Genomic DNA, 50578 nt, shown 5'->3' on the forward strand with positions numbered 1-50578 from the left:
GCCTTCATCGCAAACAACATTCATTCTTTCCGAAATATTATTTTGCTTGTGACCGTCCATCTCATGGATGGAGCCGTGGAGATTACATTTTAACTCAATGCAACACAACCATCAAACCCTTAGCAGGAATAAAGAGAGGTTATGTTAACACACAAGTGTTTCAGCAGCGGTGGTACCCTAAAAAAAATGAGAGAGAGAGAGGGCTGAGAGCTTTGTGATGCTGGATGAGTGGTATGTTTGAAGTTTTCAGGTGATAAGTTGATGTGATGTCCAAATCAAAATCAATCTGGACGGATTTGACAGATCAATAAAGTATATTGAATTGGATCAATCCAGTCTAGACTAAATAGTCTAAAATATAGATTGGATATGATATAATGAATTTATATTAGATTGAGTTGGATTGAATAATATCTGGTCCATTGATGAGAGATAATGTTACAGGTTTCAATGGATCATGTTTGGATTGGAATATATCTAAATTAAACCAATTTGAATATATTAGATGGTCTGAACATTGAATTGGACCAATCCAAAATGGTCCGAAGTATTCATTGGATTAAATTGGACCTGGTCCATTTGTAATGGGCACATATTGGACTGGATCGGATTGGACCAAATCCGATTCAATTGGTACTCCTAGATGGGCTTACCTCAACCTGAAACCTGATTAAGGCTTGTTCAATCCTAACCAAGGTTTAAAGTATTGATATATCCAATACACACAAATAGGCATATCAGGTGTTTCGATACTTCATAATTTTTTTTTTATTTTTTTTTCAAAAATGTTTCGGGTGATCCGTTTTAGGCTTGCCCCTACTCCTGAAAGTGCCCAAATTCTAAAACGCCCCTTATTTGAAGTTTCGGAAGACTACCAATAGAATAGGTATCAAAATTTTGAACCTTACAAGACCTAACAGTGCCAATTTACCACTTAACCCAACCCATTAACATCCTTAATTGTTGGTTGGTGAAACCGGAATAGATAAACCATTAATTACCACATTCAAGAATCTTCTATAAATAGCATTGGAAACCTATTTGTATAATGAATAAATGAACTAGGGCTTGGTCTAGTCTTTGCACTGAACATATTTATATTTGCACTCTTCGCAAAGGACAAAGAAAATGCTAGATGGATGGCAAAAAATCGCTGCACTGAATTCAAATTTGAATTTATGTTTACTGTTGACAGGATCCGTCGTCATATTTTATAAAAATTGAGACAAGTGTTCTTGTTCTACTAGTCCAAGCGAGACTTTCTGAGGACAGAAAAAAAAAAAAAAAAAAAAAAAAAAAACTTACTTAAATCCAAAACTTGAAGGAGACCATAGTCAGTCAGACTCAGAACAATATAAACAACCCATTAGCTACATTTCTGAAGAAGTAGGCCAAAGGTCGATGAAGAGAATGTCAGAAACCACTGATTTATTCAAGAAGTTTCTTCTTTCCAAAGCTGAAAACAACAAGAGTAAAACAACTATGAACGGCTCAGAAGCCATCAAGCCATTTCCAACTCGTGCCTTCATTCCATCTGAACCTACTCAACCTCCATATTTGGAGCAAGAATTGCTTCCAGACAATGGGTAATTTCTATTCCGAAGCACTAATGAATAAACTTAGCTATTTTCCTTATACTATACCTCAATGGTGTCCATTTACACAGGCCTCAATGGACGACTCACCCAATATCATTCAACAAGAGTACTTTGAATTTGAAGGCACAACTCACCATTTTCTACTCGGGGCTGATTTATGTGTTTGATGATGTTCCTCTTGATAAGGTATGTAATTGGATTCCCAAATTTTCTTCCGTCTATATCATTATACTTTGTTAGTGTTGTTCGGATCATCTTCATGTCATGGATATATAAACCTTTTGGTCTTTATGAAATAATGATGAATGATGAAGAATCACCATGGCTGCAGGGCCAAGCCATTATGCTTCTTGCTGGCGAAAGCTCTTCGCCGAATCCCATCAAAGCACAAACATCAGCAAAACTTGGAACAGCAGCTCTCCCTTCTTCCAACTTTGCATCTATTCGTAAGTTACCCAAGCAGATAATTAACTTGGATGGGTGGATCCCTCCTCTCTTGATGATTCTTCACTTCTGTTACATCCTAAAAATAAGAAGCAATTATCTCTCCCTTACCATGAGTTTTTGGTTAGAGAGATTGATTTGAAACCTGCACAAGTCCGTCCATTTGGATTGGGAGCTCACCCAAATTGGACCATATCACGTCATCCACGAATTCCACCTATTGAATTCTTCTTTCTAAATCCTGTTAATTCTTGCAGACATTCCAATAGCAAGAAAGCATTCTCTTCAGCAGTTCCTGGAAAAACGTCGTAACAGGTACAATAGATCGCCCTCTACCCTGAGGATTAGTCGTTGCAATTTTCTTTTCAATCAAAAACGAAACTCAAGTGGATATTAACATTCACTCCAAATTTCCATTTATTTGGCATTAGGTGTATGATCTATGTCATTTCAGCTTGTCTTGTCTAGTTGTCTATGACCAGACACGCCTGACATAGGACTCCAAAAACATTCTGAGCCCAGCTAGGTCGGGCCTAACCAAGTAACCAGCACAACTAACACAATAGTATTAGGAATGGATTCTCATTCCCAGGGGAGGGGAGGGGGAGGGAATGGTTACTTGGTTAGCCCATCCAGAACCAGAATGGGATACCAATTCTTTCCAACCAAATAATTGGAATCAGAATAGATCATTCAGATTCTGATTTTAGACCCTTATTCCCACAAACCAAATGGACCATTAGATCCCATTTGGGAACTAGACCTACTTTCAGAGAAGATACCAAAACTAACTTCACCAAAAAGTCGTTTGCTCAGTTCAATGAGTATTTATTTCGGCCTTTTGGATTTTTCACCAAATATAACTTCATGGTTTTACCAACCTTGTTTTGCCCAAAACTATTATATGAAATCCCTCTCAAATGGGCATATAGTATATGCCACCGTAGTTAAATAAACATAAAAATATGATGCCTTTGACCAATCAAAACCCTCCAAATTTTGATGAATACCACCTGATTCATCAAAATTAAATTAAGGCTAGCCCATGTCCCACGACATATGATTGGGCCAAGCCAGTCCCCAACATGATTGGCCAGCCCAGCCCAACCCTTGTACTAAATTAAAACAGGTTTATGCACACTCCAGACCTAGCTGAATTGCTAGGCGAAAAGAGAAAGAGCTACCTGATCAACCCACAGTGCAAATATGTACTGTATAAATACAAACAAAATAATATAAAATACAAGGTTTTGTACTCTACATATTTACATTTGTACTCCTTTTAAATTGAGCCTATATGGCATACAATCATGTTGGAACTCATCTGATTTTAAAGTCATTTATCTTTCAAATGTGGATAATAAGATATTTCTGACCGGCCTTTTATATCTTTCTAATCTAATGTCTTGAATTGGATATATTCATTAATTTGGGTTGGGTGGGTTAAGTAGAGGTTAAAGTTCTGATTAGGGTTAGGGTTAAAAAATATATATAAATTTAACATAACTTTGAGTTGGGTTAAGATTGAAGCTTGATCAACTCAATCCAACCTGAACCGGGCATGTCTTCATATTTGTATAAATATAATATAAGTATGTCATGAATACATTCATATAATATACATACATACAAACATATATATATAATATAAATATATATTTAATTATACAGTAATCTTAAAGCACCACAACTTTGTTCTTGTATATATAATAGTAATAAGAAAGAACATTTTAAGCAAAACGAAGTGCAGGGTCCCAAGTAGAAGGGGTCGAGTTGTGCTAGGGTTAAGGTTATTGGGGTTCAGCAACTCTGGGAAAGGCCTGACCGACCCGACTTTTGCCCCTAGACATCATATCAGTACTAGAAATAATCAAGTCTCTAAGCTATGGATTGTTTTGTTCTGTGCAGGATAATAAGCAAGTCTCCATATCCCTCTCCGATCAGTGCAAAGGAGAAATATTGTAAGCCAACTCTTGATGGTTGCCCCATGGACAGCCAAACCTCTTGTTCGATGCCTTCTCGCTTAGGATGATCGCTTCCTGTTTCTCAGCCTACTTAACACAAAAGTCATCCCCCAAATCGGAATATGATGTTAAAGTTGACTGCTGTATTTACATATGGTGACTAGAGCAATTTCCAAGCTCAAACAATCCATGAGATGTTCTTTACTTAAGAAGTAATTATGTGATTTATGATGGAAGTCGTGTAAACTATTAGTTTGAAATAGCTGTAATTGGAATCTACTTTAAAATTAAATGACAATTTATATATTATATATAAAAGTGTGAATGCAATGTGAATGTTTTTTAGACTAAAATGACACTCTACTTCATTGTTTGAGAAAGGGTATAAAAGTTATTTTATGGTAGTTTAATGACTAATAAAATGCTCATATTTGTCAATTTAGTCCATCTTTATTTGTAAGCGTTGAATCTGTAACTTCAACTATTACTTTTCATATCCTTTAATACCCTCTCATTAAGTGTGATAATAAGGTATTAACTCTCATTTTCTCTTACTAAATGATTAAATCCTATATTTAAGTTATTTTAAACTAATAAATGCTACTAATTAGATTTATGTCAATATTTTTAACAATATAAACCTATATATTATAAAACCAACTAAAATACAAAACCATTCTTGATCCAAATGGTGGCTAAGAAATTCAACCATCTGAACTAAATTGATAAACCTATGAAGTCATAGTTAGGTAATATAATTTTTAAAACAGAAATAAAGATAGAAAACTACATAACTATAGAAAATTAGAAACATTTATGATATTTTTATTAATCAAATTAAAAAAAAATAAGTGTAATAAAAAAGAATTATTTTTATTGATAACGAAAATGAAATACATAATTTAGAATTTACCAAAAATGATCAATAGTTCAACTTTTGTGTCAAATCTATTAACATTTAATGTCATAAATAAATAATAAAATATAAAATATATAAAAAATAAATTTTGCAGAAAACAATTCAGGCACATGTATAATATCACATAATTATCATATTAAACAAAAAGTAAGTGTGACATATCAGAATTATTTTTAAATAGAACTACAAAAAAATATAGAAATAAAAATAAACATAACTATAATTCTATATTTACACTACTATTAAAAATATGAATAAGATTGTAAAAGTTGCTTTTGACTAAAATACTCATTTTTGAATTTAGTCCCTATTTAATTGTGAAGTTTAAGTTGTAAATTAAATTACTGCTTTCCGCTTCATTCAATTACCTCTATATATAGATCTTACATTTCATTAATAAATGAACAAAAAATAAAGATACACCAAAAAGATAAAACACTATAAAAAAAATAATCTAGCCAAGCAAGTAGGCCTATCAATGATACTTGAAACTTTATAACTTGATTCGATTATCAAAGAATTGGGTGATGTGTTTATGTAATCAGATTTGGATTTTGCAATCAATCCAATTAATATCTAGAATTTCCGCATGCAAAGCATGTGCGTGCTTACTAGTATAGGAAAAGCAGAACCTCAAGTATATTACTATTAAATATTTGTGTCCCAAGATTAGCACAAAATAGACACTCTTTATTTGAAATAGAATTTGATAAATGAAGATAAGAAGAAATAGATGAACTTGCACGTTGTTGCACGAAATTACTACATTGTCCCAAGAACAAATTTCATTCCCTATGGATTGCATCTGTGTTTGGCATAAAAACCATATTCTCCCTTCTAGGATCTTTAGCCTAACAAATTATATTTATTTAGGGTTATTATTATTGGAAGTGATAGAATACATCTTATGAATGGCCGAACCATGCTAGATGGTTGGGCAAATTTTCAAAAATTTTCTAACCCTTCTAGAAAATGATTTTTTGGTGTTTTGAAAAACTGCATTTTTCTATTAAAGGGATAGGGGTGGTCTCCCCTTTTGCCAAATGGCAGCCCTTTAACACACACACACACACACTTTTCGGGTTTACGGTTCTATCATCTGGTTCGAACGAATGGCCCATTCTAACAACAAAAATTACAAGTAAAAAATAATGGAACCGTTCTGGCCACTAGTTTTAGAGTCGACGGCTCAACCGTTCGATTAGAATGGATGGCCCGTTCTAACAACAAACTTTACAGGGAAAAATTGAGTTTGTGAGGTCCATTAAGCAGTATCATACGTGTTATGTCATTCGAGTGCATGAGTCATACAACCCGAAAATGGAACCATTCTGGCCACCGGTCTTGGGTCGATGGTTCGATCATCTAGTTTGAACGGACGGCCCATTCCGGCAACAAAAATTAAAAATATAACAAAAAAAATAGCCAAAAACCATTGAACGGGTCAACAAGTCGACGGTTCGGCCACTAGGGCCAATGGGTCATTAACCGATTCAATGATTTTTGGCCAAGGACCGGGATTGGGGTAAAATGGAACCATGGTTCCCAATTAAAAAAAATAAAAAAAAATGGTAGTTCGACCATCTGATTCGAATGGACGACCCATTCTGACAACAAAAATTATAGGCAAAAAATTGAGTGTGTAAGGTCCAATAAGTAGTTTCATACGTGTTATGTCATTCGAGCATGTGACTCATACAACCCAAAAACATAACCATTTTGACCACCAATTTTTGGGTCAACGGTTTGACCATCCAATTCGAATAAACGGACCATTCTAACAATAAAAATTAAAAAAATAAAAAATGTCCAAAACCATTGAATGGGTCGATAGTTCGACCGCTTAGGTCAATGGGTCATTGACTGATTCAATGATTTTTTTCTAGGGATCGAGATTGGGATAAAATGGAACCGGTTGCCTAGATAGTTCCCAATTAAAAAACAAAAAAAAAAAACAAAAAATGACCAAAACCATTGAACGGGTCAATGGGTCGATAATTTGATCGCCTGAGTCAATGGGTCATTGATTGATTCAATGGTTTTTGGCCAAGAATTGGGATTGGGGTAAAATGGAACCAGTTGCCTGGACAGTTCCTGGGCCAAAATGTCCATCTATCCAGGTCAACAACGGTTCGAAAACCATGGTTTTTTATGCTTTTGGATTTTCACTATTCAAAGGTTTCTTCTATTGTTGGATTTATTCAAGTGTGTGCGATATGTTCCTTTTTTTTTCATTTTCTACTTTTTTTTTTTTTGTGTGTGTGTCTGGTCTTTTTCTTCAACAAAAATTACAAGCAAAATATTGAGTGTGTGAGGTCAATTAAGCAGTATCATACATGTTATGTCATTCGAGCGTGTAACTCATACGATCCAAAAATGGAATCGTTCTGGCCACCAGTTTTCGGGTCGACGGTTCGACCATCCGATTTTTTCTTTGGGTTTTCTTGTGCAATGTTTTTTTCTAATTTTCTTACAAGACAATTTGCTTTGTCTCTTTCTTTGATTGCGTGTATGTTTAGCTCCATCTCTAAGTGGAACTTTGGACTCGATTTTCTGATTTTTTTCCTTGGATTTTCCAGTTTGGTGGATTTACTGCCAATTTGTTTCTGTGTTTAAGGTCACTTTGGATTTATCTTTCAAGGTTTTGGAATCCCTTGCAATGTCCACCCATCTCACTACTAAGACTACAAAGTTGATTAATAGTTAATCGACTATCTGGTTCGAACGAATGGCACATTCTGACAATAAAAAATAAAAAATAAAAAATAGACAAAAACCATTGAACGGGTCAACATGTCGATGGTTCGACCGCTCGGGTCAACTGGTCGTTGACTGATTCAATGATATTTTGCCAAGGACTGGGTTTGTAGTAAAACGAAACCGGTTGCCTAGATGGTTCTCAAGCCGAACAGTCCTACTATCCGGGTCAACTGGGAGTTCTCAATGTGAAACAAATGACAGCTATGAAGTAGAACTCAAAATTATCACTATATGATCATAATCTTTTATATGAGATGCTTTGCTAAAGTAATATTTAAAAAACGAGCACATGATGATCTCTTTTAAGTCTTTATATGAGTTTTAAGACTTGAGTACTTATAATTGCAAATTTTGTATTAAGAAACCATTATCATTTTTAATATAACAAATAGCAAGGTTGCGAAACAGGGACCCCTCCGCTACTTTGTTAGAAAAGCGAAGGGGAGTTTTAGATGATAACACCTTATTTATAAACCATGAATTCTCTTTTATTCGCAGAATAAATTCCTATCATGTATTTGGATTGTAGCGACTGAATGTTTAGAGTCAAAGGAGGGATTTCAATGGGTCTTTGAAGGGAGCCTGGATCTCCTACAGGGAAAACTTCTATTCACATGGCACCCAACCACATAAGCTCCTGGAGAAATGTTTCGAATGTGCAACAGGATTCCCATGCTTTCGGTGTATGAAAGTATATATCAAAAAAAGTTGGGTCAAATTTAAAAGAATGACAAAAAAGTAAAGAGGAGTTTCAGGTAATAAACCTTTATTTATAAACAATGAATGTTCTTTGGATCCTAGAATAAACTTCTATGGAATCAAGGGAATGATTTCAACCCCATTTCTACAGGTTATTTAAGAAAATATTTAAAAACAAAATGATAAGTATATTCTACAGATTTCTTGTTGAATTGTATTAGTTCCATAAACCACCCTCAGGAATGCAAAAGTATGTATTGTTGGGAACATAGGGACCTCATTGATGAGAGCTAGCTGTGGGATGGAGGCATAATTTGTGATGGGAATGGAGACCATACGACACAATATGAATAGTGAGTATAGTTAAGGGCCATGGACCGAGTACCAAAGATTGAGTGGCATACTAGTGTGGTAGTCCTCAACTATGGATTCATATATAAAGCCCATTTGTATTAGAATTTAGACCGTTCAAGTAATAGTAGTGGTAGTTAAATGATAGTGGGCAATTAGCCCATGTTCCATGAGAATGAACCACAAATTGGAAACCATATTGATTGTCCAGTAAATTAGTGGACCGAAATGGATATAGTTCAAATACCCAATGGTCCGTTCAATTGTCTACTTAATCTTTTTCCCTCTTTCTCAGGGTTTATCTCCATTGGGGATTCGACTATGATATAGAAAAAATATGGTATCTGAAATATTTTTTATCAACCAATTGGAATTATAAACTTAGTAGTCAACCAGGTGTTATTTATCAAAATTCATGGGTGGATTTTGATTGGTTAAAACTCTTTCAATAGCATATCTTTCCCACATCATAGATTTTCCCTTTCGATGATGATTATGCATTCTCTCTCTCTCTCTCTCTCTCTCTCTCTCTCTCTCTCTCGAATAGTATATCAGATAGCGTTTTTAGATGTCTCTTCTTTAACCAATGATAAACGATCTCTTCTTTAACCAATGATAGACGATCTCTTCTTTAACTGATGGCATACTACAGAAGTCTCTCTCTCTCCGGCAATATTCCAGACTACAGAGAGTGTTTTCAAAGAATGTCAGCAACAATCTCTCTTCATCTCCGGCAACGGTTCCACCTTGAGGTGTTCTCTCTCTCTCTCTTCGGTAGTATTTTAGAGAATGTTTTCAAATAACTTCAGCAACGAGATCTCTCTCTCTCTCTCTCTGTTTTTTTAACAATTAAAGAGAACATAGATACAATAATAACCTTCCTAAACAAATCCTTGTTTTTAGATCACAAACACAAGAAAAATTTAGGAATTCATCAAAACCCAATTCATGATAAGCCAGTTATGGTCATCCAGAAATTTGACCCTAACCTGAGTCACCTATCCCCTTGACCCAGTTCGTTCCATTACCTTCACCACGACTGCAAGCTTCACCTGAGAATCCATCCTATGCTTGGATTGGAGAAAGCAAGTTCAGAGAGAAGAAGTTGAAGGCCTCTGACTCAAAGCTAACGTGCACCAAACGGTCTCTATCATTGTGGAAATTTATTTTCTTTTTATATTTTTATTTTCTATTTTGATACATTTTTATATTTTGTAAAATTTTTAATCAATGTTTTAAATACTGATCCGCAACCAGAATCGTTTTGGCCACTGGTTTTTGGGTCAGCGGTATGACCATTCGATTCAAATGGATGCCCTATTCCAATTTAAAAAATAAAAATAAAAAAAATAAAAAAAAATGACAAAAATGGTCGAACTGGTTAATAGTTCAACCGCTCAGGTCAACGGGTCATTGACCAAATCAATGCTTTTTGGCAAAGATACAAGTTAAGGGTGAAACGGCACCGGTTGCCTTGATGGTTTTCGATCTAAATGGTCCGATTGTCCAGGTCAATGATGGTTCGGAAACCATGTTTTTAATATATTTCTATAAAATTCTTACATTTTTTTATTTTTTATATAATTTTTTTATATTTCATTCAATTTGGATTGGATTGGACCCAATCCAGTCCATTTGCATTTTAATTGGACCAGTTTGGATCTAGCTTGTATGGGTTTTGGATTGGATTGGATTTGGTGTATTTATAAATGAACCCAATCAGATTGGACCAATTGGACCAAATCTAGTCCAGTTGACACCCTTAGTTATTGATAAGTTTTTTGTTAGTAAGGATGAACTGGGCTTCAATTGGATTTGGTGCATTTGTAAATGAACCCAATCAGATTGGACCAATTGGACCAAATCTAGTCCAGCTGACACCCCTAGTTATTGATAAGTTTTTTGGATGAACCGGACTTTTTAAAATTTAATTGGATTGGAAGGGATTGTAGCAAGTGTTGTAGTTTTTTATATGTTTTCTAGATTTTTTATATTATTTTAGTGTTTGGTCCAATTTAGATTGAATTGGACCCAATCTGACCCATTTATATTTTAATCGGATTAGAATTGGACCCAATCCAGTATGTTTTCATTTTATTTGGAGCGAAGTGGAGTTGCTTTATTTGGATTTGGTCCCACAACCAATATTGGATTGGACTGGATTGGAACAAATCCAATCCAATTGACAGCCCAAGGGTAGACCATAATTTTTTCCTATTTTGAAATCCATCTAAATTCATGGTGCCTAAAATAACTGACTACCAACCAATTGGCAATGACATTCATCCAAATTCACTTTGGTTTAAATTTTTCAGGTATCATACTTTTCCAACACCAATTAAATTGCCAACAAAGTTAACTTAATTACCTTGCAGCCCCAGTCCGTTCCATGCTGAATTGTGCAGCTGGCTACAGCCTACATGGTGTGACAACGCGGATAAATTAAATAAATTTGATCCATTATTAAATTAGTTTAATGAAGCAATTAAATCAAGTGATTGGGGTAATTAAGCTTAAGTTAAACTTTGTAAATTAAGTAATTAAGTTAATTAAGACAACTAATCAAAATTAGTAATTAACTTAGCGAATTAAATAAGCTAATTAAATTAGTTAATCAAGTAACATCAATAAATGCAATTAATTAATTAAGCTAATTAAATTAACTAAATTTGTTAATTAAATTAATTAAGTAAATTAGATAATTAGGTAAATTAAAGTAATTAAGTAATTAGGTAAATTAAGTAAATTAGCAAATTAAGTGAATTAATTTAGTAATTAGCTAATTGAGTAAATGTAGATCTATACTACTATTAAAAGTAGTAATAAGAATGTGAAACTTTTGTTTTGATTTTTGACTAAAATATCCCTATTTTGGAATTTGGTCCCTCTAACTGTGATGGTAGAAAATGTAATTTGAACTACCACTTTTCAACTTATTTAATTCCCTCTCATTAAGTCTTATATATAAGGTATCAGCTGACATCATCTTTCATTGAATTCCATTATTGACTAAAATAGCCCTATGTTTTAATTTAACCGCTCTCTATTGTGAAGTTAGAAAATGTTATTTGAACTACTTTTTACCTCATTCAAATTCTCTCTCATTAAGTCTCATTATTAAGTCTTTTCTCACAAATAAATTATATCATATTTTTGCTTTAAATAAAACCTGTCAATTAAATCTATGCCCAATACTTTTAGCAATATAAGACCCATGTTTAAAACCAACCCAAAAATGACACAATTTTTTCATCCTTGTGGTGGGTTAAGTAATTCAACCATCCAAGTCAAATGGGTCAATCTATAATGTCATAATTAAGTAATAAAACTTTTAAGACAAAAATAAATTTAAAAAATATAAAAATATAAAATTGGGTATAGTTTTAATATATTATTTTAATCATATTAAAGGAAAATACCTATGGAAAACAATAATTGTTCTATTGATGTTGGAAATGAAATACAAAATTTAAAATGTCCAAAAAAATGAAATCCATTTCCTACTTGATGGTGGGTTAACAATTTAACCTTTTGGGTCAAATGTATTAATCCCTGATGTTATAATGAAACAATAAAAATTAAATAAAAATATATAAAAACACGAAAATGAAAAAATACAGAAATTCACTAACATTTTATATTAATCATATTAAATAAAAATAAGTATGATAAACAAGAATTATTTTTAACTAGCAATGGAAATGAAATATAAAATACAAAGCCAACCCAAAAGTTAAATCCTTTTCTTATTTGGTAGAGGATCAACAATTTAACCTTTTGGATCAAATGTGTTAGCCCTTGATATCATAATTAAATAGTAAAAAACATAAGAAAAGATAAAAACACAAAAAAAATATATATATATGAAAATGCCAAGACTTTGCATAAAATATTTGGGCACATCTCTAATATTTTATTAATCATATTAAAAATGTGAAAAATAGGAATTATTTTTATTAAAAATAAGAATGAAATACCGGATTCAAAACCAACTTAAAAGTGAAGTTGTTTCCACGTTTGGTAATAGATCAATAGTTCTGCCTTTTAGGTCAAATATGTTATCCCTTGATATCATAATTAAATAATAAAAATTTAAAAATACAAAAAAAGTTACAAAAAGTGAATAAATTTTATAGAAATCATTTAATAACATTTCTAATATAATATATTCATCATATTAAACAAAATTGTTGAAAATTTTGAAAACAGACCATCATCATTGCAGCTGTCATTATCATTATTGTTGTTTAAAATTGCCACACGCAAAATCACATATATACTTACTAGTTTGTTAATAAGTGGGTTGGCTATAAGTAAATTAGTTCATTTAACAAATTAGTTAACTAAATTAATAAGTAAATCAATTTCATCAAGAAGTATGTGAATGGATCTTATTCTTGCAATTTATATTTTATGATGAATTGGGACCACCTGTACATAAGCCGCATTTAAGCTACATCATAATTCAAACTATGGAATTAGTTAATTAATAAATGGGTACCATATACCCATACTAAACATGGGGCGGGGAAGATGTCTTGTCATAAATGGGTAAAGGTGACCCATTTTCTACTATTTTCTTCACCTGGTAGGGAAAATAAGTTGTAGGAAACCCGGTTAGATTTGAATGTATTGTTCTAGTCAATTATAAGAAGCAAAATGTATGACTTATCCAAAGGAGAGAATAACGTGGGACAATGTACTGACTCAATGATGAACATGAGTAGAAGTTTTAATCTGAATTCAATACATAAACCTTAGTCAACAATGAATGTGAGCAGCAATGCATTAAATCAAATACAAAAATTGTAGAAATGAGAGAAAACCTTCAGTCCTAGTCAATTTTTTAAAAGCCAACGTAAAGTTCGAACCAATTTTGTTTCCAAGTCACAAGTTACTAGTTTTATTGTCCAGGTCAAATGGATCAAACCATACCACATTAGCATATACATTATTTTACATTTAATTTATATTCTTTGTTTATAAAAAATGCTAAAAGTTGTAATTTCAGGTTAAAAAAGGTTTTTTTTGGCAAAAATAGCAAGTTAAGGTTCTTTGGCCCTTGGAGTGTATATATCTCAAAAAGTTACCCAAAATCAATAAAAAAAATCAACTAATCAAATATTCAAATATTCAAGTGCAAAGTTATGGATTTTAGAAGTTTGCATTCACATTTAATGTCCGGTCAACAGTTTAATTGCTGGGGTCGAAATATTTTTTACCAAGTTAACATTTTGGGTAAAATACAAAAACCTGCCTGAAGTTTCTGATAATCATAAAAACCTCCCTTATAGTCTCATTTAGAGCAAAAACCTCCCCTCTATTTTTGAAAGATTCAACAAATACCTACAAAAAACGTTAAAGAGATGCCATTTTCAAAATACCTATTTTACCCTTTACGAATTAATGTGGATAGAACCACAAGAACAAGTCTGAAGGAGAAGCATCTGTTATCGTTTCATTTGTCTTGTTTGAGTACAAAGTAATACCTTCTTTCAGGATCATCACATAGCCTAGTTTTCCAGCCAACGAATATTTGAAATAGACCTGCGGAGGATCCGACTCGATGAAAGCAAACACACCTTCACTAGTAACAGAGAGTGAAAACAAACCTCGACTCCAATCCATCAGTGAGGCCCTTGCCGTGAGTCTCTGCCCAGCCACCATCTTCTGCCCAGGAACCAAGGTGTTTGTTGGGTGATCAAAAGACTGCCAGACGGTTCGGTTGTTTCTGTCGAAGAGCACAAGATTTCCTGTCTCGATCAAGTTCATGCTGGTGACGGACTTCCCAGTTGTGTTGGTTTACCAATCCAAACTACCATCAAAGTCTCACAAGATCAAATCTCCATCTGCGGTGAGGTTCAAAGTTGCATTGGCTCTAACGGGATTGTTACCGTTGGCATACCAGATTACTTTAGTGAAATCTATCCTATCCATGGTAGACACGTTGGTAATTGGGACAATGAAGACAGTGAACAGTGCTTTGCTTGCCGCTGTGCAGCATCTGAGGAAGAAGATGAGCGGTGTTCGAGGTTATTTTAGTAAAAATAGATGCATATTAATTCGTAAAAAATAAGTATTTTGAAAAAACCATTATTTTTTTAATATTTTCCGTCTTAATTAATATGAGAGGTATTTGTTGAGTTTTTTAAAAAATAAAAGGAAGATTTTTGTTAAAATAAAACTATTTATGATTGCCAAAAACTTCAGAACAGGATTTTGTATTTTATCCAAACATTTTTTAAAAGCCTCGATTTCAGAACCAAACCCGAAAACAGTGGTCCCATCATGCACTCTCAACATATATTTATTGAGTTAATCAAATGTCAACTCAATTGCAAAACAAACAAAATAAAATAATTATTTAAAATCGTACGTGTGGTTGTCATTGTTACACAGCAATTTCTGTCTCTATTCTTTATCAGAATACACTCACAATGGTTTTTACTACTTTAACTTTTGGCATTGAAAATCTCTCCCAAGATAGTTTCAGTGGAGAGTTTGGAAAAAGTACAAATACCTAAAGCGTAAATATATATAAAATAATACAAAATATAAGTTTTTATGTTTTACATATTTGCATTTGTACTCTTTCCAAACTCAATCAATAAAACTATTTGGATCCTTCTCTTACACTTCGGATCTAGTGTGTCCATTTTGATACATTATCGGATGCTTAATTAGAGTAAACTTGTAACCAGTTGAAATGACAATTCTCTAAAGTCATTTTTTTTTGTTAAATAAAAAATAAGAAAAAAATCATGATTAGTATCATGTACTTTGGGCCTACTGTCACTTTGATCATTGAACTTTAAAATGCGATAATTTAGTATTCGAGCTTTCAAAATGTGACAATCCAATACTTAACGTCAATTAGCTATTAATCAATCGTTAAGTGGTATTTGAAAAAGACATAAATGCCCTTCAAATGTGACCTAATTTTCTTTATCAACCATCCAAATATTGACAAAAAAGTTGATGCCATCACAATGACCACACAAACGTGACCCCAACTTTCTAGAATAGAGCTAAAGACCAACTTTATTAGGTTGTCTTTTATTAAGTTTTGATTCAACCTTCACTTAAAAGGTTTGAGGGGCCAAGGACCCCCCACTAATATACTTGGCTCCACCCCTATATCCAGGGTTATTCATCTCCAAGGACATGTCTTCCTTATTTATACAGAGAACAAAATTGACTGAACAAAGTTGTTACCCTTTTAGTAGTGACAAGAATAACATTTTCATTGTTGTTTTCCACTTTCATCTAACCAAAGGTTAATTAAGTCAGTTGCAAATTATAAGGTAGGTTTTAAAAAATCCATAAAACTATATTAGGTGTTTTAATAAAATAAAAAAAAATAACAATCTATTTAACAATAGATGGTTTTAATTTGTTTTTGAAAGCAGCAACAAGAAAAACAATTCATGTTGAATGACCTCCTTTGTATTTTGTATGGTTTTTTCTAAATTTAGATTTCTTAATAATTAAGCCATATTGTGATCAAATTCAGTGTTGCAAATTAGGGCCTATGACGGAGCATGTCAAATCCAAGATCCTTCTTGCTCTATATGCATTACGTGTGAGCATGGGTCAGTTTGATTAGGTTCCATGGTAGAATCAGAACCTACCCAATGAAGGTCAACTGTAGCCTTGGCGGTTATGGGATCAGTTCCAGTTCTTCCTTTACTCTCCCTCTTAAAAAAAATTACATGTTCGTTAAAAGTTTGATTTTCAATAAATATAATATGTAGTTTAAAATTTATATAATCTTTATTGATTAAAATGATTAAGTTAATATGTAGATTAATTATCATAATATATTAATATATAGTTGAAAACTTATCATTATAATTTAAATTTTGTAAATATTACCTTTTAAATTACTTATTAATTATTATACGCATTCAAAAATTAAAATGAAAATAAGTGCGATAAAATCGCTTAAGTAACTAAATGGTCAAGTGAGACCATGGCCTTCGTAACCATGAGTGCTTAGGTTCAAATCCTTACATCCTCAAAAATATTTTGGGGTTTATTTCAAGGAAAGTTTAGGGTCTGTTTGGTTTCTGGATAGGACTAGAATTGGAATTGGAATCAGAATGACCTATTCCTGATGCCTATTTGGTTCAATCAGGAATTGAAATCGGACTCCAATTGTTCTTGTTTGGTTCAATGGGAGTTGGAATCTGAATCAATTGAAAATTTTCAATTTTGTATTATTTTATTACTACTCTATTAATATTTCATGAATATATAATTATTACTTTATTATCACTTTGTTATTATTATGTTATCTTAGTATTTATCATTAATTCATGAATATTTTATTAATATATTCTTTATTATTATTACTTTAATAATATTTTTATTACTATATTAGTAATTCATTACTTTATTACTATATTTTATTGAATAATTAATATGTTAGTATTTTATTACTGCTTTAACTATATTATATTAACATTTTATTTCTACTTATGTATTATTTTTATTATTTAATAAATAATAGTTTTGCTTTTTATTATTTTGTTATTATTATTTTAGTAGTATTTAAAAATCAATATCTTAGTATTTATAATTAATTTATGAATATTTTATTAATATATTGATATATTATTATTACATTAATAATACTTTTATTATTATATGTTATTCATAATTTATTATTTTCTTATTTGATTGTTAATATTCTATTATTTTTGTTTTATTTTAAAATTAATTTATTATTTTTTTATAAATAATATGTTAGTATTTTATTATTACTTTGATTATAATATATTAATATTTTACTTGTACTTAATTATTATTATGATCATTATTAAATTAATAATATCTTTGCTTTTTATCATTAATTTATTAATATTTTAATATAGTACTATTATTTGATGAATATTTTATTATTATTTTAACGATTAATATACTCTTATTTAATTATTATCACTATCTTATTATTACTTCCGTAATATTTGATTATTTAATTATTAATGTATTATTGTTGTTGTTGTTGTTGTTGTTGTTATGATTATTATTATTATTATTATTATTATTATTATTATTATTATTATTATTATTATTTGATATTACTCTAATTATATTGTATCAATTTTTTATTTGTACTTTATTATTATTGTTTTTAATAGTTAATATCTTTGTTTGTTATTTATAATTTATTAATGTTTTATTATAGTCCTATTGTGCTATTACTATTTTACTAATATTTTGTTAATAATTTATTATTTTTTTATTAATACATTATTATTTATTATTATTATCTTATTCTTAATTTGATAATAATTTATTATTTTTTTTAATATTAGGATTTGGGTGACTTTTTGCATTAGTTCTTTACTTATTGACATACTCTGTAATGTGAGGGCTTGGAATGGCCATTCCCCCAAGAATGGGAATGAAAATCCCATTTCTACCAAACAAACAGTAGGAATCGGAATGGCCCATTCCAATTCTGATTCCAGGCACCTATTTTTGGAAACCAAATGGACCCTAGTTCTAAGGCCAGTTCCACCAAGGCCAACCAATATTGGTTCATTAAGTTAGTTCAAGTAGGGTAAACCCCTACACCTTAAAACCAGCCTGGGTGGAGCTGTTTCCAAGAATTTGGAACCAAACCCTACCCTGTAACAAATTGGGTAAGCTGGTTCAAAGTCAGTTCCATTCAGTTATGGGTAGAACCAACCCATTTTCTAACCCCTAATACACATTATCATTTTAGTTATTTGGATCATAAAATTATCTATATTTGTAAAATGAGCACTAACAAGAGTTAATAGCGTGTTTCCATGTAGGGTGTAAGTTAGGCAAGCTGGGATGGGTTTTAGCTCAACCTAGGCCCAACCCTAAGAATTGGGCCTGAAGCCCAAACCTGAGGAAAAGCCCAAACTATCCAACCTGAGTCTAGCCCACACTAAAATTTGATGCACTTAGGTTGGGCTCATAATATACTATATATTATAACATATAATATATTATAAAATAAAATCTTATTATATTATATATTAATATATAAAGGGCATTTTACAAAAAAATTAATGAAGTTTGATGAATTGGCAAAATTGGATATGTTTTCAAAAAAAAATTGCAAAAATAGTGAACATGACAAAAAAACCTTTTTGGACCAAATTATCATTTTTTAAACTTTCACAACTTGAATACCAATGTTCATCGTCTCCCTCTTTGAACGCCACTATTCATTTGAACGTGATAGGGATGAGATACCTTCTATTACTTTGTTTTTTAGAATTTAGGAAAAATATTTCAAACAAATAAAATAAATTAATAAACATCATCTTTTCCAAAGAGAAGAAGCGACATATGGAGCAAAGAGGAATTTAGACAACTAATTGGTTCATGCCCCTGGCTTCTCTACTCGGATAAGCAAGTAAAAAAAAAAAAAAGATTAAAAATGCAAGCAAAATAGAAACTAGCAACTTCTTTCTTTGGAATGATCCTGTGTTCACGATGGTACAGGTACTTTACCTTCTTGGATTTAGGGTGTTGTTGAAGGAAGAAGCTTAGGCTCAGTTTGGAAGGAGTACAAATGTAAATGTATAGAGTGTAAAATCTTATATTTTGTATTATTTTGTATGCATTTGCATTTGTACTCTTTTTAAATTGAGCCTTAGGCTCCGTTTGTTTACTATTCAAATGCCGAATTGGAGTATTAAAGTACTGCGGTTTGTGTTTGCAAGCGTTTGTTTTATATATAAGAAAGTAATGATTATCATATCAAAAATATATTTTCTGACATTTTTGTACTCTGAAAAAAGAGCATTCAACTTTTTAAACCAAAGTTAAGGCATTGGAGTATAAGGTAGTTGGAGCATTTAATGATGGAAGAAGGAATATGTACATTGCACATTGCATATGAACATATTCCTGGGCTGAACGGAATAAGGAATATGACCAAGCTAAGTCATTTCTCTTGTATGTGTGAATCGTTTCCCCTCTTTCAAAGATATGAAACAATTATTTTGCTTTTCTTTAGAAACCACAATGCAAGCTCGTCTTCAAATTGTTCTCTTGCCAAAGTTTCTTTTAGTTTTTCTTTAATTTTTTATTTAAATGTTTGTTTTTCAATATTAATTTTGCTGTCATTGTTGATGATGTAGTAGGGTGGTAACTGGGTGGGTTGGGTTGGGTTGGGTAACGGTTTAATACCAATGAGTCATAACCTTAACGGTTTAATACCAACTCACCCATATTGACCCACCAACCCATCATCAATCATTGTTAAAGAGTCATAACCTTTCTTAACCCTAACTCACCATGATCCACTCATATTGATGCACTTAACCCATCCATATTGACCCTTATTCACACTCACCCATACTAACCCACCTACCCTTACCTATTAATACAAAAATGGGTCGAGACAACCCGTTTTGCTACCACGTGACAAAAACGAGTCAAGTCAATCTATATGCCTGAAAATACAAAAACTGTATATAAATGTAGAAAATTACAGAAAAATGCAAGAAATACCAAAAATTACAAAAAATTCAGAACTTTTATAGAAAAAAAAATTATGCAAAAAATACTAGAAAAAATTATAGGATATGCATGATAAACACTAGAAAACACAAAAATTATGCAGAAAAACACCAAAAAATTGTAGAAGATGCAGAAAATACCATAAATTTTTAGAAAAATACCAGAAAATTACACAAAAAGTAGAAAAATACCTAACAATTACAGAAAATAGCAAAAAATGCATAACTTTCATCAAAGTTCTTTCACAAAAGTACTTTTATAAAAGTGCTTTAGTAAGTGATTTCACAAAAGTACTTCCGCAAAAGTGTTTTAGTGTAAAAGTACTTTTATAAAAGATCTTTCATAAAAATACTTTTATAAAGGTGTTTTCATGTAAAAGTACTTTTGTGAAAGTGCTTTCATAAAAGTAATTTCATATAAGTGATTTCGTGTAAAGGTACTTTTGTAAAAGTGCTTTTGTGTAAAATTGCATGTGAACATGAAAGTTAATAAAATATATTTTATTTCACTTTTAATTCAAAAATGACATATGGCATGGTGCTTTGGAATTATAATGAAATGTGAATGCACTAAGAGGCTTGAATTCGAGTCACTTCAAATATTGTTTTTTTGAGATTTGACAAATATAGATAGAGCTGACTTTGACCCAACCCATCCTAACTCGCTCGACCCAACCCTTTGACCCTTTTCCATTTACCCTAATGGGTTACTTAACCCATATTGACTCACCAATAGATTGGGTGGGTATGGATGGGTTCCAAGGTAGGCTGGTTGGGTGGATCAAATGGATTGGGGTCAAGATTGTTAGCCCTAGTATTAAGGAGGGGGCAATGAACATTGAAATTCAAACAAAGGAGACAATGAACAGTGATAGCTAGCAATTGCTTTTGAATTTCAAGACGAAATTTAAGAAATGGCATTTTTGTCCAAAAAGTTAACTTTTTTGTTCTTAATCATTGTTTTTGCAGTTTTTTTTGCAAACGTGTTTAATTTTGACATTTTATAAAACTTCGTTAATTTTTTTACAAAAAGTCCATATATTATATTTATATAATAAATATAATATATTATATGTTACATATTATATATTATATATTACATATTATATACCAAAGTTCAGTTAATTCGATTAACCAACTTTCTAATTGTAAAATCCACAACTGAAATCAAAATATTCAAAAAAATTAACCAAACTGAAATAAACAAAAAAAAATAAAAATGAATTGAAAAAATTGAAACCAAAATTTTTAGTTTAGTTTTTCGGTTTTAATCAAATAATGATGACCCTACCTAAAATACCCTCAAATCCCCATAATCATATTTGTAAAATATCCATAAATTAAATTATTTTTAAGTGGTTGCTTTTGGGCATGGAAAATTTGAGGATTTCTTGTTAAGGACAGGGAGTTGGTGCCTTGCCCCAAACCCATTCCAATAATAAGGATGAGGCAGAGAAAATTTGAGAATTCCTTGTCCATGATAGGGAGTGGGTGCCTTGCTCTGCCTGAAGCTGCCCAACACTGGGAATGAGGTTGGGAAAATTCAAACATTTTCCTATCCCTAACAAGAGTGGGTGCCTTGCCTTGGACCCGCTCGACATCGGGGACAAGGCGGGGATGGGGTAGCATATCTTGACTATGGGGGGTGGATAGGGAGGGGGTGCCGCGCCCCACCCCAAACTCGCTTTGTTGCCATTCCTATATAATTGTTAATTATTAGTGAAATTAATAAAAACGTTAACTTTTGTAATTATTTTTATTTATTTAAAATCAATAAAAAATTTCATTTAAAAATAACCGAAATAAACAAAAGTTATTAAAATTAGGATAAAATTTTTAAATTACCCTTATGGTTTAGCTAATTGACTATGTGTACCCTTACTATTTGAAAATTGATTGATGCTACCCCTACTATTTTTGACAATTGACTAACACTTCCCTTACCGTTACCGTTATTATTCCATCAAAATCGGTATACATGTGAGACCGCATGGTGTTTAAAATTCTTTTAAAACCCAATATTACCCCTCCCTCATCCCAAATTCATTTTCGAGAGAACTGAAAAAACATTGTTCATCGTCTCTTCCAACTCTTGGCACAATGACAATGAACCGACATTAACCCTCTCCACCTCTGACCAGGTCCCTTCCCCAATCTTTCCCTCTCTTTCCCCATCTTCTTCTTCTTCTTCTTTGTTCATCGTCTTCTTGACGGTGAATAGAGAACTACCACCGATGAAACCTTGTTGGTAGACTAGAGTTGTATAGTTTGACAACAAGGGTGCTTCTACTCTAAGAAATTTCTTAAAGTAAATGATGATCGTTGCCTGTGTTTTCCATCCTCCCAAGAAAACCTAATTTTCTTCCTCCAATCTCCGCCAAATCTAGCAAAGCTTTCTCTATCTTTATTGGGCGTTTCAGCTTCAAGAATCCAATTGGACTGACGTGCAAATGTCGGCCTTGTAAAGGTATTGATTTTTGTAAAACATATATTTTCCCACCAGAAGTTTCTCTCTCTGAGTCCTAGTATTCCCGACGAGCTCCTCCGTTTGGGATGGCAATGGTGCTTTTGTTTGCTTTTCAAGAAAGGCTCCATCAATGGAAGAAACTAGAAACCAAAGCCTATCTCTTCTTCAGGTTTAGGAATTCTCCCTCACCTTCTTTCTCTCCCTTTGTGAAAACCCTAACTCTTCCTCCTTTCTTCTTCTTCACCTCAAACTAAGAAATAACTTCAAAGCAAGAAATCCCTTCTATTAACAACCGAGATCCAAAAGATCAGAGCCATGTAGCAATGGTGTCTCGTTCTTGAGTAGAAGAACACATCATTGAACTTCTAACTCACAAGATTGAGATCGAGATGCTCGAGGCCAAATACCAGGTTGCAGCCCAACAATTCAGGGAGTTGAAGAATGAGGTGGAGGTTTTATGAGTTGAAGAGTTCTGAAATGGAAGAGTTTGGGAGATGGGTGGACAAGATTGTTTTGGCTTCTTGTTTGACCTACAAATGTCGGACTTTTGAAACCACTCGATTGTACAGAAATAAATGAAGCTTTACATTTTCAGCAAGATCAACAAGTGCTTTTTCTATGTTCTATTTTTCTTCCTCCTAGTCTCCTGCTATCTACCATCTTTGGTTCCAGATCCCAGAGGCCGTTAGTGATCTCATACCTGAAGACTCAACTTCAATGACATCCGCAATTTCATTGTTCCATCCCCAACTTCATCACAAAACTTCAAAACTCGAAATACTCCACATATGGAACACCAACCTCTCAGGTCTTATCCCTGAATTTCTAAGGCAATTTAAAAATCTCTGGAGTCTCTATTTGGGCTACAACCAGCTTTTTGGTCCAATCCCGTTCTTCTACTTCTAGGAGCTCCAATAGGGTTTGATGAACCAACGTTTCTTTCCCCCCCTTTTCCTATTTTATTTCGAACATTTGAAGAAGAATAAAGGGTAAAATAGTCTTTTTTGTTTTTCTGTTAACGGGCACTAACGGTAAGGCAAGTATTAGTTAATTGTTAGATAGCACTAATTAATTTTCAAAAACAAGGGTACACTTAATCAATTAGTTAAATTATAAGGGTAGTTTAAGAAATTTACTCTTAAAATTACTACAAATGATTAATAAAATTAAATTTATTAAAAAAATTTATTTATATTAAATTAATAATTATTATTTTCTGTAAATCAACATTAAATAAAAATATGCGATTCTTAAATTTTTAAATATTAACAAGAAATTTGAATATTTTTAGTTAACTAATAACAAAATTAGATCATTAATGTATTAATAATTAAATTATTCAATCTTCCAAATTTTCCCGTACATCGAACGGATCCGGGTAGTGTAACTTCAATTCAATGTTCTCCGTTTTCCTTCTACTGCGATCAAACGTTGGTCGCATCCTCAAGTGTGGATTGTGAGCAAGTCAATGAGTCATGATTCGATCCTTATGCCGTTTTACCGTTATCGTCCGGCTGAATCGCTGAGTTAATCCGGGTCATTGAGTCAATCTAGGTAAATCGCGATTTATGCAACCTCACCAGTTGATAAATGATTTTAACGTTTCTAGATAAGCTGCCATTTCACTCTGCGTCTGTTTTATCTTCTTCTTCAGTCCCCAATCTTTAACTCCTCTTCGGTCTTCTCGCCAGTCCGCCACCCTCAAAACCCTAAAACCCTAGACGCCGCTGCACTCATTTGTGTTCTCTTTTCTTCTCTTTTCAGAGAAGGAGGAGAAATGAATCTTTCTCTTCTCGTTCCTTCTTCTTCTACCAATTGTCCCGTATTGTGCTCTCAGTTCATAAACCCCAATTCCCTTTCCATCAAAACCTCAAGAAATTCTCTCAATAGAAGACGCCGTTACCGGGTCTCCCTTATTCGGAGCTCTGTTGCTGATGCAACAGAATCGAGGGAACCGATTAATTCGTCGGTCTTTGGGGGAAAGAAGGAGCTCTCAGGTGTGCAATTACTTGTCGATGGCTTGTCTCCTTCGGTTAGGTTGGCGAGCTCGGTTGTTATAGTTGCTGGTGCGCTAGCTGCTGGCTACGGGCTAGGGTATCGAATTGGAGGGACCCGAAACGCTGGACTGGGTGGTGCCATTGCACTTGGTGCTGCTGGTGGTGCTGCAGCTTATGCGTTGAACTCTTGTGTTCCGGAGGTTGCAGCGGTGAATTTGCATAATTTTGTGGCGGATCATGATGATCCGACGACCTTGAAGAAGGAAGACATTGAAGGAATTGCCAAAAGGTTAGTTAATTTGATTCTTCTTGTGCTATTTACAGGTTTTACTTGGTTTAGTTTGATAAAATTTGGACGTATTTTGAATTGGATTTTCCTGATGTCATTCATCATTCATAGATAGTTCTCTTTGTGGCTTAACGTTTGACGCTGTTCTTTTTCTTTTTCTTTTTCCTTTTTAATCTCTTTTCTTTTCTTTGGTTGAGTTTGTATTAGTGTCCATCTAATCCTGATAGAGTGATAGATTCGTCGTGTTTAGTTGGTCGTACTAAGCTTATGGCTAGAGGGCCTCTTTTGAGAAATGTTCCAGTTGAAATAGGCAATCAATTAAGTTCATTGTTCCTATCCATGAGAAAATATAAGTTGATTTTTTGGGTTGCATACATATGATCTTTATCCGTCTCAAAGCCTTGGTTTGTTGACTTTTAATGTTTAAATAATGACTTCTGATAGTTTAGAGATAGATGTTTGATTTAATCATGACAAGATCGTGCCTTTAACTAGATTTGGTTCCATTCTCTCTGTCTGCATCACTTGACTTTTCAGGTTTGAAAGTGCTATCATGTCTAGATTCTGTTACTGATATGTTTTAGTTAATTCTATTTTCTGTGTTCTTCCCGTGGTTTGTCATTTCAGATACGGTGTTAGTAAACAAGATGAGGCCTTCAATGCAGAGCTTTGTGATTTGTATGGCCGGTGAGTGTAAAACCATTTTCTTTTGGTGGATGGTAAATAAATTCATTAATTGCTTATTGTTATTCATATTTTCAGCACCATTAGAAATGTACTCTTCCTTTAAAGACCACACTCTACCATTTAGTTAAAAACTTAAAACAAAAATGAAAGGGAGCCTAGAATTAGTTCTACATCACCATGTCATCTCTCTGTTTTAACCAAAAGAGTTAAGAGTTAGAAATCAGAATTATTAAAACACATGAAGAAAACATGATCCAGGGTGACCTACTAAGATCTGTCTATATTTTCTCTTTTAACTAATATGTTAAAAAGAAATAATCTATCAAAAGAAAAAATGTTAAAAAGAAAGACATGATCTCTCCCTTATTAAATCATATAAAGCAAATCATCCTTTTTTTTTTCTTTCTTCTATGAAGACAAACAGCCCATCTCTCTCTCTCTCTCATGCTCACACACAAGCACCGTCTCTTCTGATTTGTTGTTAAACATTAAGGCCATAATTGTTTTTAGATGTTATTCATTGCTAGGCATTAATGAGATTGTTGTTTAAAACGTTTCTGTTTTGTAAGTATAAGTAATTTATTAATGTGGGGGCAAAATGATTGGCACTGATATACAAAAGAGTATACAGGCTTCTCTGCATTTGAACAAAAATTAGAAAGGTGTATACCTGTCATTACATATAGGAGCCCTTCCAGCACTAGGATATTGCCAATCTATTAGCAATTGGTTTCATCTCTCTAGGGATCTACCTAATCTCAACTTCCAAGGTCGACAGGTTACCTTTGATCTCATTGAGATAATAGTTACCTCTGCAATCCTCATCTTCTACCTAATATGATCAGATGCATCACTTTAGATACCTAGTGGGGAGGAAGGGGGATGACCTCAATCCTTGAGCTGCTTAGCAAAACAGCCACCTCTGCTTTGGTGAAGTATGCATCTCTTTTGTGTCCACTAAAAGTCTGATAATGGTGCATGCAAGGGATGTGGAATTCATGTGATTAATTTGGGGAGATGGGAAACACTTGGAAGGTGTTCCTAGGGTATGCTGATTAGCCATAGGGTTGATTTAGGGCTTGTGAAACCTGCCCCATCTAGGCTATGCTTGGTTCTGTGGGCGTTTATTGGAAAAACACTGCCACATCAGCACCACTTAGGCATTGGCATTTATTGTGCATGAAACCATTGTTTGGTTTCAACGTTTATGAAATAAACATTAAAAAACAGAAACACTTGGACTTATGTGCATGAGGCATTGGGGGAAACTTCAAATTATGGTTTCTCTCAACATTGAAATGAAATGCTTACCTAGAGCATTGTAAGCTGGGGAGGAAGATAGCTTTATGGGGTGTTACTTGAAATGCCCAACCAAACAACAAAAACAATAAACGTTTAAAGTAACGCTTTCCAATTAAATGTTCATTTGAGAGACACCCCATCTATAAACACCCACGGAACCAAACACATGCCCTAGTGAAGAAATTTAATATCAATCATATGGTAGCTTTGATACAGGCATAGGGTAGTTTAAGCTATGCACTCAAATTATGCTTAGTTCTTGTTTAATGAGGTGTCCCCTCCCTAAGCTCCCATCAAAGTGTATCTTCATCTCCTCTAAGGCATTGGGGGGGGGATGGAGGGATATCGGGGGGAAGATATGTCATAAAAGGAACTCCTTGAAATTCTTTTGTATCAAGGTTTAAGAGTTAAGACTGCAAAGAGAAAGCATAATCCTAGTGCATAAAAAATGCATCTATTTCTTACAAATCGAAAAAGAAGCATCTATTTCTTTCTCTCCACATCCATGCATGACAACATGAACAATGGTTTTTCTATGTAACCAGCCAATCATCTTGAGTGCAAGAAGTTTCCATTGGTGGAGCATGATCACTATCCTATCTGGTATCACCCATATGAGTTGTTTAGCATAATGTTTAGCAATGATTTAAAAGGTGTGCCTAGGCGCACAGGCGAGGCGCATTTTAGGGTGGGAACCTCACCTATGTCCTAGGCGCAGCCCTTTCAAAAGGTGCATGACTGGTGCACCTAGGCATGCGCTTGATGCACCTTTGTGCCTCAGCCTAGGCATGCACCCTTTTAAAATTCTATGCTTTTTGCTTTTTTTTTTTGACCCTAACGGCTGGGTCGGGGGCTTTGCTCGCTCACTGAAGCTCCGAGAACCCCCTATTTGGTAATGTTGTTCATTCATTCATCCTACTAAAATATCTTCTTAAAAAGCAATTAAAATTATAAAATCATTATTTTTTGTGTGAGAACTAAGAATTTAAGACCCTAACATGGACTTGTTTTGGCTTGCCTTGAGGGGTGTGGCACAAAGCTGGCTCGTAGACTTAGGAATGTAATATGTTTTACATCACATTAGCTACTTCAAGTAATGCAATTAAGGAAAAAAAGAGATTGTGGGTTTTACATGCTTGAAAATGTTTTATATGTTTGATTTTATTTTTAAGTTCACATTTGAATATGCTTTACATGCTATGTTTATGTATTTTAATTTTAGATAATAAGTTTTTTAAAACATTTATTCTAAAATTTAAAGTTTATATTTTTTATTAATATTATATTTAATATTTTTACTTTTTGCATTTTTTTGAATTTTTGGCATTGTTTTTTGATTTTTCTGTCATTTTTAAAAAATTTTTGCGCGTTGCTTCAAAAAAAGGCATGCGCCTTGCCTTGCACCTCAGGTGCAAATTCACCCCTGCGCCTTTTTTGCACCTTGCGCTTTTAAAACATTTTTGTGCCTTGCCTTGCGCCTCAGGTGCAAATTGATCCCTGTGCCTTTTTTGCGCCTTGTGCTTTTAAAACATTGATATTTGGAGTCATTATTATCTGCAAGTTCTGGACATTTTGTGAACAGTTCTGTTCTCTTTTACTTTTGGTTCATTTTTCCTTTAATAGTCCCTTCCATTTCAAGATCCTTATGATTTCTTGAGATGACTGATTTATTTCAATCATATTTGAGTAGAAAATATTAGGGGTTAAAATAGTGAGATCATGGCATCTTCAGGAGTTAAAATGTCCATGAATGAAAGGCATGATTTTTCTTTTTATTTGCAAGCTTACTGATACTAGGAATTTAGGATGAGACTTGGCTTACAAAGTAAATAAGGGCCGTTACCCAATGTTGGTCCCAGCTATCTGGGGTCTTGGGAGGGGTGGACTGGGAAGGACCTAATCTTCAGCTTTTCTTGCACAAAGTGCTTGTTCTCAAAGTTGAACATGCATTCTCATGCTGACTCTTGTCAGCCAGAGATTTTACCATTTAACTGAGTACAGTGAATTCTTTTACCCTGATTGTATGTCTAAAATGTACTATTAAATAGTAAACCAAAAAGGATACTAAGAATAGTAATATTTATAACTGAATATCAACTAATAAAATAAATAAGACTCAAACAATCACAAACTAACCCAAAATAACTATAAAACTGATCCCCTGAAAGTGCTAGAAAAGCAATCTAAAAAATACTGGTGTACTTAATAAGTTGGTGAGATTTGAAATGTCTCCTAAAATATTATAACAATATTAGTCTGCTGCAGCATAGAACCGCTCAATGTTTGAATCTCTCTTATAAACTCTGTATTTCTGCTATTCATTAAGTTGTATTCTCTATTTTACCCTTATCAATAATGAAATTTTGCATTCTACTTTCCATGATGATGTGACTGTTGATTCAACCTAAGTAACCTTGCATTGATTGTTAGAAATTTCTTTTGAAATCTGCCCTTTGATTCATTGGTATCATCTTTCTCACCCTCCCTCCCTCTCATTCAGGTTTGTATCTTCTGTTCTTCCACCTGGAAGTGAAAATCTCAAAGGCAATGAAGTAGACACTATTATTAAATTTAGAAATGCTCTTGGCATTGATGACCCAGATGCAGCTGCTGTGCATATGGAGGTCTGCAATTCTTAACCATCTAATTTTATGCTTACCAAGGAAAATATATTTTATAATTATTGTATTTTTCAAGCAAGACTTGAATCTTCATATTACAACAGCTTCCCTGGTGAGGTGCACCTGGAAGCTGTTGTCACATTTTCCACTTTTATCAATAAAATTTCTTACTTCAGCTTTCAGAAAAAAAAGCTAACCAGATTTTTCTTGTTGGAACCACAGATTGGAAGGCGCATTTTCAGGCAAAGGCTGGAAACTGGTGATCGTGATGCTGACATAGAGCAGCGTCGGGTAGGATACTTGCAAATCTTTAACTTCTTAATTTTAATGCTTAGTTTTTCTTAGAATATTCCAGACATCAAAGATGATTTAGTTTGCAGAATACTTTAGAGCTGTTCTGTGGTAATAAGAAACTTGACCATTATTAGTGAGTCTCCAGTGCAGGCATTTCAGAAGCTAATTTATGTCTCGACACTTGTGTTTGGAGAAGCATCAACATTTCTTTTGCCTTGGAAGCGTGTATTTAAGGTCACTGATGCTCAGGTAATTTAAATAACAATCAAATGGTTACACTTTTTTCCTTTATCAGTGAAGTAGTTGTATTTCCTTTACTGAAAATGCACTTAATGTACTAAAAATTGTTTAGAAGGCAAAAGCGTGCAAGAAGATGCTACAGCATCTAGATGCATGAAGTGTAACCCTCAGGGTGTAAGGCTTAAGCATCACAGAGCTTCATTTTACAGAAAAGGGATAACTTTAAGTGACATACCAGTAGAAATATTTGTTTGTTACATGGGAAAGATGTAGAAATGATTTAATAGTTACATAATAAATGAAAGTAAGACCGAAAAAATCCTCAGTTAAGGTTTACTGATTTACCTTCCATTTACTTATGTACTGAAAAGCAACGGTGTTTAGACATCACTTTATATAAAAAATTCATAGAAGCCATGGATTTCAGGTCCAATGAATGATGACTTTGAAGTTGTGGGGAACTATATGGGATTTTTCTGAACCTTTTACTTCCTATAGAGAAGGTTTTATCAAATCAATTAAAACCTTAAGTAGAATTTTGAAAACCAACACTTATAAAAAAAAATTGAAAACCATCAGATATTAACTAATAAATAGAATTTTACCCTGAGTTCATGAATTATAATGAATAGTAATGAACATTAACTCATCTAGCGATGAGAACCTTATTTTTATTTCAATTGATATATGAAACATATTCCCCAACAAAAGTCACCTCAACGTTTGAGGCATGTTCCTTAGGCTTCAGTTCGGGTATAATCAGCAAGATTGAATATCAATATGCTTTCTTTGAGACATGCCCCGAGGCACGCCTTGGATCATGTATCACATGTTTCCTGGAACTAGACCCGTTCATGGTTGGGCTCTCGGCCCATGAACATTTTACACTATTTCAGGCTGGGCCCATTCAAATTCTGGAAAATGCTATGCCCAAGCCCAGCCCACGAACAGGTCTACTTGGAACACTGGTCATGATTTCTCGTGACTCTAAAATGCACTTTTAACTAATCTCTAGATTTACATGCCCTGGCGCATTTTCTATGTATTTTTTATTGTCAATTTATGCTTGTTAATTACAGGTTATAATTCTTCTACCTGTTAGGTTGAGGTTGCTATTCGGGACAATGCCCAGAGATTGTATGCGTTCAAGCTAGAATCAGTTGGAAGAGGTGATGCATAGCATTTATACGCAACAATTGTGGATGCTAGCCATAAAGAATTCTTTAAGTTTTATATTAAAAAACTGTGGTTTTAGAAAATGCAGAGGTTGATTTCAGCTAATTTTAATGAATCATTATACTTTCATGCAATGATGGGTATGCCATGCTAATGCAAAGTCTTCAACAGGCATAATTTGTTAATCACATTGTATTTAAGTACATAGAACACACCAACTTGGGCTTTAAATTGTAATATATAATTTCATGGTTTCTCCTTTCATGCTAATGGGGAGCATTTGGTTCACCACTCACATATGTTTGTACATATGCAGTTGCATTCATGTTTCAGTTTTCAATGTTGGGTACTGATAGAAATTTGAAATTGTTACCTAGATATTGATGAGAAACAACTTATTAGCCTGAGAGAAGCACAGCTTCTATATCGGCTTTCTGAGGAGGTATGTCCTGAGAGGTACTTTTTTAGTCATTGTTACTGGATCCAAACAAAGTTAATAGTTCAGGAATCTTTCTTCATCTTGTGCCCCTTTTTCTCCTTTTCTTTTCTTTGCAGCTTGCTGCTGACATGTTCAGGGAGCATACAAGGAAAATTGTGGAGGAAAATATTTCCAGGGCACTGGAGGTTTTAAAGTCCAGGAGTAGAGCAGTGTATGATCTTATACTTTTTTAGGATAAATGATCTTATATGTGGAATATAGAAACTTGTGAATACTTGCATGCAATGAATTTTGGCAGTCTCATAAAATGAGAACACTGCCATATGCAATGTTGCTTCAACACCTTATATTCCACTAGCCAAAAAAAAAACAGCTTATATTCCACTAGTTGATGGTAAAAAATTATCTTACTAGTACTTGTTCAAATATTTTGTCTGTTTTCACTGCAAATAATAAAGTGCAAAAGAGATGTTTTATTCAAATTTTAAGATCTGTTTCTTCCATCACTTTAGTTTACAAGATCATTTTTATCTTCCTAAAATTCCAAATATACTGTAGATGGTTTTTTTATGAGGTTATTACTTGCCACTTATTATGTCTCCTTGGCTTCTATTATTTTCTTTTCTTTCACTAACAAAACCATGGTTGCCAGGAGAGGATCAACACAAGTTGTGGAAGAGATTGAGAAGATTCTTGAATTTAATAATTTGCTCATGTCCTTGAATAACCATTCTGATGCTGGACGCTTTGCCCTTGGGATTGGGCCTGTTTCTTTATTAGGTAGAGATGCTACCTGAAACCTAGCACCAAGATGTTGAAAGATATTTATTTTATGTGTCCAAATATCATACTGATGTAGGTTCTGATACATGGTAGATACTTTCAAATATGAGTTCATTATTTTTAGCTCCTTTTTATAATTAATATTATATTTTGGTTTCTTTGCACCATTAGGTGTTGCTTAATCCCTAAGAAGCCTCTTAATTTTTATATCATGTTTAAAAAAGAATTAGGTTCAAAGAAATGTTTAAGTAATCCTGTATAGCTTAAGAAACACAATTTAATTCAAGGAATGATGCTTGTACACTTGAGAGATATGACTATTATGTATGTTGGATTTTGATAAACTTGCATCCTTATATCACATCCATCTCCATATTTTTATATGGGTATATTAACTAGAAAGTTCAAATGTCATCCACACTTTTTATGGAGCATAGAGTTTTTCTTTTTGTATCGGAAAAGAATGTTCCATGAGTTAACTTGTCTTTTTGGATTAGGTGGTGAGTATGATGGTGACAGAAAGATGAATGACTTGAAGCTCCTTTATAGAGCGTACACTGCAGAATCCTTGTCAAGTGGCCGCATGGAAGAAAAAAAGGTGGGTATAAACTGCAGGATTAATATAATATTCAATGGTTCAACTAAGTTTTAGATGTTAAAATCTTCCACCATGTTCATGCTTACTGTAGACTCTTTGTTAGTCAGAAAAGAGAGTGAAAACAAAGAGAGGAAAAGGAAATTATTGATGTGGTCCTTTCTTAAAATACAATGTGTTTGATGTATCTGAACCTATCAAAAAAATATGTTTGATGTATTCGACTTATTTTTTTGAAGGGAACTCTCAGGTGGTTGTGGGGTGGCTGCTGAATCCGGATTCCGTGGTCTGTGGCTATAGAGACCTCCTTAAAAAAGTCAAATGGCTAAATAGGAATATGAGAGTTAGAGTTCTGTGGGTGGGCAGATCAGCAAACTCAATGGCTGATTCACTTTCTAAACAAGGGGTTTCTCGGGATTCTTTATTTTGGGCTACCTTGTAATTCTTGTTCCTTTAACTGTGATTCTGTGATCAATCCTAAGGGAAAGGTTGCATCTTGTGCCTTTCCTTGGGTTTCCCGTAACTCTTATCTGTTTGATGAATAAAATTTTTACTCATTCATCAAAGCAAAACAGGACTTTTCTGGGTGCTGTAATGTCATTTTCTATCAGTGGCATAATTTCCTGTCTTGACTGGAGGTGTAATTGAACTTGTATGAGTGAACTTCCTTTATCTGTGGCATTTTTACTTCCATAGTTCCATTGGCTTGGAGTCAATTTGCAGGACCATTTCCTTGTTACAATATGATTCTTTGTCATGCTTTATTTGTGAATAGTGTAAACTAATAGTACAGAACAACAATAGCGATGGTTTTTGTAGTTATTCTTGTTTATTTTATTTATGAGGATGATTTAATTGTAGTAATTGTAGAAGGGGTAAAATCTTGTGTCAAATATACATGGTTATGTGGTATGACACAGAAATTTTTAAAGAAAAGATTGAAACAGATTTGCTCTACCAAGCCAGGTTAGGTAACCTGAGAAGGATTAGAGATAAATCACCCATTAGAGCAAATAGTAAATAAGATAGGAAATATTGCTGTCAAGTACCTAATCTCATGTGTTCAGTCCTACTTGGTCAAAGTAAAAGAGGAATATCTATAAAACATGTAGGACCTACATTGGCTACATGGAATCTGATAAAATAGCTGAAAAAAGATTATGGAGTTTATAGAATCTGACTGGACTCAATGCAGAAGGAAAAGCTAGCAGAAACAGATGGTAGCCAAACTGTTCAATGTGGTACAGTTGAAGTCATATCAGGTAGAGGTTGGGGAAGACTAGGTTTACTGGATAGATATTGATAGACATTGTTAGGTGCTGTTCTGGAAGCGGAATTTGTTGCTGCATGGTCATTGAAAGAGTGGTGCCTTGGTTGTTCCTTGACTCCCTCTGAGATTAGAGAAGTTGGTGGGGGCCTTTTCTTATTGTGTTTTCAAAACAGGGAAAATGCTTCTTTTATTCTGAAGTGAAAATAATGTGTTCTCTAGTCAGTTGTGTTCTGCATAAATCCTTGGTTTCCAGAAGTAGGCAGTATTAGAAATAATAGATTCTTGAAGATGGTTTGGACAAACATTGTAAGTATTTTCATGCTTTGTTGGTTTAAACATTTGAGGTAGTTGGGAATGAATGTACAAGATTTATTTTTGTTGATAGCATAATTTTCATGGTGCCATGGTGAGGCTAGGCAACAGGGGGGGGGGTGTGCCTTGTCACCTAGGTGCCCAGGCAGTTCTTTTATTCCCAATAAAAACCCTGAATCCTAGGGTAATTCCCCGGGTTTCAATAGCAACTAGAAATTATTTTTCACTACTGATTATCAATAATCACTATGAAAGTATAAATTTCATATGAAAACATAGAAAGGCAATATTATTCATGAGAAGAAAAGAATTAAGAAGAAAGAAGAAAAGAAAATTCGGAAAATATATGGGTTGAGTCCTTGTTTTTGTCCTAGGAAAAGGAGAATAGAAGATTGTGTTGGTTGAAAAAAAATTTAAGGTCTTCCTTGCATATTGGTTCAGGTTTTGAAGTCTTCAAGGGTTCAAGACAGCTTACACCAACATGTGAGTTGATTGAACCCTAACAAATAGGAAAATCATAAAAAAGGAACTGATATATAAACCTAAAAATGTTTAATTTAGTGAAATAATGTCTATTTGATTATTCTAATCTAAAAAAGGATAAAAATATTTTATAGTGCCATGCACTAAAATGGTTAGACACTTAATGAGGTGCCCCTCCATGGGCATCTTGTCAACTATGACGGATAGAAAGAACTTATCTGAGCATTTATCAAAAAACAAAAAAAAAAGAAAGAACTTATCTGGGAGTTTTATCCTGCTTGAAGTTTAGGAGCTAGTGGTCTTCAGTGTACAGAAGGGGTTAAGAAGGGGGCACCCTGGAGGACATGTATTTTTTCAATGACTATGCATTTTAGAGGGGGTTTTGAGGAAGTTAATTCATTACTTAGGGAGAGCTACTTGATTTGAGGGAGGGGGGTTGTTTGAGAAACATTGTGTTTCTTTAGGGATAGGCTTTGTTGGGCATTGGATACCAAGACCAGGGTAATGGCATATGTATTGAGCTGATTAGGTCTTCAGATGGAGGTTGCTTTGCACTATGTTTTTATTTATTTATTTATTTTCTTTTATCTTTTTGGATTGAAGGGGGTGTACCCATTTTTCCTTTCTTTTTTCATTTGAATTCTATTTTGACTGTGGTTGCTGATTACAAAAGAAAATGGAAGCTTTTTTCATCAGAAAATGACTTGCCATAAACATGTGCACTCACTTTGTTCTTGTATTTCTGCATTTTTCCTTGTAGTCTGCTAGTTATATTTTTCATCCTTTAACATTTCTGTTGAGCCTCCCCTTCTGTGGTCATGTAGCTGGCGTCTTTAAACCATTTAAGGAACATATTTGGTCTGGGCAAACGAGAGGCAGAAGCCATCATGCTGGATGTTACCTCAAAGGTCTATAGGAGACGGCTTTCACAAGCTGTTTCTAGTGGTGAACTAGAAGCTGCAGATAGCAAAGCGGCCTACCTTCAAAACCTATGTGATGAGTTGTACTTTGATCCGGAGAAGGCCAGTGGAATTCATGAAGGTATCCTATGGTCTAATATAATTCTCTGCTACATGTTATCATTGGAAAAAATCGTTATGACTATCCTATATCAATCATATGATTATTTGTTTGTTTTTTCTTGTCTTTTGTAATATGTAATTTTGATACATGCAGCATTTTTTATTTATTTTTGATAAATATTGTGATACATGTAACTTTGTGCTGCTTTCTTTTCTTTTCTTTTCTCTCTGTTTCTCTGTCATTTTTTATGGGTTTTATATATGATTTGGGGGATGGTAGGCATGTTAAGAGAGCTAGGTTTAGAGAAGCCCTACTGTTTTTCATGTTAGCACGCTATTTTTAATTCAAAGAAGAAACTTCCAAGTGGAATAACCAGCAACATTTTATTTCAACTGCTCTTCTCTTCATGCCCCTATCACCTGAATCACTCCAAGAAGAGGGGTGCATCACCCCCTACTCCAGGTATCTGGTTTCTTCCCCAACTGTAATTAAGAAAATGGTCAGTTTTCTTATTTTGTTCTTGTTCAAGTATTGTGAGAGGCTGCAGAAAGTCTTAAGTTTTTCCATATTTAACAATACTGGTGCCCATGCCAACTGATCATAGGTTTTGTTATGTTATGTATTTTCTTTTCTTTGTGTCGACCAAATCTTCAGAATAATCCTGTATACCTTTCAATTACAAAGAAATTTCAACTTATTATCTTCTTCATTAGTAGCTAATCACAAAAATGGGAATGCCATGCAATATGGTTCATCTTTCCTTGATAAATTCCTATTGATCATTGTTACTGAAAAAAATTTTATGCACAGTTAAGCTTGTCAAGAATTCTATGATACATTTATTTTCATTGCAGAAATTTATAGGCAAAAGCTTCAGCAATCTGTAGCTGATGGAGAATTAAGTGAGGAGGATGTTGCTGTTTTGCTGCGGCTACGAGTTATGCTGTGTATTCCTCAGTCAACTGTTGAGGCAGCACATGCAGACATATGTGGCAGCTTGTTTGAAAAGGTGAGTTGGTTTCCTATATGATTTTTTATTCATTACATAGGAATCCTGTTTGTAAGAGTAGCTTTTCTATAGTTCAACTTTCCTTCAACCCCCCTTTTCCCATGGTTAAGAGCATTTGCAACATAGCGTTTGGAGATTGTTATTTTTTTTGTCATTTTTATCCCTATTATTTAGTCTTGGTTTATGAAAATGAACTCCATGTCTGACTAGTCAGTTGTGCCACTTCTAACTCATCCTCCATGTTTCTACTTTCAGGGGGTTTTCTTCCATGGTGATACATGTATATTGTTACAGTTTGAACTTTGATCTTTGCCTGCTAATAGCATTTGTCAGTTAGTTGACAGGGTTTTTGCAACACCATCTGCACCATGGTGGTGCTGCCAGACCATCCACATGAGGTGTGATGCTGCTATGTCTGCAGGAAGTGAATTAGACTTGTTCTAATGCAGAGAACAGGCCTAATAGATCTGTTCTAGTGATTTTTACAGTAGAAATAGTCAAAACTAAAGTAGAAAAATTAAACTAGAAAAGATGGAAATAAAGCAAACAAGCTGCTGCAAGTTTTATTGACCTTATAAAGTAGGGCAATCGCAATAGCAACTTAAAAATTGGAAAGTGTCTCTTGGAAAGTTAAACACCATGGACAACTTGCAAAAGAGAAGACCTGGTCTTAGTATTTCCCCAAACTGGTGTATATTATGCAAAACTAATGGAGAAATCTGTTACCACTTACTAATCTCCTGCCCCTTTGTTGTAGGTCTGTGGGAAAGATTTTTGGTATTTTTGGTTGCAGGTGGACTGAACCTTTGCAGATTAGTAGCCTCTTTGACCCTACAAATTTCAGATGGCCTAAGAGAGGTAAGATAATGTGGCTATGTGTTAGGGTGGCTCTAGTGTGGACAGTTTGGGAGGAAAGAAATTCTAGAACATTCAATGATAAGGAGAAAGATGAGGTTGCGATTTGGGAGTGTCTACTCAACATGGCTATAAATTGGATTAAAGCCTCCTGATTGCTTTTCACATTACTCCTTTGATGACTTGTGGCGGAATTGGGGACTCATTGCTAAAAGCTCTATTGTCAAGGAGAAGCCTGTGGCAGAGTAGGGACCCCTGAAGAAGGATTTATCAAGTTGAACTTTGATTTATGCTGCTTAGGCAATCTGGGTCCCTTTGGGGGGGGGGGTTCAGAAATGCAGATGGTCACATTTTAGCTTTAATCTCAGGTCCAATTGGAGTAGGGAGTGCTGTGAATTCGGAACTCCTTGCAGTCTTACAAGGAGTGGAACTTGCTATAGTTGGGCTTTGGCAGATTACTAGTTGAAGGTGACTCTAAATTGGTAATCAGGTGGCTAAGGGAACCAGAGAAAGCACCCTGCTCATTTAGGGGGATTTGCAAAGAGTTAAATGGTTAACCACAAGCATTGAAGTAAGGTTTCATTGGGAGGGAGGAATTATATTTCGTTGGGAGGGAGGCAATTAGAAAGGCTAATGTGGGATTTCTTGTGGAAGCCAGGGGATGGAAAGAAAGACCACTTAGTGAAATGGGAACAAGTTAGTAGATACAAAGAAGAAGGTGGGCTTGGTTTAGGCAATCTAATTCATAAGAATTCAGCTCTTCTAGATAAATGGCTTTGGAGGTTTCCTCTAGAATGAAACAGGCTTTGGCACAAGGTGATTGTTAGCATTCATGGCTGGTCGGAAAATGGCTGGGATGCAAAGTAGCCTCCAATGCAAACTCCTCTCCTTGGAAAGCTATCTATGAGGTATATCCTTTCTTTATTAATCTCATTCATTATGATGTGGGTAATGGGTCAAGAATTTTGCTTTGGGAGGACCTTTGGATAGGTAGTCAACCACCGAAGGTCTAATTTCCTATGCTTTATTCAATTTCCAATACCTTTGGATAGGTAGTCAACCACCGAAGGTCTAATTTCCTATGCTTTATTCAATTTCCAATTATAAATGTGAACCCATCTTTAAGTTTGTGAATTTCTCAACCTCGGAATTAAGTTGGTACTTGGGGTTTAGAAGAGGTCTAAGGGAAATGGAATGTGATTCTCTCATTCTCCTATTGGCTAAACTTTAACTCCATTTTTTTGGATCTAAGTGTTGATGGCAATAGAATGTGATCCATTTCCCCACGTGGTCTTTTTATCTGTGCATCCTTCTTCAACTTCCTAATTCAGCATTCTACTCTGGGGGTCAATTTCCCGGTGAAAGAAATTTGGAGCAAGCCAATCCCTCCTAAGATTTAGGCCTTTTGTTGGGAAGTTTTCCTTGGTAAGAATAACACACCATTGACATGCTGCAGAAATGAAGGCTAAACACTTGCCTTTCTCTTCACATGTGCTTTCTTTGTAAAAGTTAATGGTGAAACTATTTCCCATATTTTCTTATCCTGTCCTTTTGTGCTTGGTATTTGGGATCATCTTTGTTCTCTCATTAGGTCCAGGTGGTCTCCTCAGCATGTGATAGGGCTCTTTGATTCAGCTTTCTTGCGACAATTAAAGGGCAGAGGAAGGCTAATGTGGAAAGCTGTGAGAGCTGAATTGATTTGGACTGTTTGGGAGGAAAGAAATGAAAGGATCAATTATAAAAGTAGATCTGATTTGGAAGTCTTGGAAACAGTTAAAATAAAGGTTGCTCATTTGGTAAAGTCAATGGAGGATTTCAAATCTTTCTCCGTAAATGAATCCTGAGAAAGTGGAAGGAGGTGGCTATGTCAGCTCAAAATAAGGAAAGAAAAGTTATTGAATGGAGACAACCAGAAGCCAATTGTGTAAAACTCTATTTCGATGGTAGCTACATAGGCAATCAGGCTATTGCTGGGATGGGAGGGGTCTTTTGAGACTTTGAAGGGAAGGCGCCTGCTTTATATTCTGGTCCTGATACCATTTATGATGCAGTGACAGCAGAGTTGTACAGTCTTCTTCAGGGCCTTAAGTTTGCTAAGCAGTTTGGGTTTCTTAACTTGGAAGTGGAAGGAGATTCTCATGTGGTTATCTTATGGACAAGGAATATTACCCAAATCCCATGGGTTTACAGGCTTACTGTCTATGAAATTGAATACCAAGAGGGATGAATGTCACATTTAGATGGTTTGAAGCAATGTTTTAAAACGCGGAGGCGTGATGCGAGGCATTCCACTACGTAGAGGCGTGAGGCATAGTTTAGAACGCAAGAGGCGTAAGCCTCCCGAACACAAGGAGGCGTAAACCTCCTTAAGAGGAGGGGGGTTAGGAGGAGGGTGAAGAGGAAGGGGGAATCTCATTTTTTCTTTATTTTTAACAAAAACCTTTTATATGAAGAAGAATAAAAATGCATAACATTAGTTGAAAGGGGGGTTTGAAGGGGTAGGTAGCAAACCACTTTCTTTCCCCTTATCTTTTCTTCCCTTCTTCTTTCCTTTTCTTTCCTTTTCTCTTTTTCTCTTTTTTCTTTTTTCTTCTCTTTCTTTTTCTTTCCCTTCCCTTTCTTTTCCTTTCCTTTCCTTTCCTTCCTTTTTTTTTCTGTCTTTTTATATATGATATGCATAAGGCGCATGAGGCGTACGCCTCTAGCACACCTCATGAAAAAAGCGCAAGAGGCATACACCTCTTGCACCTGAGGTGTATGCCTCCCATGCCTTTTAAAACATTGGTTTGAAGAATAGCAAATGGGATGGCAGACACATTGGCTAAACAAGGGACTATAAGACACGGATTTTTTGGGCGAAAATCTAAAGTTTCTTGTGGTGGTGATCTTTCCACCTTGATGTAATTCCTTCTTTTTGATGCCTAATAAAATTTTTCTTCATTGATCAAAAACAAAAAAAGAAAAGATCGGCAATGGGGTCACTGATTGTTTAGCTAAGCAAGGGGTACGCAAGAATCATTTATTTTGGGCACAGTTGTAATTTTCTTTTTACGGATTCAGGCTGCAGCTCGTGCATTGTGGTTGTAATTTCTACCTTGTACCTTTCTTTGATTCTCTTTAATTTCAATAAAATTCATATCATATAAAAAAAAAAAGAAAAATAGCTACTTAAAGTACAAGACTACTCCCATAGTTAAAAACAAAAGTGCAGGTGTACTTCCAAATAATCACAAAAATAAACCTCTTAAAATGAAATTACAGGATTACTCCCATAGCTTAAAACAAAAGTACAAGTGTACTCCTGTCCCTCTTAAAAAGGTGGATGTACTCATAGAGATTATTAATATTGACATGGATATATTAATGGAACTGGAATTATCAATATATCTATATATATTCATGGAACTGGGGAGGTCTACCACGTAGGAATTGTAATCTTCTTCATGATCTTGTAAGGTCCAATCTTCTTTGGCTACTACTTATTGTATTACCCTGTACGAAGCTTATCGTTGGAAACATCATCATTTCATAACCTTCTTGGAAAACGTTGATGCCTATGTTGGTCAATTGCTTCCTTGTACTTGGCATTGGCTTTTTCTAGTTGTTTCCTTATTCATGAGTACAATCTTGTCGGCAAAGTTATGCTGCCACACTATAACCTGACATTTTTGGAAGGAGAACTAGATCCAAAGTATGTATAGGAGTACACCCCTCCACTTGAAAATCTTTCGTTTGCTCCTTTATTCCTCATGGGGCAAAAATAATACTATTGTGAAGGGGAGGCAGATCACTGATCAAATCTTGATTGCAAATGAGAGTCTGGAAGGTTTCAGGAAATCCAAGAAGAAGGGTGTGGTTTGCAAACTAGATTTAGAGAAGGCTTATGACCTAGTTGATTGGTCTTTCCTGGTGGAGGTGATGAGAACTTTGGTTTTGGAAACAGATGGTGTAAATGGATTTGGGGTTGTGCTAGGAGCTGCCACTATTTAATCTTGGTGAATGGAATTGTGAGAGATTTCTTTCCTGCCTTGAGGGGAATAAGACAAGGAGACCCACTTTCCCCCTTCCTATTCACTCTGATTGCAGATGTTTTGGGGAGACTGATTCATAGAGCTGATTTGAGGAACTTAGTAAAAGGGTGGAGAATAGGAAGGGAGCAGGTACCACTTACACGCTTACAATTCGCAGATGACACAATTCTGTTCTGTGAAGGTGGGGACATAAATTGGATAGGGAATCTGAAATTGGCCATACAATTATTTGAGTAGATGTCCAATCTCGAAGTGAACTTTGATAAGAGCTGTATGGTGGGAGTGAATTTGGAGGAGAGAGAAGTGAAAATGCATGGTTGTTAGGGTGTGCAATTTTGGTTTGGCCTTTGACTTATTTGGGCTTCCCCTTAGGAGATAATCCCATGAAGGACAGCTTTTGGAACTTGGTTATGGAAAGATTTGAGAAAAGGCTTGCTTCATGGAGGAAAAGTTATTTCTCATTGGGGGGAGAATCACTTTGATTAGATCTACCCTAGCTAACCTTCCTGTTTGCTTTCCGTCGGTGTTTAAGATTCCCACAAAGGTCTCAATTAGAGTGGAAAAGTTAATTAGGGATTTCTTGTGGGAACCAGGAGAGGAGAAGAAAGATCATAGGGTGAGTTGGGAGGTGGTAACTAGAAGTACGAAGTTAGGAGGGCTTGGGATTGGGAATATCAAGAAAAGAAATATGGCATTTTTGGGGAAATGGTTATTATGGAGGTTTCCAATGGGAAGGGACAAATTATGGATGAAGATTGTGGCTAGCATACATGGGCTGGAAGACAATGACTAGGATCTAGGAATCTTGGCAAGGACTATAGTTGCTTCCCCTTGGAAAGCCATTCATGATTTGCTTTTGGTTTTCTCCCCTTTGATAAGGTATGATTTGAACTCTGTTAATCTCATAAAATTCTGGGAGCAGCCTTGCGTTGGGGACTCATCGCTGATGGACCAATTTCCCTCCCTATATGCTTCGTCATATTTGAAGAATGAACCCATTTCTTCTTTTTTAGTCCCTTCTGTTTCTACTTCCGGCTTTGGGTGGAATCTAGGGTTGAGGAGAACAATAAGGGATACAGTCTTGGGCTACTTATTGTCCTTACTATCCATCCTTGAAAATGTTTTCTTGGACTTGAGTAAGGATGACTCCAGAATTTGGACCCCCCTTCTCCAATGGTTCCTTTTCTTCTGCGTCGTTTTTTGAGACTTTGGTCCAACCTTCTTCTCCCTTGGGGTTGCCCTTCCCTGTTAATGAGATTTGGAGCAAACCCATTCCTCCTTGGGTTGGTAGTTTTTGTTGAGAAACTTTCCTGGAAAGAATAAACATAAATGACTCGCTTCAAAGAAAGAGACCTAATTCCTATTTACTTCCCAATAGGTGTGTTCTTTGCAAAGTTGATGGGGAAACGGTTTACCACCTTATGGTTACTTGTCCGGTTACTGAAACTGTTTGGGAGTGGGTTTTTCCCTTTTGGGATGTACTTGGAATCCCCCCGTAAGTATGCAAAGCTTGTTCTCTCCTTCGTTCTCAAGTGGCCTAAGAAAAGAGGGAAGATCATGTGGAGAAAGCTCTAGGGCAGCAATGTGTTGGTCCATATGGGAAGAGAGGAACTCTAGACTTTTTAGACAAGGAAAGAACTATGGAGAACTTAACTGAATTGATACACTTAAGGGTTGGTCACTAGTCAGACAAGGAAAGAACTATGGAGAACTTAACTGAATTGATAGACTTAAGGGTTGGTCACTAGCTGTAATCTTTGGAGCTATTTTCAGATTATTCCATGGCTGACATTTTGAGAAAGTAGAAAGAAATAGCTACCTTGGCCCAATGCAAGAGGACCTGTAGACCTTCTTGGTCCCCCCCTCCTTCAGGATTCATAAAATTGAATTTTGATGGTAGTATCTTAAGGAATCCTGGGCCTTCTGGGATTGGGCGAGTTTTCAGGAATGAGGCTGGGATTATTAATGCCATGTTCTCTGGCCCTATTGGAGAGGTTGACTCTCTTAGGGCTGAGACTTTAGCAGTTCTGGAAGGAATCAAAAGAGCAAGAGAATTAAACATTCGGTGCTTGGTCATTGAAGGGGACTTGGAGGTGGTGATTAGGTGGCTGAAGGAAGACAGCAATGGCTTGTGGAGCTACAGAAATGAAAAGGAAAAATTCAAATGGCTGAGTAGGGATATTGAGGTGAAGTACAGTTAGTGAAGAGAAGTGCTAACTCAATGGCTGATGGGTTAGCCAAGCAAGGGGCGCTTAAGGATTCTATGTTTTGGGCTAATTTTTAGCTTTCTTTTTTGTTCTCTGTTGTGGGGGAGTTAAATATTTTACCTCTCCTTTCTTGTACTTAAGTTTCACAATTTTTATTATCTAATAAAGCATCTAGTTATTGATAAAAAAAATACTTTTATCACATTTATAGAAAAATGTAATGTGGTTGATATCAATGTCCATGGCATAAATGTCAATTCATGACAATAGACATTACCAATAGAAGGCTACCTTGCACTATTGTGAAACTTTTTTGGTTGGAATTCTTTTCACCCAATCGGCAATGAATAGGTCGGTGCTAAGTTTGATTAGCAAGCCCCAGTCCCAACTTGTCCACAATTGACTTAGCAATAACATTAACTTCATCCCCACTACCAACAACTATGTCATGCACTAGTGCTTCTATTCAAACTTCAAACAAAAAGTAGGAACTTTCTCTTCAAACTAGGACCCTTCTACTCTAGTCCTAGCAAATATAAGAAACCTGAAATTACTATTTTGGGTTGACCTTCCTGCCTAGCCATGTATCCACCAAACTATAAATCAACCTAGTGTTCTGATACTAATTGATGCAAAATTTTTCAACAACCTAGTGTATTGACACTCTTTTATTGCTTAGGAGAAAAATAAAAGAATAGAATGTGTTCTCTACAAGATTTGTTGACACTTTATTATGGACCCAAAATTGCAACTTCCAAATTCTATTTGGACTTTAACTCCTACTTGTATTCTAACTTAAAACAAAAAGTAGAAACTTTCTTTTAAAACAAGTAGGACTTTAACTCCTAAATATAAGAAACCAGAAATTACTATAAGTTGTCTTTTATTATAAACAAGAATAATGAAGACTATTGGTTAACCTGTTGACTAGGCAAAGCACATTTACCTCACCTAGGTCCAGGCACAACGCCTTCAAAAGGCATGTGCCTGATGTGCCTAGGCATGCACCTGATGCACCTTACACCTCAGCTTAGGTGTGTGACTCAGTTATTATTATTATTATTGTTATTATTATTATTATTATTTTGATAAGCAAAGCAGAAACTTTTATGAGAATGCACCTCAGTTAATTTTTGTGTTTTTTTTGTGCCTTGCACTTTTAAAACATTGAACTTATAGAGATCAAAAGGCAGTCAAATTTAAGTCTTTAGTTGGAGCACTTCCACATGTCAGAAACTTAAAATCTACAGTATTTTAGTACTACAAGTATACTTTAATGCCACCAAAAATCAGCTACATTGAACAAGATTTGATTGACCAATCAACCATTTCTTTTTTGATTGGCAGTGCAACAAGGTTGGCAACAACTTAAATTTATATTACAGGAGTACCCCTAGTGTAAAACAAAGAGTATATTGTATCCGAATCCAAAAAATCACTAAAATAACCCTGTTTTATGACTAATAAACCTTAACAACTAATTCAAATACCCCCTAACAGAAATAAATCAAATAAAAATGCTAGAATTAACACAAATTATCAAAACATAATTAAAACAACAAGATTGATAAAAGCAGGGGTGCGATTGCTTCCTATTTTTGTTCTTTTTAGACCTGTCACATGTTTCCTCATACTTGAGTGATGCAACCTCTACATCGTGTGCCCATGAGTCCAAGTCTCATGGCTCTGAATGAGCCCTAGCACAGCTTACCCTAACAATTTAACTTCTAAAGGAATTAGCAAGTTTCATAGGTCTTATTCCATTCCTTTTTATTGCTTCTATTACCCTGTTGTCTGTTGTGGTATGTATTTTATGCAAGGTAGAAACCTAGGCAAACTGCAAAAGATAATATCCTTTCAGAACAAAAGTTACTGGTCTGCAAGTCCATTCTTAAGAAGTCAGAATGTTTAAGAATGTTCTTTTAGTGGTGGTGAGACCTAATCATCCCTTCCTGTGGGTTGGTGAGCCCCTACAACTTAAGTACAATTTACATGATTGTGGAGTGCCCTTGTTGCATCTAGTCCAGAACAAAGTTATACAATTCTTATTCAATCCATAAACAGTTCCCCCCTAGCTCAGTGTTGACCACTTGACTAATTGACTAAAACCAATTCTTCTTTGAAAAGATTGATCGATGGGTTGTTTCTTCTCCTGCAGTCTCCTTTATCGAAACTATGGTTCCCCATTCAAGAACAGCTTTCATTATCAAATTACAAAATAGGTATTAGAACTTTACATGGTTCCCTCCTCATATATCATACTACAGCTTGAGAGTTGAGAGAATCCTATACAATACTGGTGCATAAGTTTCTAAAATTGCAACTATGGAAAACCCAAAATGCTCAGGTCCATGTATTTTATTTCTTGTACTTGTCTGATGCTAACTGATAAGAAAAGAAGTTTGATGCAAAACTTAAAGCAGTCTATATAGTACTAAGCTGATGTAACATGGAAGCTTATTTATATTGTACCAGTATGTAGGTGTGCATCATGTACTATCTATTTGATGGTGACCAGTTCTTTAGTTGTCTTGACACCTGAAATTTGTGATGATCAATACAGGCAGTGAAAGATGCAATTGCAGCAGGTGTTGATGGATATGATGCTGATGTCAGAGCTTCTGTGAGGAAGGCTGCACATGGCTTGCGCTTAACACGGGAGGCTTCCATGAATATTGCTAGCAAGGCGGTAAATATCCAATACCATCATGCCCTTACTTCTGTGTGGATTTATGGTCAGTTTTTAATCAGTGTTTTAAAAACGTATCTGGAGGCCGATCTGCTTTTCCTTCTGGGTGGCAGGTCAGCAGTTGAACCGTCTGAATGCCCCACATATAGAGATGTTATTTATGTAGAAAATAATACATTTATAAAATGCACAATTTCAACGATGCTCCACAAATATAAATACATGTGCATAGACATAGGTACTACTAAAATAATTAAACATGTAATCTGGGGCCATTTTCTCAAATCTATTCAGTGCTCTTCTTGCTTGCCTATCTCGTAAAGGCACTTCTAGAGGGGTGGAAAATTTGGGGTATGAGTAGAAAAGGCAGAATTCTGTGGAAAGCAATTCCTCTAGCGGTGCTGTGGTCGATTTGGAGGGAAAGAAATAGAAGGAATTTCGACCAGAAGTAACTTCAGGTTGAAAGTGATAAATTTAATTGTAGATGACCTCCGAGGGTGGATGAGTTCCAATTTGCTTTTCAGGGAGGATGTTCTGGCTTCTTGTGTGGCTGTAATTTTTTTGAGGTTTCTTAAAGCTGTATCAGTCGTTCAGTTGTACAATCTCTTGTACAGTGAGCAGTGTTGTATGCTTTTCCTTTGATTAATAAAATTTCACCTTACCTTAAAAAAAAAAAAAACAAATTGTAATTTTTAACTGGAGACCTTTTGTCTGGGTCAAGAAGGTCAACAGTTCGACCACTCTGATTGCTGGGTTCTGACCAATTAAACTGGTTTAAAAGGTGGGTGATGAGTTCATAGTCCAATAGGTCGGGTCAATGGTGGGTTGAAAACACTTCTTTTATATATTTTGAACTTGCAGGGATTCTGTTCCCTATTTTTCTTTTCATTTTTTACAATTCTGTTATAGATTTTTTTTTCTGGCACCTCATGTGTCAGTTCAAAAGCACATTCAGTAGTCCTTTATCAAATTAGTAAAGTTTGTTTTGTCTGGACTACTGCTTATGGATAGTTGACATTACTCTTTTAACATATGGTGCATGCAAGAGGCGGTCAATCAATAAAATGTTGTGAACTAGAGTCATATGCACCAATGATTTAAAAACCGACCTGGAGACCAAACCGTTTTTTCCTCTGTCTCATGGGTCACTGGTTTGACAGATAGTCGAATGAGTCAGACAGGGCGACATCATCACCCATATATGTAATATAAATATTATTTATATTTAATTTATATTTTTTTAATTCAGTTTTTAATATATTATATGTAAAAAATGCTGAAAACAACCATTTGAGGCCAAAAAGAGGGGGGTTCTTTCTCAAAAATAGTGGGGCAAAGCACCTATGGCTCTTTGGATGCATGGATTTCAAAAAGTTAGAAGTTACCCAAAAGAAAGAAAGATCACCCCAATCAGACAACAGAGCGCAAAGTTATGGCCTCCAGAAGTTTGCATACGCATTCAGTGTGCAACTTCTGACATTGTCACCAACTCGAACAGGTCAATGGTTTAACTGCCTGGGTTGGACAGTTTTTGACCAGGTCAACGGTTTTGATCAATTCTCAGGTTTTAGGAGAGTCGGACCCGGAATCCTGGCCGAGTGATGGCCCAACTGGCTGGGTCAATGGCGGGTTGAAAACACTGATATGCACTGAGCATAAAGCACAAGTCACTGGCTTGTACAATTCACAGCAAATTTTTACTAGATTTGTCAGTTTCCAGTTCTTGAGAAAATAGTTTTTGTAATTATAGAGTATCTGATCCAGCATTTCCTCTTATGCCATAAATGATGTCTATGTAGGTGCGTAAGATGTTTATGAACTACATTAAACGAGCACGAGCAGCTGGCAACCGTACAGAGGCTGCAAAAGAGTTAAAGAAGATGATAGCATTCAACACCTTGGTTGTGACTGAGTTGGTATCAGACATCAAAGGAGAATCCACAGACACTGCAACACGTGAGCCTGATAAGGAGGAAGAAAAGCAAATTGAGGAGGAGGAATGGGAATCCCTTCAAACACTTAGAAAAACAAGACCCAGCAAAGAGCTTGTAGAAAAGCTAGAAAAGCCTGGTCAGACAGAAATAACTCTCAAGGATGAGCTTCCAGAAAGGGATAGAACTGACCTTTACAGGACATATTTGCTATTCTGCATTACCGGGGAGGTGACTAGAATTCCTTTTGGGGCACAGATAACCACAAAGAAGGACAACTCAGAATATTTGCTGCTAAACCAGCTTGGTGGGATCCTAGGGTTGACTGGTAAAGAAATTGTGGAAGTCCACAGGAGTTTGGCTGAGCAAGCTTTCAGGCAACAAGCTGAGGTGATTCTAGCTGATGGGCAGCTGACCAAGGCCAGGATTGAGCAGCTTAATGAAGTGCAGAAACAGGTTGGCTTGCCAGCAGAGTATGCACAGAAAGTTATCAAGAGTATAACAACGACAAAGATGGCAGCTGCAATTGAAACTGCTATCAGTCAAGGAAGGCTCAATATAAAGCAGATCCGAGAACTGAAAGAAGCAAGTGTAGATTTGGACAGCATGATCTCTGAAAGCCTACGGGAGAACCTCTTCAAGAAAACTGTAGATGAAATTTTCTCGTCAGGTACTGGAGAGTTTGATGAAGTGGAGGTCTATGAGAGGATCCCATCGGACCTCAACATAAATGGTGACAAGGCAAAAGGAGTTGTTCATGATCTTGCCCGGACAAGACTATCCAACTCATTGATTCAGGCTGTGGCACTTCTTAGGCAGAGGAATCGTGCAGGAGTGGTCTGGACTTAGTTACTCGTATCTTGAGTGAATTCTATTTAATTTGCATGTATTTATATTGGTCTGATTAGTCATTTCCATTGCAGGTTTCCTCTCTAAATGATATGCTAGCATGTGATAAGGCTGTGCCTTCTGAGCCATTATCGTGGGAGGTGCCGGAGGAGGTTGCTGATCTTTTTGCCATCTACCTGAAGAGTGACCCAGCACCCGAGAAGCTCTCTCGCTTGCAGTATTTGCTTGGTTTAAGTGACTCAACAGCTGCTGCTCTAAGAGAAGTTGGAGAGAGGGAGTTGCCAATTGCAGATGAAGAGGAAGAGTTTGTATTTTAAGCCTAAGTTTTGGTGAAATAGCAAAATATTGAATTTGATTTCTTCCATTATAGGTTGCAAGTATGCCTTTTTTCTTCCTTTTCTTGCCTACGAGCAGGAAGGCAAGTATGTTATAGAAGCACCTGAGAAGTTAATAATAGTCGGCTGGTTCTTCACTTTATTGTGTAATTAGAGATTCATTTTGAATGAGAGATTCGAGTAAAATTTCTTAATATTTTTTTTTGAAATACAAAATGATTTACCATCATATTAAACTGGTTTTATAAGAGCTCCAAATTCAGAATTTTATCAACAATCCATGTACATACAGCAGATACAATCACGTCAACGTCACGAAAACGTTGGTCCACTTAAAGATTCTGCATGTGTTCTCTTGTGCACTCCATCGAACATTCAACCATGATGATTGTGTGTGTGCATAAGGTTTTAACTTGGTGCTTTGTTTTCATACATTTGACTTGAAAGAA

General features: G+C 35.0%; 2 protein-coding genes across 4 annotated transcripts in view; both read left to right on the plus strand.

The window, feature by feature from the left end:
- The window catches only part of LOC148852367 (protein TIFY 10A-like), an 8842-nt gene extending 4518 nt beyond the window's left edge, over positions 1-4324 (plus strand). For all 3 annotated transcript variants that reach the window (XM_088943557.1, XM_088943559.1, XM_088943558.1), the window contains 5 exons: positions 1196-1586; positions 1667-1784; positions 1930-2044; positions 2300-2357; positions 3951-4324. In XM_088943557.1, the coding sequence (XP_088799683.1) occupies positions 1402-1586; positions 1667-1784; positions 1930-2044; positions 2300-2357; positions 3951-4074 (600 nt within the window). In that variant the 5' untranslated portion in view covers positions 1196-1401 and the 3' untranslated portion in view covers positions 4075-4324. The remainder of the gene's footprint in view (positions 1-1195; positions 1587-1666; positions 1785-1929; positions 2045-2299; positions 2358-3950) is intronic.
- Positions 4325-24132: 19808 nt separating this feature from the next.
- LOC148852368 (protein TIC110, chloroplastic-like) lies at positions 24133-50323 on the plus strand. Its single transcript, XM_088945001.1, has 15 exons — positions 24133-24998; positions 25626-25685; positions 29488-29611; positions 29831-29899; positions 30053-30151; positions 31245-31311; positions 31696-31760; positions 31874-31968; positions 32410-32537; positions 33038-33138; positions 36025-36241; positions 37078-37232; positions 46889-47014; positions 48814-49782; positions 49869-50323. The coding sequence occupies exons 1-15, from the start codon at positions 24490-24492 to the stop codon at positions 50109-50111; spliced, it is 3027 nt and encodes a 1008-aa protein (XP_088801127.1). The 5' UTR covers positions 24133-24489; the 3' UTR covers positions 50112-50323.
- The last annotated feature ends 255 nt before the right edge of the window (positions 50324-50578 follow it).

This window comes from Nelumbo lutea, chromosome 5 (genome assembly GCF_056320005.1).
Source record: "Nelumbo lutea isolate HS-2025 chromosome 5, American lotus-T2T, whole genome shotgun sequence".
Classification (NCBI taxonomy): Eukaryota; Viridiplantae; Streptophyta; class Magnoliopsida; order Proteales; family Nelumbonaceae; genus Nelumbo; species Nelumbo lutea.

Excerpts from the sequence above, each read along its gene's own strand:
- LOC148852368 (XM_088945001.1), top strand. The coding sequence starts at position 24,490 with ATGAATCTTTCTCTTCTCGTTCCTTCTTCTTCTACCAATTGTCCCGTA. Across the intron at positions 31,969-32,409 it reads AAGTCCAGGAGTAGAGCAGT|GAGAGGATCAACACAAGTTG; the intron begins GTATGATCTTAT and ends CATGGTTGCCAG. Across the intron at positions 33,139-36,024 it reads GCCGCATGGAAGAAAAAAAG|CTGGCGTCTTTAAACCATTT; the intron begins GTGGGTATAAAC and ends GTGGTCATGTAG.